Genomic DNA, 72089 nt, shown 5'->3' with positions numbered 1-72089 from the left:
AGATAAGAATTTGTACTGTATCAAGCTGATGAAAGAAAATGCTGGCTGTACTTTCAGGAGGGGAGGCTAAAATCTTTTTGGATTATGGATTAGCCTATAGAAAAATGTCTGCCGTAAATCAAACAGTGAAAGGAAATATGAATAGGAATCTTGCTTACACAACTTAAGTAAAACATAGTTCTCTGAACAGATGAAGATAGGTTTCTTCTGTATCCCAGAATCTAATCAGTATTTATATGTATAATTCAGCTATCATTTGGCTAAAGGGCTTATTAGGAAATGTTATCATTTATATTATTTTGTACAAAGAAAATATTTTACTGTTTAAAATAACCCTGAACTTTTGAATTATAACCTATTTTTATGTTAACAAAACAAGCAAACAAACAAACAAACAAAAAAAAACCCCTTCTTCCTACCAAGCAGTTCTGTTAACTTTTTGTTTGTATTTTGCCTTTTGAGACAGGGTTTCTCTGTGTAGCCCTGGCTGTCCTGGATCTCGCTCTGTAGCCCAGGCTGGCCTCGAACTCACAGAGATCCGCCTGCCTCTGCCTCTCGAATGCTGGGATTAAAGACGTGCGCCACCACAGGCCAAACAGCTGGGTGTTGTGGCGTGCTTTTTTTTTCTCCCCCTCTTTCGTGTCTGTTTTGTGTGTGCCTCAGTGAGCTGAATTAGGGTTGCTTGCATAGCATGGGCAGGGTGTTATTTACTGAAGTATGGGCACCTTTTTGGTGGCTACACCACAACGAACAAACAAATAAACATTAAACCAACCTCCTCTCTCCCAGCAACCATTAACTGCCAATGGTCCCCATAGGTATCAAACGCAGGTCGTTATGCTTAGTGGTAGGTGCCTTTTCCCACTGAACCACCTGCTGGCTGTCCCTTTCTTTTGAAAAGCTTGGACTGGCCTGACTACACCTCAAACTTACTGCAATCCTCCTGCCTCTGCCTCCTGAGTGCTAGGATTAGTATATATGGCTCCATGCACGTCATTTTCCACTTCCAAGTCCATGCAGCAAACAAGAGTTCCTGTTGCTTCGAATCCTTGTCATTTGATGGTAAAGTTTCCAACATCAGCCATTGTGCTGAGTGTGTAGTATTTTGACTTAGTTGTTTTTTTTTTTTTTTTTTTTTTTGTTTTTGTTTTTTTTGTGCTGGGGATGGACCCATGTCAGATTAAATAACTCAAGAAACCATATTGAGTTTGTCCTTTGGCAATTTCATACATGAGGAAAGCACATTCATACCTTCTCTACTGTCCCTATCTTAGTTACTTTCTCCCTGAAAGCCCTCACATCCTTGACTTTTTTGGTTGTTACAGATTTTTTGTTGTTTAAACTGGGCGTGGTGGTGCACGCCTTTAATCCTAGCACTAGGGAGGCAGAGGCAGGTGGATCCCTGTGAGTTCAAGGCTAGCCTGGTCTACAGAGTGAGTTCGAGGACAGCTAGGACTGTTACACAGAGAAGTTCTGTGTTGGAAAAAAAAGAAAGGGGAGCAGCCCCACCTCCAGCAGTGTATTTTGATCCTATGAACCCCTCATTACCCTGTTGAATTCTTTACTTTCTTGGCCTTTTCAGTAACATCAAAAATCACTTCATTGTGTAAGAGAAAATAAAAATAAGGTTTCCTTAGCATTTCCAAGGCTTAATGATGAGAACAGAACATGCTCCCGTTTTCATATCACAGTACCTGTGTGGAGGTTGGAGGATAGTTTTGTTTTTCCCTATGTGGTTGCTGGGAATTGAACTCAGGACCTCTGGAAGAGCAGCCAGTGCTCTTAACCACTGAGCCATTTCTCAGCCCTGTTAGAAGACAGTTTGCTGGAGTTGGCTCTCTCCTTCCCCCATGTCAGTTCCAGGGGTTGAACTAAGGCTGTTAGACTTAGCAGCAAGCACCTTTACCTGCTAAGCTGTCTCTAAGGCCCAGGGGTGAGTGAGTTAGTTAGTTAGTTCGACAGGTTATTATGTAGTCCAGGCTGGTCTGGAACTTGCAATGTACCCTTGATCCTTCTGCTTCAACCTCCCTAGTGCTGAATGACAGGCTGCTCCAAAACCAGGTTATATTGTGTCAAAAAGTTCAAGCCAGAGCTAAGAATGTTGCATGTGCTTCTGTGTGCACAACACAGATTCGGGGCTCAATCCACAGATTCGGGGCTCAATCCCCACCACAAACAAACAGAAAAGGACAAAAATAAAAGCTGTCTCTATCAAATATGGTGGTAATCTCAGCACTTGGAAGGCTGAGGCAAGAAGCTTACACATGTTCAAGTCCAGTCTGGGCTGCAGAGTAAGATCCTGCCTCAAAACAACAGGGCTGAGCTGGGCGGTGGTGGCGCACGCCTTTAATCCCAGCACTCGGGAGGCAGAGGCAGGTGAATCTCTGTGAGTTCGAGGCCAGCCTGGTCTCCAAAGCGAGTTCCAGGAAAGGCGCAAAGCTACACAGAGAAACCCTGTCTCGAAAAACCAAAAAAAAAAAAAAACAACAGGGCTGGAGAGACAGCCCTGTGGGTAAGAACACTTGATGTTCTTCCAGAGGTCCTGAGTTCAGTTGGTAACAGGTCCCCAGACCTTAGCACCACTGACTCCATGATGGGAGTACCATTCAGACTGTAAAGCTCCGCAAGTAGACAAAACAAAACAAGACCTAATCCATCAAAGTCCATGTAGCTCTGGGAAGTTCTCTAAATGTCCTAACCTGGCTTTTTAGCTTCTGTAGTTCCCCTTCCAGCTAACTGTTCTTATTAACTGAAGTATGTCAACACGACATATGCTGTCGGCAGAGCCTGTACTCAGCAGCCGCTGTGACCAGGTCAGCCTCGGTGAGTGGAAGTTCATGTTGTGGAGACCACGAATAACCCCCATCTCTACCACCATGGCCACTTTGTTCATGGGCCCCTTGGGTGGTGACAGGGATGGTTGGAGGGAAAGGGCTGACTGCCCTCAGAAGTCTTCCTTTCTATTTGACTATTGAACTCCTCTTCAACTGAAGTTAGACTTTGATGAGCATTTATCCAGGACACAAGTATCTTCACATCCTTTGCCCATTTGGAGAGATCTGTCCACATACTTATTCTCCAGATGTCTTTCTCATCAATTTTCCAATAATGTTTGTCTTAGTTTGGGTTTCTCTTGCTGTGAAGAGACACCATGACCACAGCAACTCTTTTTTTTTTTAGACAAATTTGAAGCGAGCTTTATTAAATACTGACCAGGACCATGGACACTGGTCAGGTCCATGCCTGGGATTCCCAGAGAATGGCCCCTAATCATATTAGACAGAGCCTTATAAAGGCAAAATGCACAAGGCTATGTACATCACACCTTCATCCAATCAGCACCAAGTACACATCCTATCTATACATGATCAAGCACATCCTGTGCCGATGGGGCCACCAACCATGTTTACTGAAGTGAAAACACATGGCTTGTTATCTTACATAACAGAGCAACTCTTTTAAAGGAAAACATTTCATTGGGGCTAGCCTACAGTTCGGAGGTTTAGTCCATTATCATCATGGCAGGAAGCATGGTGGCATGAAGGCAGACATGGTGCCGGAGAGGAGCTGTGAGTTCTACATCTGGATCCGTGGGCAGCAGAAGCAACTGTGTGCCACACTGAGATCTTGAGCATAGGAGACCTTAAAGCCCTCCCCCGACAGTGACACACTTCCTCCAACAAGGCCACACCCACTCCAACAAGGCCACACCTCCTAATAGTGCCACTCCTTATGGGGGCCATTTTCCGTCCTTTTTTTCTTTTTCTTTTTCTTTTTTTTTTTTTTTTTGTCGGAGCTGAGGACCGAACCAGGGCCTTGCACTTGCTAAGCAAGCACTCTACCACTGAGCTAAATCTCCAACCCCTGGTGGCCATTTTCTTTCACACCACCACAATGCTCTTTCCAAGTCCCTGACCCATCCAACCAATTCCTTGGCTACAGCACATGACTCAGTGAACAATCACACATCTGACCACTTCTCCTTCCAAACAAAATGTATGCCATGTATATTTATCTGCCCACTGTGAAGATTTCTCTTCATAGGTGTCCTTCAGCATTGTCCTAGGAAGGGGTTGTAATGCTGCAGTAGTAAACTTCTGGGTGGGGTCTCCATAATATGCAGAACCATCAGTAAACTAGGTCCTAGTCTTCTTCTCCTCAGTCATCTGATGATAGGGCATACCCCATGAGGCTATAGGTGCTTGGCAGCAGACAGCATTGTAACAGGAGTAGACACCATAGGCATTTGGACAACTTCTTCATGTAACTTGCCTGTGCCTTCAGAACCTGCTCAGGCTCAATCTCATATATACCACTTCCATTTGATAATAGATTGCTGCTGTGCACATCCTACTTTATGACTTGGTGAGTCAGATAACACCCAGCTCATGATGGGCAGCTCAGGTTGAATGGTAACTTGGTGGCCCATTGTCAATTTTTTTTTTGGGCATAGGAGGGCCTTTCCACTGAGGTCTAATAGCAGGTCAAGAGGTGTCGTTTAGTGGGAGAACAGTTGTCTGCAGATGATGGTAGAGCCTTGCTCCAAATTTCTAAAGGTCTCTTCTGTGATTCACCTATGGGGACCTGCCAAAGGCCCCAAACAGCATCCCTCTCTGCCACTGACACCTCAGCTACCATCGGGTCTGCTGGATCAGATGGACCAAGTGGTGGAGCTGCCTGCACAGCAGCCTGGGTCTGCTGAAGAGCCTTCTCCTGTTCCAGGCCTCACACAAAATTAGCAGTTTTCTGAGTCACTTGGTGTAGGCTAGAGTAACACATTCAAGTATGGAATGTGCTGTCTCCCGAATCCAAATAAGCCTACCAAATATATTTTTTTCTTGGGAGTGGGCAGAGGAAAGAGGCAGCTGCAATAACTTATCCTTCACCTTAGAAGGAATATCTCTGCATGCCCCACACCACTGAACTCTTAAGAATTTCACTGAGGTAGAAGGTGCTTGAATTTTGGTTGGCTTTATGTCCCATCCTCTGATGTGCATATAGGGTTACTATATAGTCCAAAGTGGTTGCTACCTCTGACTCTCTTGGTATAATCAGCAGAATGTCATCAACATAGTGGACCAATGTGATATTTTTTGTGGAAAAGTCAGTCGATCAAGATCTCTTCTAAGTTATGACAGAGGGCAGGAGAGTTAATCTATCCTTTAGGTAAAATAGTAAAGATAGATTGCTGGCCTTACCAACTGAAAGCAAATTGTGTCTGGTGGTCCTTATGGACAGGTACCGAGAAAAAGGCATTTGCTAGATCAATAGCTGCATACCGTGTATCAGGAGATGCGTTTGTCTGTTCAAGGAAGGACACCATTTCTGACACAAACAGCTGCAATCAGGATGACTACTTGAGTTTTTGACGGTCAACTGTCATCTCCATGATCCATCTATCTCCAGTATTGGCCAGACAAGGAGAGTTAATGGGAGATGTGGTGGGAACCTCTGCATCTTTCAAGTCCTTGATGGTGGCACTAATTTCTGCAATTCCTCTGGGAATGTGATACTGGCTTTGAGGGCAGAGGCAACTCTGAAGGCTTCCATTTTGCCTTTTCAATCATAATAGCCCCCACCCCAAAGGTCAGGGAGGCAGTATGAGAATTCTGCCAACTTCTAAGTATATCTATCCCAATCATACATTATGGGACTTGGGAAATAACCACAGGATGAGTTCTGGGACCACTGGGCCTACTGTGAGTCAGGATTCAGACAAAACTCCATTAATCACCTGACCGCCACAAGGCCCCCCCCACCTTTTTTTGTCCTGGAACTCTGGAACTCGTTCTGTAGACCAGGCTGGCCTCAAACTTACCTGTGTCTCCCTCTTGAGTGTTGGGATTAAAGGCATGCACCACTACTGCCCGGCAACAAGCCCCTATTTTAACTGAAGGGTCACAGTGTTTCTTGGGATATCCGAGAATCAGTGTCAATTCAGAACCAGTATCCAATGGGCCCTGGAAAGTCTGATTGTTTCCTTTTCTTCTACATACAGATGCCCTTGCAAAAGGCCATAGGTCCCTCTGAGCAAGGACTGGGGAAAGGCTAATAGTAAAACTCTTAGGTATTTCATCAAGGCCCTTCCTCAGGGGGACCTAGCCAACCCTTCATTCAAGGGGTTCTGGGTCTGCAAACCGGCTCAAGTCCAGCAATTGGCTCATGGGCTGAGATTCCCTTTTGCCACGATCCAATGTAAGTTTTCTTTCATTTGTTTAAGAACTTCCACTTATCAGCAAAAATTCAGTAGGCTTCTTTCTTATCTGTTTCACGCCTGGAAACACTCTGCCAGCACCAAAGGCCCATAGAGTCAGGCCACCATACAAATCGCTTTGCCTGTGCTGACCATGACAGGTCAGGCCACCATGGACATTGCTTTGTCTGTGCTGCCCATTATGATAACTTCAATCACCTTGCCTTTGGCAATTCAATGCTGCGACCTGGCACCTGCTGCCTCAAGGCCCAATTAAGCCCAACGCATTTAATCCATCCAACTGAGCTACAGCATCTCCAACCCTAAGGTCTGGCACAAGGAACAGGGCAGCAACAAACAGCTCTTCAAATGTTATGAGGGTGCCCCTCTCACCATTTTGTGTCTTATAGAGTCAGAGAAGGGCGTGTCTTCCCGGCCTTCCCATTGTGGAGGATTAGATTTTACACAGCACACCCACTCTAGCATTGTACTTTCCCCGAGTCTTAACCTCCCTTCCCCAACACTAAGCCAAGGGATATCAGGATCTCCGACTCCTTCTCAGGAGGCCGTCTTTTGACAAATGCTCCAGCCAACCATTCAAGCACACTTTTTTTTTTGTTTTATTTTGTTTTTTTGAGACAGGGTTTCTCTGTGTAGTTTTGGAACTCACTCTGTAGCCAAGGCTGGCCTCGAACTCACAGAGATCTGCCTGGCTCTGTCTCCCGAGTGCTGGGATTAAAAGCATGTGCTACCACCGCCCGGCTCGTTCCAGTTTTCTGTTCCTCCCACCATTATCTCACATGCTTGAAATCCATTCCCACACATATCCCTCAGACTTCTGCTTGAATGAATTAGCAAACTCATTAAGCTCTGTAGTAATGTAGCACACCTCCTCATGGACTACACTTTCTACCTCTTCTCTAGGGGCCTGCTTAACTTAAAGTCTGGTTATAGGTCTAGAAGCAACTATTGGTGGGTCCTGTGGGACATTATTATTATTATTATTATTATTATTATTATTATTATTTTTTAAAGATTTATTTAGTGTATACACAAATACAATGTATGCCTGCAGGCCAGAAGAGGGCACCAGATCTCATTACAGATGTTTGTGAGCCACCATGTGGTTGCTGGGGATTGAACTCTGGACCTTTGGAAGAACAGCCAGTGCGCTTAACCTCTGAGCCATCTCTCCAGCACCCCCCCCCCCCCCCCCCCGGCCCATTAGTATTGTCTTATTCGGTATCTCCTTCAGAGAAAGTCGCTGCTGGGTTAGCAGACAATGAAGGGTTAATTTCCTCAGTCAACGGTGAAAAGGGCAATGCTTGGCGGGGGTGGGGGGGGGTGGGGGGGTGGGGGGGGGGTGGGGGGGTGGTGGTGGTGGTGGTGGTGGTGTGTGTCAGCACAGTACAACTTCTGCTGAGGGCAGAGATTACTCCCTCAGGTGAGATAAACGCTTGAGAATTCCCTCCTATCCTGGTACCAATTTCTGTCCTACTTAATCCTGGTACCAATTTCTGTCCTACTTAGGGTTACTCTGGCTTTGATGAAGCAGCGTGACCAAAAGCAAGTTGGGGAGGAAAGGGTTTATGTGGCTTCCGCTTTCACATCAGAGCCCATCCCTGAAGGACGTCAGGACAGGAACGCAAGCAGGGGCTGATACAAAGGAGGCGTGCTGCTCACCGGCTTGCTCAGCTTGCTTTGCTGTAGAAGCCCAGGATGGCCCCACCCACAATGGGCTGGACACTCTTCCATCAATCAGTAACTGCGAAAATGCCTTACAGATGGATTTTTTTTTTCTTTTTGTAATAGTTTAATTTCTGTTTTCTAAACAGAACAGAGAAAACCCTTTAGGACAGACTGCTTTAGTCTTTGGCTCACAAAGTGTACCCTGAATGCTACATGGTGTAGAAAATGCATAGTCTTCTATGTGATGAGTGACAGAGCCTTTCCCCAATCATCACAGTAATGAAGATGAAATACAAAGAACTCAGGTATAGGGAAATAATTCCAATTGTCAGTGTGACAGGTTCTTTCATTTATTTATTTATTTCTTTCAACATAATATTTTCGTTGATCATTTGGGAATTTCATACAGTGTACCCTGATCATACTTCCTTTCCAGTTCTCCCAGGTCTACCTCCCTACTCTTGTGGCACTGCTTGGCCCAAATACACCAAGAAGGAAAAAAAAAAAATACACCAAGTCCAATTTGTGTTGCCCATATACTCACTGGAGCATGGTCAAACTCCCAACAGCCAACCCTTTAAAGATAACTGAATTCTTCCCCTCCCCACACCTGCAGGAAGCCATCAACTGTGAAAGACTACACTTCAGCATCCCTATCGATTTTTTTTTTTTCCTTCTGAGACAGGGTTTCTCTGTGTGTAGCCCTGGCTATCCTGGAACTTGCTCTGTAGACCAGACTGGCTCTGAACTCACTGAGATCCGCCTGCCTTTGCCTCCCCAGTGCTGGGATTAAAGGCATGCATCACCACTGTCCAGCTGCCCTATAACAATTTTTAAGGGCTTTCTTCAATGGTTTCCTGTCTGGACTGTCTCTTTGTGTGGGTGAAGGGGAGAGGTTGTCACCAAAGTCTTCAATGTCTCTCATTCTCAACTGTGAGTCTGCAGTCGTCATACCATTGCAGAGGAAGCTTCCTTGCTTGTCACAGCCAGCAGCAGCACAGACTGTGGGCATCCACACGGTCTCCAGAGGCAGCACAGACCACAGATATTTACAGTTAGATCTTATGGAAGCATTCTCTCAATTGAGGTTCTCTCCTTTCCAGAGACTCTACCTTATATCAAGTTGCCATTAAACTACCCAGTGTAGCAAGAATCTTAAATGGTCTTAATAATAAAAGCAAACCTGGAGCCAGGTCTTGGGGTGAAGCTGGAAGATCAGAGAAGCAGAACAAGCCACAGCCAACCTCACCTTGCCAGTTCCTCAGCTGATCCTGTTTCCTCAAACTGGAAGCCTCTGAGTCCTCATCCAAATAGATCTCAGCTGAACTGCTTCTCTAAGGCCTAAAAGCTTAACCAGCTCTAGTTCCTGGTCCTCATTCCTTATATACCTTTCTGCTTCCTGCCATCACTTCCTGGAATTAAAGGCGTGTGTCACCATGCTTGGCTGTTTCCAGTGTGGCTTTAAACTCACAGAGATCCTGATGGATCTCTGCCTCCCAAGTGATAGGATTAAAGGCGTGTGTGCCATCATTTTCTGGTCTCTATGTCTATCTAGTGGCTGTTCTGTTCTCTGACCCCAGATAAGTTTATTAGAATGCACAATATTTTGGGGAACATAATACCACCACAACCCAGCACGCCAACCATTGATCTAGCCAGCAGTCTGGTGTGAAGGTACAGACACAGAAAGAGAATCAGGAGTGGGCTTATCTCTCTGCCAAAACTTCCCCTTTTGTGTCTCAGGTTGCTTAGCTGAGACTTTCCCAATCCTTCCCTTTTCCTAAAAGCTCTTACATTCTGGGATTTCTTAGACACAGCTCTTAATCAAGTCTTTAGGAGTCTAGCTTTACCAGAAGTTCTTGGTTGAGAACACTTGGTCTGGTGCTCTGGAGTTACCAGTGAGGACTGTGAATGTAAAACCTGGACACAGGGTCCGAGGTTGAACCATGCATGGCACACCACCAGTGCTCAGGAATGTCAAGTTCTTAGAAGCCTTCCAGGTTGCTCCTAACACATGCTGCAGTTACAGCTAGGATAGTAAGACAAGATGAAGCTCTGGGGAGCCACTCAGATCGCTGTCTTTCAAGCACAGTGCCTGTCACACAGTCTGAGACAGTGAGTTTGAGGTCTCATACCACCTCTAGAGAGTAAGCACCTTTTCTGTGGGCAGCCAAGTCAACCGTCACCAGCCAAGAAATATTCATGTTGGAATTTCGGGCCTGTGTCTTCTTTCTCGATCTAATGCTTCCCATGCTCTCTCAAGGTAGAGACAGGCTAGAAAAGCTCATCTAAACCATAACTAGTCTAAGCCTTGGCCCCAAAGTTGGTTCTGCTACTGAACTGAAGTCTTTGTCTGCTGTCAATGTGATCTCCAACTGCCTTTGGAATTATCTGGTCTCTGGGAGGTGTACAAAGTCACATGGACAGACTAGGGGGCATCTGGCAAGAGAAGGAGACTTGGGCTGGAGAGATGCTCAGAGGTTAAGAGCACTGGCTGCTCTTCCAGAGGTCCTGAGTTCAATTCCCGGCAACCACATGGTGGCTCACAACCATCTATAATGAGATCTAGTGCTCTCTTCTGGTCTGCGTGCATACATGTAGACAAAACACTGTATATATAATAAATAAATAAATCTTAAAAAAAAAAGAGGGCTTAAAAAAAAAAGAAAGAAAAGGAGACTCCTCACTCAGCTCTGCTGATTTTTTTCCCCCTTTGGAGACAAAGCTTCTCTGTGTAGCCCTGGCCATCCTGGAACGTGTTCTGTAGGCCAGGCTGGCCTCGAACTCACAGAGACCTGCCTGCCTCTGCCTCCTAAGTGCTAGGATCATAGGTGTGAGCCCTCCCCCCCCCGCCCCCCCCCCCCCCCCCCCCCCCCCGCTCCTGCTAACATTTTAATAGCACTTAAAGGAATGGTCCTTTTGGAATCCATCATGTTTGCCAGGACATGCATGGCTTTGGGACTGACCCGATGGGATCACAGATAATGAATCAACAACAGAAATATGTTCAGAAAAGCTGGGATCTGGTGGAATGTAGGCTCTTAGGGTGATGCACCTGCAGCAGCCAGAAAACTCAGCCGGTCTATTCTGTGCATCAGGATAAGGAGGCAGGTTAGCTAATCTTGGTGAGGGTCCCTGTAGGGGAGGAAGTCTCAGGCTGCAGTCATCCTGGGATGGGAAGCTGCAGGTGATACTTTCTACACACACTCTCAGAACTAGTGTCTCAAACCAGGTGGAAGGCCTTGCCATTTCAGAGTCCTATCCAAGGAAGATTAAGGCTGTCACTGAATACTAGGATAAGGACAGCCCAGCTATCGATATACCTTTCCAGGGTCACTTCTTTATATAACCTAGGAGATTTGAGTATTTCTTAAAATCTTTGCACAGGCCAAAATGACTGTGGATGCTGTCTGGACCAGACCTTATCCGCTTGGTCAAGACGCAAAGACGCATGCTCTGTTATCATGGGGTCACCTGTCGGAGTCAAGAGAACTCCACACCAAAGCTCAAATGTCCTTTTACGACTCTCTTGGAGACCTGTCTTTCTTTTCTTCTCCTCTCTCTCTCTCTCCCTCTCTCTCTCTCTCTCTCTCTCTCTCTCTCTCTCTCTCTCTCTCTCTCTCTCTCTCTCTCTCCCCCTCTCAATGAAACTGTGAAACTTATCTTTTTTTTAAATAAATGAGCCCTCTTATTCATTTGTTCATTCATTCATTCAATTATTTTTTTATTTATATTTTATGTATTAGTGCTCTGCATGTATACCTGCATGCCAGAAGAAAGCATTAGATCCTGTTATAGATGGCTGTGAGCCACCATATGGGTGCTGGGAATTGAACTCAGGACCTGTGGAAGAGCAGCCAGTGCTCTTAACTGCTGAGCCCTCTCTCCAGCCCCCGTGAAACTTATCTTTAAATACCTCCCCCAACAAGTAGCCAGAGCCTGGGGTATTTGCTTACATTGAGTTATGAACCCCATGTTTACCCCCTTCCTCTAACATTGCTGGGCCCTCGACTGGACGGACCACGTTCCTTCTCAACCTCATAGTCACTACTGCCATGCTCACTGGTCTTCTTGAAATCACTTCTAGCCACTGTGACTGTTTTACTCTTAGACTCATTTAGACTCTTGTTTTAAATTTGCCAAGTGTCTCTGACCCTGTCTTACTCAGCTTTCTGTTATGACTGGGATCTTCTAGAATGCAGGCCCTCAACATACAGATAGCCTTGGGACAGGATATCAACCACTGCCATCTCCACCAAACTGTACCCCACACCACTGAGGACATCCAGACCTCGGAGTGTTATCTCAATCTGGCCTCCAACCTCCTATAATAATGACCCCTACCCTCTCTAAGATGTGGGGTGGAGCTGAGGGTAGTATGATAACTTTCTTCAGGTGAGATCGAGCCTTGAGAACCTGAGGGTTCAAAGTTCTCAGCTTCAGTAGGGCCCTCCCACACACTTCCATCCCAAGTTACTGGATCCCAGGCTGGCCTCGAACTCACAGAGATCTTCCTGGCTCTGCCTCCAGAGTGCTGGGATTAAAGGCGTGCGCCGCCACCTTCCAGCATATAAATATTTTATTTTTCCTTTTTTCCCAAATTTTTTGTTTTGGTTTTTCGAGACAGGGTTTCTCTGTGTAGCTTTGTGCCTTTCCACCTCCACAAAAAGAAACAGTCCAGATGGGGAGCTATTGAAGAGAGTCCTTAAAAACTGTGATAAACATGTGAAATGTAGCTCTTCACAGTTGGTGGCTTCTGGCAGGAGTGGGGTGGGGAAGGATTCAGTTATCTTTAAGAGGCTGGCCACTGGGAGTTTGACTATGCTCCAGTGGTAGTATATGGGGAACACAAATTGGACTTGGTGTATTTTTTTTCTTGGGGGGGGCACAAGGGTGGGCTGGGGAGGAATGAGAAGTGAGTGTGATTTGGGTACATTGTATGAAATTCTCAAATAAACCAAAAAATTAACATGTAATTATTTTTCCATCACTCAAGACTTCAACTTAAAATTTTTTTGCTAGGTGGTGGTGGCACTTGCCTTTAATTCTAGTGCTCTGGAGGCAGAGGCAGGTGATCTCTGAGTTCCCGTCCAGCCTTACCTACAGAGTTCAATGCCAGCCAGGGCTACACCAAGAAATCCTGTTTTTAGAAAACAATCCCTCTCATCTGTCTGATCTGTCTATCAATGTATCCATGAATGTATCTATGTATCTGTGTATGGATGTTTTGCCAGCACGTGTCTCAGTGTATCACATGCACACAGTGTCCTAGGAAACAAAAGAGGGCATTGGCCCCCCTCGGACCGGAGTTAGGGATGGATGTGAGCTACTGTGTAGGATGCTGGCCAGGTCCTTTGGAAGAACAGCTGGTACTCTTAACTGCTGAGACATCTCTCCAGCCCCACCACTTAAGATTTTAATATGTGCTGGAAATTCTGGACCAAAACACATAAAGAGTACCAAAGTAACTTATAACAAATTTCTAAAACCCCTCATATATTAAAATTGGTAACACAAAATATGGTTTAAAATGTCTGCCATCATGAAAATGTCTGCCATCATGATAGGAAAACAGTACCTATTCTAAATCATCCTACTTAATCAAAATTCCTACTGTAATGAAAATATTCAAAAGTTTGCACTGAACAACATTCTTTGGTAGTCATAAAACCTTTTTTTTTTTTTGGTTTTTCAAGCCAGGGTTTCTCTGTGTAGCTTTGGAACCTGTCCTGGAACTTGCTCTGCAGACCAGGCTGGCCTCGAACTCAGATCTGCCTGCCTCTGTCTCCCGAGAGCTGTGATTAAGGGTGTGTCCCACCACCTGGTACTTATACCTTGTTATGCCATGTTTGGTTGTATCCCTGGAAAGTCTGCTCTCTTCTGAAGAGAAATGGGTGGAGTTCTAGGGGAGAGAAGAGGTGGGGGAAGAGGGGACCTGCAGCCAAGATTTAATATATAAGAGAAGAATAAATAAAAAAGGGGAAAAAAATAGAAATGAAAATATGGTAGACATACTATAGAAAGTAATTATAGGATATTTTGCTTTCATAGTGTCCAAAAGCCATGTGCAAGTTTCATTTAAAATTTTGAAAGAACTACCCTGTTTTTTTTTACATGTATAAGTTTCCCCAGAAATTAGAAAACTATTATAACCACAGAGGGAGAATGCGATGCTGAACTGGTAATTATGTCCTGTTGCACAACTGTCGGGCAAGGGGCAGGAAGAGTCGGGACTGAGGGGCAGCAGCCTGAGCGTGTCCTGGGAGACCACATGCATACCAGACGACAGGATATTCTACTCCGGAAGTGCAAGAGAACAGCGAACAACACGACAGCTTAGTGTACGTTCTTTACCCTAATCAATTACTCATCTGCAAATACTACCAAAATAAAAAAGATTTATTTAACGGAGTGGTTAAGTCTTGTAATACATCAAGAACTATGTTATAGTTCTCTATTCTCATTGTATCTCAAATCAGTGGTTTAAATTTCTCTTGAATAATTTACATTTCAAGTGGAAATACAGCTTTACTTAATGGACTTAAGTTATAATTAGAAACCAGTTTTATATACAGAAAATCCATAAATATAGAATTTTATTCCCATTTTGTCCTTCAGATATGCAAAAAATCGACTAAAAACTTCATCTGGGTCTTTGTAATAAACATGTAAATACATATTTACAGTAGAGTTGCTTTCTGATAGAAAGTAAATGCACAGAAAAAATTTTGGTCTTCACCAGAATCCATCATTATGTGTCCATTTCTGAAGATGATGTGATACAATTACATCATGTTCATTCATATTTAAGATTCTTATATACATAATTCAAACAGTAACAAATAGTTTTCTTGTACAATTAATGCTTCATTCTGCATTTCAATTTTCTTTAAAAAAGACTCCTCAATCCAACAGTAGGGAGCTTTTAAAAGTTTTGTACAATTATGTGCAACTTCCGTTCTGTCTGTAAACTGCCATTCACCTCCACGGTTGTGACACATGGGCACATGTCACATGATGTAAGTACCATCTTTACAGTATTTCATGGACTCCATTTGCTTTGTCATGGCCAAAACATCATGAAACCCAGTACTTAGGCCAGACATATGTTGAAAGTATGCCTCCTTTTCCACTTGGATTGTTAAGTTGTTTACTCCAGCATCTTTAAGTATTCCTGTAACCTGTTAAAAAATTCAGAAAATTAAAGAATTTAGAATAATGTAGTTAGTACATTTCTTCTTGAGACAGGGTTCTGAGATGCTGGCCTGGAACTCATGGAGTTCTGCCTGCTTCTGCGTCCCTGAGTGTTGGGATTAAAGGCAAGCACCATCATGTCCAGCAAGACTGATAATTTAAAAGAGTAAATGACTACTAAGCCATATAGTGTATAAAATTTTATAAATGAATTATCATAAACAAAAATTACCTGCTGTACAATCCTTTGTTCCAGCACATCAGAGGTCACCTGTATATGAATTGTTCCTGCTATAATATTGGCAGAGTGGCGCCAAAAATGAGGGTCTCGGTATGATATTAATCCTTCAATTTTCTGTATCTGTGAAGTAGGCAGAGAGGTGGTACAAATGAGGTTTATAAAGTATATACAGGTTACTTGATCTAGGAATCATGGTGAGGCCAGAGAAATAAAAAGGATACAGACCGTTTGTAATAAGCTATTCATGACATAGAGAACCTATTTAGCCTATTCTAAACATTAACTGAGCATGTTTACTGAACTATAGCTTCCTTTACACTGATAACACGTACACATACACACTGTTACAAAGATAACGGATTTAAAAGATAGCCCCAGTTTTCAACAACAGAGGGTTGGCTAAATTATCAACTACAGAAAACTGGCTCACTAAATGTAATATTGCATTGCCATTAAAATGCATAAAATGTAGCTGGGCGTGGTGGCACATGTCTTTGATCCCAGCACTCAGGAAGCAGAGGTAGGTGGATCTCTGTGAGTTTGAGGCCAGCCTGGTCTACAAAGTGAGTTCCAGGACAGCCAGGGTTATCACACAGAGAAACTCTGTCTTGAAACACCACCCCCGCCCCAAAATGCATAAATGTTTCTTCAATATATTAAGTGGGGAAAGCTTATCAAACATTTTTAGTTATTTTAACTTTTAAAGTATTTATTTTTGTTTTTCTTTTATATGTATGAGTGTTTTGCCTGCATGTATCTGTGCACCACGTGGTGTTCAGAGGCCAGAAGAGGATGTTGGATCCTCTGAAACTGAAGTTACACAGACCGTTGGGAGCAGCCATGTGGATGCTGGGAATTGAACCTGGGTCCTCTGGAAAAGCAGCCAGTGCTCTTAACTGCTGAGCCATCTTTCCAAGCCCTTCAAGTTTTTATTTTGTTGTTAATAACTTATTTTTATTTCATCTGCATTTATGTTTTGTCTGCATGTATATCATGTGAAGGTGCCAGATCCCCTAAAACTGAAGGGAAGATTCATCTCCCCTGCTTCCTGCTTCTTTCTTTTGAAACAGGGTCGTGTAGCTCAAGATAGCCTTGAACTTCTGATCCTCCTCCCTCAAGTGCTGGGATCACATCTTCCACCATTCCCTGCTCATGTATGCTAAGTAATGTTGAATAGAGACAAGAAGAAACCACAAACAAAATTCTAACGACAAACAAGTGAACTGAGATCACACAGAATCTTTCCATTTCTTCTCTTCCTGACTGTGTTCTGTCTCACCCCTTTTCCTTTTCCCTCTTCCCCCTCCCCCTTTCCTGTAGTCCTGGGTTGAATTTAGAGTCTGGGTATGTAGGCATGTACTCTATCACTGGACTATATATATCCTCAGCTCTTTTTATTTTCTGACAGTCTCACTTAAGTTACCCAGGCTGGCCTTAATGGTCATCTTATCACACTCTCCAGGGCAACTGAGATTACAAACTTAAGCCACTAAGTTTTTAAGCCCCGATCTATTTTACTTATGTTCTTTAAGCTAAACTGTGTTATATTCATTTATATCTTGCTTATTACTTGCTAGAGCAATTTATTCAACTTTAAGTGCTATTTTTAAAGGATAAAGTAGTGAGGAAATTACCTTTTCTAAAGCAATATGTAGTTCTTTTTCATATTCAGGTGGTAGTCTCAGAAGTAAGACTTGACAGGCGTCTTTAATCAGTGGGATAACACTGAGAAATATTAACACAGCAATAAAAAGAGAACACAGGGGATCGGCAATAAACCATCCAAACTGCTCTATAAGAACTGTGGAAACAATCACACCAATGCTGCCCAGTGTGTCTGCCAAAACATGGAGAAATACACCTACAAATAAAATGTTAAGGACATAAGCAACGAAAGTTCATCTAGTTTAGCTCTTTTACCCATTCTAACAGTACTGCTGATCCCTATCCGTACCAGGCATCTTGCTAGCAGCTGGCTGGCCCTTCAGTGACTAAAGCATGGATACTATCAAGGAATGAGAGAACAGACATGTAAGGAGGCAGGCAAGGACCACAGTACTGTGCTAGGTCTTAACACAGGACTTGTCGTGAAGGCTTCCTAAACCATCCTTGAAGCAAGTTTGTTACTCTTCCTCCTGCACAAAGGGCCTATCATGCGGTGGCAGGAGCTGTACTGATGAGCCCCCCCCCCCTTTTTTTTTTAATTTTATCTATTGCCAGGCATGGCAGCTGATACCTTTAATCCCAGCACTCAAGAGGGAAAGATAAGGCAGGTCTTTGAGAGCTCAGGACAGTCAGAGCTACATAGTTAGACACTGTCTTTAAAATATATGTATATATTTCAAAGCTACCTTATGTTACACAGTAAGATCTTGTCTTTAAAAAAGTAATATAACTAGTTAAAAAAAAACAACTATTTTTAGTGCTGGGCAGTGGTGGCACAAGCCTTCAGTCCGGCACTTGTGGGGGCAGAGGCTGGTGGAGTTTACAATTCACAAAGTGAGTTCCAGAACAGTCAGGGCTACACAGAGAAACACTGTCTCAAACCCCTTCCCTACCCCTCGCCAAAAAAAAAAAAACCCAAAAACCAAAAAAACCAAAACCAAAACCCCATCAAACAACCAAACACTAAAACAAAACTGAGTTTTTTTTTTTTTTTTCGAGACAGGGTTTCTCCGTGTAGTTTTGGTGCCTGTCCTGGATCTCACTCTGTAGCCCAGGCTGGCCTCAAACTCACAGAGATCTGCCTGCCTCTGCCTCCTGAGTGCTGGGATTAAAGGCCTGTGCCACTACCACCACCTGGTTTGAGCCAAGTTTTGACATTATCCAAATTACTAACTGGCATAAACAATTCAATACCAAAAGAGATTATTAATACAACCCAATTATTTTTATAGTACAACAAACATTTCTTGCTTTGTCAGTCATGAAAGTTTATTAATGGAATACTTAAGTGTTTCCCTTGCCATCAAAATATTCTTCTATATGAAAGACTATAATTACAGCAATCTATTTAAACATGGACATTTATGCACAGTGTATTTCCTGTTTGGTTCTATGGTGCTGATAAGCAAAGGTTGTATGTATGGTAGGCAACTAAATGCTATACAACTGAGACAAATCTCTCCAGCCCTTTCATTTTCGTTTTTTAAACGGCTTTATTGTGGAATGAACACAACACAAGATTGGTCCTCTTCCCTACGCTTCATTGTATACTACATTATTGTACCTACTGGTACAGGTTTCATAGACTGTGGATCTTCAGAACTACTCACTAATGGGAACTTTAGGCCGAATGACCAATGACTGTCCTTACATTCCTCCCTAGTTACCACTCCATGCTGAGTCTATGAGTTCCATTATGTGTAAGCAGAACTTTGAGAAAACTGTCTTTCTGTGATGAACTTATTTTGCTGAGCATCATGCCCTCCAGGTTTATCTACACTGTTGCATTTTATAGTCCCTGCTTCCCTCCTCCTTTAGTGTTGGGAGCCTTGGGTATGCTAGGAAAGTATCCTTTACTGAGCTATATTCTTAGCATTCTCCTTTTAAAAAAAATCCTGAATAAACCAGGCAGTGGTGGCTTATGCCTTTAATCCTGGCACTTGGGAGGGAGAGGCAGGCCACCCTGTCTACAGAGTGAGTTCCAGGACAGCCAAGCTACTCAGAGAAACCGTCTCCAAAAACAAAACAAACAAACAAAACAATAAAAATCCTAAGTAATAATTGTACCATAATTTCAAAATGTGGTCCATGAATGGGGTTGTGTGAGGAGAATTCTGAATGTTTCTGAGAAAACTCAAAGAAAACAAGACAATGGGCTGGAGAAATGGCTCAGAGGTTAAGAGCACTGGCTGTTCTTCCCGAGGTCCTGAGTTCAATTCCCAGCAACCACATGATGGCTCACAACCATCTATAATTAGATCTGGTGTGAAGGCACACATACAGGCAGAATACTGCATACATAATAAATAAATAAATCTTAAAAAAAAAAAAAGACAAAAAAAGTCCTGTAACCTCAGTTTCTTCAAAACTGTTTTTATTGTTTTATTTATATATAAATATATATATTGTGTCAATCTCTTCATGTATCCATGTTCCTGAAGGGCATTCTAATACTTGTTCATCTTTCTTTCTTTCTCTCTCTCTTTCTTTCTTTCAAAAAGATTTATTTATTATGTATACAGTGTTCTGTCTGTGTGTATCCCTGCAGGCCAGAAGAGGGCGGTAGATCTCATTACAGATGGTTGTGAGCCACCATGTGGTTGTTGGGAATTGAACTCAGGACCTCGGGAAGAGCAGCCAGTGCTCTTAACCTCTGAGCCATCTCTCCAGCCCCCTAGACTTGTTTTTGTGTTCTTCCCAGGTGTAGAAGTGAGTTGACTTCAGATGACTCATTATTGCTTGCTGCTGTTATTCAATTAAATGTTTAAACTATCCTTTACATGCCTCTATGGAAACGCATGTTTTTGCCACACACGGCTTGTCCTTGTGACTGTCTACAGCTTGAACTCGTGAGAACTTCACTCGTGTGACCTGTCTTAACCCTCAGAGTGTAAATTGTCTGGGCCTCATTACTGGCTCCATTTTCCCAGGTCCCACCACCTCCAGAGCGGTGACAACAGTAAAAGCAAGGAGCCAGGACTCCCTAAGGACTCACCCCTCATGTTTGCGTTCATGCCTCCGCCTGTGAAGCCGTGGCTGTGACCGTGATCGCCGTGTCCATGAGTGTGGTGGGAATGGCCGTGATCAGAGGAGTGGCAGTTTCCTGGAGAAGTGCCATGGCCATGGCTATGGGCATGGCTAAAGGCACAGATGCCAATAAGGTTTACTATCAGCCCTCCAATGGAGACTGGCTAGCAAAAAGGAGAAAGGCAAGCTTGAATTTGAACCTTAGAAAACAAAGCTGCTACTTAGAAGTTATTACATAGCTGTTTATCTTTCTACTTACAGTTTAAAAACTTCATAGTAAACTTCATTAAGTTCCCCGAGTAAAAAAATTTGGTAGGATCATTTTAATTTTCAAATACCAGAAAAAAACTGGTACAAGTATTTGAATTCACTCTAAAGTGATAGAGAATGGCAAATTCTGGCAGTACATGGTGGTGTACACCTTTAATCCCAGTACTCAGGAGGCAGAGGCCGGTGGATCTCTGCGAATTCCAGGTGAGCCAGGGCTACATTGTGAGATTCTGTCTCAAAACAGACAGACAGGCATATCCTTGGTACAACTGAAACTGCTTTCAGTGATTTGAGATATAGATTTCTAGTATAGGTCAGGTACTAGAGGGCTGGAGAGATGGCTCAGCAGTTAAGAGCACTGGCTGCTCTTCAGAAGACCTAGGTTTGTTTCCTAGCAGCTACTTGGTAGCTCACAACCATTTATAACTCCATTTCCAGGGGTTCCTATGTTCTCTCTGGCCTCCGGGGCACTAGGTATGTTACATGGTACATAGATATACATTTGGGCAAAACACCCATACACATAATAAAACACTCAATTGCCAGCATTAAAGAGTTAATGATACACAATTGAACATCTAAAACACATCTTAGTTGTGGAAGAATGAGTGACTAAACAGCAACCCTAGTCAGATGCTAACAGGAGAATGCATAAGGTCTAACAGGGATGCTGAAAGGGAGACCCTGGGAAACAGTAGGTGGAGGCCTGGGTTAAAGGAAAGCATCCTAACAGAAGAGACATGCCAGCAATGTCTCAAAGGAAACAGAAGGGCGGAGTGAAGGAGGGACGTGCCAGCTACAAGGAACAACATGCATAGGGCCGGGGTACAGGAAGAAGGAAAAGTTGTTACAACAGTCATATCCTCTATTGGGGAAGATCTGTACAATTTTTATTCTTCTGATTTTTATCTCTAACATTGTACCTTCAGGTGTTTAAAAATACAGTCCTGAAAGAAAACATTTATTAAGTTATAAAGAAACCTGTATGTTTTATAATATAACCTAATATTTGAGAAAAGGAAAAGGATTAATTTCCTTCCTTCCTTCTTTTTTTTTTTTTTTTTTTGGTTTTTTGAGACAGGGTTTCTCTGTGTAATAGCCTGCCACCACCACCCAGCAGGATCAATTTCTAAAAGCCTGCAGTAATAATGTAAACACAATAGTCTTTGTTTATTGTTGGGGCATATGTTTTAAGACCTTAATGTGTGCCTGAAGCCATGGATGGTGCCAAATCCATCCACATACATATGCTGTGTTCTACCTATACATACTTATGATAAAGTATAAGTCAGGCACAGTAAGAGACTAACAACAACAGTGATAAAATAGAACTATTATAACAATGCAATGTAAGCCGGCGGTGGTGTCGTTATCCTTTAATCCCAGCACTTGGGAGACAGAGGCAGGTGGGTCTCTATGAGTTCAAGGCCAGCCTGCTCTACAAAGTGAGTTCCAGGACAGAGTTACCAAGGAGAAATCCTGTCTCAAAAAACCAAACCAAACTGAACCAAACCAAAAACAAACCAACAAAATGATGCAATGTGATGAAACAGCTAGGGTCCTCTTCACTATCTGTGAAGTGCTGGGATTAAAGGCCTGCATTACCATAGCTGCTTAAAAATGACTTAAAACTAACTAGGATTTATTTGTTTAAGAAAATTTTCATTTAATACACCATGGTAAAGCAGTTACCAAAAATCACAGAAAATGATGCTGGGCAGTGGTGGTACACTCCTTTAATCGCAGCACTTGGGAGACAGAGGCAGGTGGATCTTTGTGAGTTCAAGGCCAGCCTGAGGTCCATGATAGCCAGATCCATTTACACAGAGAAACCCTGTCTCCATAAAACAAACAAACAAACAAACAAAAAACCCAAACAAATCACAGAAAATGAAGTAGTGCATAAGGGAGCCAATGTAGCAGAATGGACATTCTGTTGATTTAAACAAAATGAAAACTACCCTAGGTCAACAGCTACTAGTTAAGTCTTGGTGTGGAACAGCTGAGAAAAAGACTTACTGTCAACATGTTGGTGTCTAGTTCCGGAGGATCAATCAATCTAGCCACTGATTCCATAAACACAAAAAAAGCTATCACTATCAGGAAAAGTCCATTAATAAATCCAGAGAGGATTTCTATTCGGCCATACCTGAAAACACAGAATACTTTTTAGAAAAGAAAAACCAGTACGTTAAAAATATAAACATTATAAACTTGTAATAATAAGTGAGGAAACAAGTTCAGGTTTTCACACTACTAAGTAAATAATAATGTAAGACTGTCAAAACTTAAAAAGATTATTTATGTTCAAAAGTCATTCAAAACTTGTATTTATTGAAATTTTGTATATACAAAACCCTTCTTACAAAAAGCCTTGTTTAATTTTGTAACAAATAATCTCTCCCTTTCTAAATTTCTGATGTGTTCTATATCTCTCACGACACACATTCTGTTCTGTACCAAAATTATTTGTGTATTTGGTTCATTCACTTTTCAACTGGGTCTGGAGAGATAGCTCAGAAGTTATGAGCACTTGGTGCTTTTGCAGAGGACCCAGGTTTGATTCCCAGAACCCACACAGCAGCTGCAAACTGTCTGTAAGTCCAGTTCCACAGCATCTGACTGCCTCTTCTGGCCTCTGTGGGCATCAGGCATGTGTATGGTACACACACATACAAGTAGCCAAACATTCAAAACACACACACACACACACACACACACACACACACACACACACGAATTCCAAAATAAGCAATCAATAAGGGGTGGGTTTATTTAAAGTAGGTTTTTTTTTAAACCCTCCTTGAGACAGGGTTTCTTTGAGTTAACAGTGTGTGCCACCACCACCCAGCTACAGTAAGTCTTACTAAAACACCTTGTATGAAAAAGAGATGTTGACATTTGAACTATTGGCATAATGGGAGGATATTTTCATTATACTCACTTCAAATTTTAAATATCTTTTTAACAAAAAGATGTGAATGGCCATGAATATTTCATGCCCTCAAAGAAACACGCTGAATAGAAACACAAATGATTTAGGTGGTATTTTTTCCTCTTTGCTTCTAAACAGGTGTGTTAGGAAGAATAATACTGAGCTGACTGCCATTCAGTATTAATCAAATGTGTAGCTCCCATTCCCCATTAACTTCAAATGAAATAAAAGTGACTTTTGACATTATCTCTATTGGAAGTAATATAATTTTGTTTCTGAAATGGACTGCACCGCACCAAAGAAACCGAGTGCTCTGATAGCATACCTACCCATAGGAGAAAATCCGGGTTGCTTTCCATCGACTCATCAGGGCAGCAAAGAGGCCCATGACCAAAGCTGAGCAGTCAAAGAGCATGTGGAATCCATCTGAGATCAGGCCCAGACTATTGGTTAACACGCCATAGAACAGCTCCACAAAGGTAAAAAGCTAAAAAGGTTTAAAACATTATGGAAGGCGTATGTTGAGGATACATTACAACAGGGAATTATGAGTTTTAATCATAAGAATTTAGCCTTTAATCACCCAAACTGTCTTTGAAGATGTATCTAAAACTCTACCTAACTGCCACTTACACTGGGAATTGTATTTCGTAAGAACTAAGATACAGACATATCCATTTTATAAACTAGAAGGCACTGTTTGACTTGCATGTCTGTGGGCAAGGCTCTAGAATGCCAGCATCAGTGGTATGCACTGACATCCTATGGAAGAGGAGGCAGCTCCACCTCTTAGAAGCTACTGTAGGAGTGATTGAAAACAGCACACTAAACCAGCATTCCCACAGCACTGCAAAGACTGTTTGCCTCATCTGAATAGGATCCTTGCTACTAATAAGACAAAAAATGTAAATTTTAGCCCATTTTTGTCAGAAACTTTCAAAGTACCAAAATTATACATCCCTTCAAAATGAAAACCATTGTGCTTTAAAAATATAGCAGTAATATTTAAAAATCTTACCAGATTCAAGCACAAGAAGTAAAAGATCTGCCTAGAGTCACTCTCCTCCAGAATCTGTTTTAGTGATTCCTTAATAAACCTAGGGACGGACTGAGAGCTATGCTGAAAAGCATCACCCATGAAGTGATAGAGTGGTGTTCCTTCAGGAGAATATCCAATAAGGGTACCTTTCTGGCCTCTTTTAGAGGGAGATGACAGGATGTTGGCCGCTACAGAGAGAAAAAAGAGAATATTACACAAGTTTTGAACATTGAAGCCACCAACCTGGCCACTGTAAGCAAGTACTAACCCACGTCTAAACTGAAGGCTTAGACGCCAGAAACCACAACAATAGATGAATGAAAACAGAAGCAAGGGCAAATGCTTACACAAAATGAAGAAGACAGCACTCACTACCACTCCTCCAGACAAGACATGCTCTGTGCTCTCCTGGTGTGCAGCTCTGTTGACAGCCCGGAGTTGGTCTGTTATTGGATGTGTCCAGAAATTTCCAAACAGGAGAGCACTAATAAAAATGGGAAAGGATCCATAACGAGCACACTTGGAAACGTCCATTTTGATGGAACAAAGGGAATCCATGTAGAAATCCAGGATCATGACAAAAAAGATAACTGTGGTGAAAGGCACGATGAGAGAGAACCAAGACTCCACTTTACTCTAGAAACAGAAACAACATAGCATACGGTCAGTATTCCACAGGGAGAAAGCTCAGATTTCACAAGATGTTTCTGTCAGTCATCTTATATATAAACAAATACTCATGACTCAGTATGATGCACAAAATGCCAACGTGTAAGAATCACAAAATATTCGTACATTTCCCCAGTATTCTCCAGGGCACTAACAACAAAACCCCACTCCTGTTGAATTTTAGAAATACTAAGGAGCTAAAATCTTTGAGATCAAGACTACTGAGTTTTCTTCACGAATTCCTTTGGGCCATAGGAAGGTGAAGTATATGCAAATGTAACAGTACTGACTTACATTTTTATAAACAATAAAATTAACTCAAACAAACAAACAAAACCCCAAAAACAAACAACAACAACAAAACCCTAAAGAAAAAGCAAGGCTAATTTAAGCCACTTTCACCCTCAAATAAATTTTTCTTTTCACTCTTACCTCAGTTGTCACAGAAAGAACAATCACCCATGGGCACAAGAGAAACACAGAAACAAGCTGGGATAAGGCCTGAAGGCGTTTAGGTCCACCAACATCCATAGAGAGCTTTTTGGAAGCTGTATGAAAACCAACTTTACAACATAAAGCCAGCACCAGCAGGAGTACTCCACCCTATAAGCCAAATGAGAAAAGTCTCATTAACAACATACATACTATCATATTCAAAACTCCATAAAGATTTATAAATTTATTTACAAAATTTTGAGACCATCTCTCCTGTCCCGAGATAAATTAGTTTAAATATATTTTTTGGGCAGTACTGATGACGTAGCCCAGGCTGGCCTTAAATTGGAGATTCTCTTACCTCAGCCTCCTCAGTGCTAAGAGTAAAGGCATGTACTAAGTATAAATGAAATTTAAAAGTTATAATTTCTGTGGTGGCATATGCCTAAAGGTAGAGGTAAGAGAATCAAGAGTTCAAAGTCATCCTTGGCTACATATCAAGTTCTAGGATAGCCTGGGCTACATGAGGTCCTGTCTTCCACCCCCCCCCCCTTAAAATTACAGATGCTGTGACCTTTCAATCATATTTGTAACAAAGAGAAGAACATACCTTGTGATCTGCCACACCTAAGAAGGCAATGGCTGTATAAAGCATGTGAGTCAGAGCACTGTCATGATGTCCTTCAGCTAAAGAAACTGGAGTAAAGGAAAACACTTAAAATCTCAGCTCCCAAAGCTAAAGTTCTGTTGAAAATTTAGCTACTTTAGTTTGTTTTGAAGACATTGGGTATGCCAATTCAACTACCCTTAGTAACATGGTACTTTTGAAAACAAAACAATTCAGTTTAATTCTTTAAAACACACACACACACACACACGCACGCACGCACGCACGCACGCACGCGTGCACACACACATATATAATAATTTATAAATTGGAATGGTCTATGGTTCTTTAATTTTCCTTCCCTTTCCCCCCACTCTTTTGACTTTTGAGCCAGAGCCTTCAAACACAGCCAAAGATGCCCTAACCTCCTGCCCTGCCTCCCTAGTGACAGGCTTTTAAGAGCGTGCTACCATGCCTGGCTTCTGTGCTATGCCCACTGCTGTCCCCAACTATGACTGTGCTAAGACAGTGACTGCCTTTCTTTCTTAGCCTCCAAAAGATGCACGACTAGGCAAGGTATCTTCTTGGTCTACTCCTGTCTGATGGAATTAAGGTTGCACCTTCGGGTCAGTCTGTAAAATCAGTCTGAACTTATCTTCTTTATATCGCTGACCACACACGGCCCAGCAAAGTGAGCAGCAGACAGGAGTAGATGTATCAGAAGCAATCTGGAGCTTTTTCTGCCCCCACCTCAGTGTAACAAAGTAAGCTGTTGTTAGTTTACTAATGAACCTACTCAGGGAAACTGGTACTTTGAACACTGCAGAACAGCGTAGACAAAGGAGTATGGCTGGAAAAGAACAAGGCAGGTCACAGAGTAGAGAGGAGACACACTTGACTAGAGAGCTGGGTTCAAGAAAGAGAAGAGACTGAGCTGGCAAGAGTAATTCTGGGTAAGACAGTAAAAACTAGGGCAAAACAATTTAATGTTTTGTTGTCTTCTAGCATCAGGACATCCTAAAAATATGAACACTGTAGAAAAATACTGAGGATATCCTACAAGATTCAACTTGGAATAATTTTACTATTTTATTTGAATAGTGATTAATGATGTCAACATGAAATCAATGAAAGTGTCACTTGTGACCGATGAGTTTACTTCTTCCCTCCTTTTCCCACTCGGCCAGGCTTTTGCTTTTCTCCCAGACTTTGGTAACCCCAGTCTAGTGCAAAGGATACGGTGTTCAGCCATCTTAGCCATGAGATCGTCATTGTCGAAAAGCAGTAAGCAGATCACAGCAATAATGAAAAAAGCAGCCCCCCTTGTCTGAAAGAGAAGAAATATACAAAGTTTTGCTTTTTTGGCTTTTTTAAAAGGTTAATTCTTAGAATGATAACCACACAAATGCTAGAGGAAAAGGTTTTTTCCCTTTTATTTTTCTGAGACATGATCTCACTATGCAGCCCAGGCTGGTCTTGTACTCACAATCCTCCTGCCTCAGCCACCTGAGTGCTAGGTCACAGGCACTACCACCAAGCATGGTTTGACAAGAATGTTTAAAAAAAAAAATCTATCAACATTTAGTGAAAAATAACACTTGACACTACCATCTTTACCTAAGTTTATAGTATAATAAACAGTAAGCAACAGATATAAATTCTGCAGAGCATTTTTAGAGCATTTAAGACATAATGTTAGCAATGCATGTCTTTCTAAATGTGACTAGGCATATTAACATGAACAAACTATTAAGGTTTATAGACATAGCTTCTTAATTTTTGGTTGAAAAGCCCTAAGTAGCTAAGGAACAATAATTAGTAGGGTTGTATTGTATTCTGTAACATTTAAGAAACAGAACAGCCTAGCTAGCATTCCTCTAGGGAGAAAGGTCCACGAAGCCATGTGAGAAGATCAAGTCGTTCCTACGACAGTGAGCGGTGCATGGTGAAGATGTGTATGGTGGATGTGTACTGACTGTGCGCCAGCATGAGGAAGCCATTTGCTCTCGTTATTTCTACTGCTCTCCCTTGTTTAAACATTTTGTTTTTTTAACTATGTGCACATGTGTGAGAATTGTACACATAAACGGAGGTGTCCTCAGAGACCAGAAGAGGGTGTCACATCCTCAGGAGTTGGAGTTCCAAGCAGTTGTAAGCCACCCAGAGGAGCTGCTGGAAACCAAACTCCAGTCCTCTTAACCACCGAGCAGTCTTTATCCCTCTACCCTATTTTTTGAGATAGGGTTTCTCAGTGATCCTGAAGTTGGCTGCTTTGACTAGGTGGGCTAGCCTGCCTACCCCAGGACCTACCTGTCTCTACCATACAAATTGGGTTATAGGCACACACAGCCAGGCCTGGTTTTCACATGGGTGCTGGGGACCTGAACTCCGGTCCTTGCTTTTACAGCAAGTGCTCTTACCCACTCGGCCATATCTCCAATGCCCTGATAAAAACTTTTTTTTTTTTTAGTTTTTAGAGATAGGGTTTCTTCGTGTAGCCCTGGTTGTCCTCCAACTCAGAGATCCACCTGCCTCTGCCTCCTGAGTGCTGGGATTAAGCGTGTGCCATCATCACCCAGCTTCCTGACAACCTTTTTAAGTTTATGTTGTCATTGCAGGAAAAGGATTTGGATAAAAGAAAGTTATAGAGAAAATATATAAGCCTAGTTTATAGAAATATTCCAGAGTGTTAGATATTAAACCTCATATTCTTACAGTAATTTGTTATCTGGAAACTTACAAGTATTTCTATGTAATATTTACACTTACATGTTCTATCTCATACATTTACATATAGGAATATCATGTCTATACTTAGTAATGGAACTATAATACTTCCAGTAAATAAAAATTCTAAATGAAGATATTAGTCTATTCATTATATGATTATCATTGCACTTGATAAATTCTTAGTGTGGTGGCACTATCGCCAAAGGCAACATACATAAAAAAAAAATCTACACAATTAAAATTTTCCTTCCCCCTCTCTACTGGCCTTTCTTTTTGTTTTTAAAGACAGTCTCACTATGTAGTATAGGCTAGTCTCAAAGTCTCTCATATTTGTTAAAAATTATACTTACTTACTGTGTGTGGTGGGGAGGGGAAGGCAAGTGCTGTGGAATCAGAAGACAGTGTGGTACCATGTGTAGGAATATTTAATTTGGTAGATGGAAACAGTGTAGTGCTAGCTCTAACATTTGGACGGCAGACTGACAACTCATTTTTCAAAAGCCAGTAATACTTAAATTACTTCTGATGGACAGGGATGACTAATGGTAAAGCACTGGGTCATTGTTCAGTAGCCCAAACATAGCAAGCTCACAGGCTTTTCCTACGAATGTAAGAATAAGGCAGAGAGGGCTGTGGGCACCACATGAAGGAGCTCTGTGCTAGTGACATGTCAGCTCTCCACCTTGGTTGTAGAGTTGCTCACACAATCCGTGAAACACTGCTAAGACCTGAATAAAGGATTACAGCTGCTGTGGAATAATCAATCCTTCTGTACACTGTGAGTATGTATTACTCTCATTGGTTAATAAAAAGCTGACAGGCTGGTAGCTGGACAGGAAGTTAAGTGAGAAAGCCAAACAGAGAATGATAGGAAGGAGGGCGGAGTCATGGTAGTCACTAGGAGACAGAGGGAGCAAGACATGCTGGAGGACAGGTAAAGTCATGAGTAACGTGGCAATACATAGATGAATAGAAATGGGTTGATTAAAATGTAAGTTAGTCAGTAACCAGGCTGAGCTATTGGCTGACCATTTGTAATTAATACAAACCTGTGAGTGATTACTTCAGAGTGGCTGCAGGACGGGTAAACTCTACCTACATATATCATGGGTTATACTAATATCAACCTCTAAGGTTCCTTTGGGAAAAACTGACTACAAAGTACATCTCTGTACTATTTTTACAAATTCCTAAGAAACTATAATCACATCAAAATGAAATAAGAGCAGAAAAATATTTTTGTAAGAAAAATGTTGTTAGCATTAAGCTTCTTCAATATTATAAACGGTAAAAGATATGACTTGTTTTTGTTATGAACCACATTTAACACCTGCACTTTCAATTTTTAAGTAACAACGATGGAAAACCTACCTTTGCTGGTCCTCCTCCGGAGCTAGTGAACAAAACACTGAGCAGCGAGATAACGACAATATCACTGTGCTCAAACAGCAGCAAAGTCCTACAAAACACAACACCGCTCAGGAATGCACCTGACCTTGTCCAGGAAGCATGGATTCAGAGCAACAGAAAAGAAAAGCCCTAGGTTTCATAAAACACGAGGAAAGTAAATATGGACAATTCCCTTAAAAGATACTTTGGTATTAACTGTCTTAGAAAGAATGAGGTTATGAATATCCAGCGACAATAATCTTCAATCTTAGAATTATGTCATTTAATAAATACTGTATTTTGAAAATATAGGGGCTGGAGAGATGGCTCAGTGGGTAAGAGCACTGATTGTTGTTCTTCCAGAGGACCCGGGTTCAATTCCCAGCACCCACATGGCAGTTCACAACTGTCTGTAACTCCAGGTCCAGGGGACCAGATACAGTCATACCAATGCACATAAAATAAAGTTAAATAAATTATTAAAAAAAAGAAATATATCATTGTTAAAAAGTTATTTATCATCACAGTTTGAGGGGCGGGAAGACAGGATGGAGGAAAACCTTCAGGACTGTTTTCTCCTCCCCTCAGGATCTGGAAATCCACCTCAGCATGCTGGGCCTGCACAGCATGTCCATTTCCTCTCTCAGTCATCCTGCTGGCCCAGATATATATTCATATATATCCACACAGATATATATGACTCTAGCTATCTTCCTCTATAGTTCTCAACATCATTATTTTGGATTTTTTTGAAGACAGGGTTTCTCTGTGTAGCCATGGCTGCCCTAGAACTCGCAGGCAGGTCTCAAACTCAGAGAGATCCACCTGCCTCTGCCTCCTGAGTGCTGGGATTATAGGTGTGTGCTACCATGCCCAAGAAAAAGAAAGGCTTCCCAGATCAGGAACTGAATTATTATTTTTAAAATATATTTGTGTCAGGCTGCAGAGATGTCTCATTGGCTAAGTGAGCTTACTGCTCTTATAGATGACCTGGGTTCAAGCACCCACATAACAGCACACAACCACCTGAAACTCCAGTTTCAGGGTATCTGACCCCCTTCCTGACTTCGTCAGGCGCCCAAATGCTTGTGGTGCACTCACATGCACTCAGGTGCACACACTTATATCTACAATAAAAACAAACAGGGGCCAGAAAGGCAGCTCAGCAGTTCAGGTCATTTGTTGCTCTTTGGAGGGCTCAGATTCAGTTCTAAGCACTCATGTCAGGCAGTTCCAGAGGAACTGACACCCTCATCTGGCCTCCATGAGCACCTACATACACAAAAGTAAAAAATAAATTAAAAACCTTTTTCGTCTATATTTACTGTATTTTATGTGGAAACCCTTCATTAAAAAATTAAGAGGTTGAGTGTGGTCGTACATATCTTTAGTCACATCATTTGGGAGGCAGAGGCAGGTGGATTGCTTGGAGTTTGAGGCTAGTCTAGTTTACAGAGTGAGCTCCAGGTCCATCAGTGAGAGCTACATAGTGAGACTCTGTAAAAAACAAAACAAAACAAAACAAAACAAAACAACAACGAAAAAAAACCCAAACCAACCAACCAACCAACCAACCAACCAACCAACCAACCAAACCCGACTCTTTTGGAGAGATACAGTTCAGCGGTAGAGACTGTCTAGATTCAATGCCCAGAACAGACCAAAACCAATGAAAAGGAGTCCTAGAGATCTAAATGTTAACCCATTCCCAGCTCTGTTAAATGTTTCCTTTTTCTTCTTTCCCCAAGTCTGCAATGAAAATGCATGGATTATATATAACTTTAGTTTTGATCATCTTTGGAAGAGTCTAATTTAAGAAGTGAATGTATCAACATGGCAACACTCCCCTAAAGTAAGACACTCCGGAGCATCACTGTGCCCAGCTCTGAGCAGACACTTTAAAATGCACCCTGGGGTCCATAAAAGACAGACAAGACAAGGGCAGTGTGGGTAGTGGGAAGGGGTACTAGGCAGGAAGCAGATGACCAAAAAACCAGTATTTTCCCTTTCCATCCCTATCTTAGGACATAGGGACAGGGACTTAGTAATATGAACTAAAACACTTTCCTGAATAAGAAGTTAAAATACAATGACTGGCAACAGCACTCAGTTATCATCAAGCATACACTGACAAGGCTCCACTCAAGTTGAGAAATTCAGCCAACTTTCCCATCCCTCTACACATTGCGGCTGAAAAGCATGGGGTGAAAAGCCAAAAGGGATTGCACTCGCCATGAGAGGCCTTTCTTTCCTCTCTTTCTACACTGTCCACCTCGCTATTCTGATTGGGATCCTTTACAACTTCCTTCATTTCAGCCCTTATGGCTCCACACTTCCTCCGAACCAAAGGCAAGGCACCTTTTCCTTCTACTCTCTTGCTAATATCTTTTAGAGTATAAACAAACAACAACAACAACAACAAAACCCCCCAAAACAAAACAAATTCTCACGCTGAGCAGCACGTTGGAATATATTACTTTAAAGCACTTCCTCCCCAAACTGGCCCATATGCAGAGACCACGGTTCTATGAGGAGACAAAGAGGCAGTCTACTTCACCCACCACACCGGTAATCTCATGGCCACACACTACTCTGAAGCCGGAGTTCATGAGGGCACTTGCAGGGTTAACAGGAAAACGAGCACTTTTCGAGACTCTCATCTTTACGGTTTATTTCATTTCCCATTTCAGATGTTTTGGGTTCTCTGAAATTTTTTGAATTCTAACAAATAAAATATCTATGCTAGATCATTAACAACTATATTAATGGTATTTACCCAAGAACTTCTCTATAGACTAAACCTGTTCTTCTATGTTGAAATGTATTCAATGCTATAAAGTGACAGAAAAAATTGAGCAAGTAAGTCTTTGATGTAAAATAGGGAACAAGGGCCAGGGAGATGGCTCTGTGAGTAAAGCTTTTGCTGCCAAGCCTGATCCCCAAGACCCACAAAGTAGACAGAGGGAGCTGACTCCTGCCAGCCCTCTGACCTCCACATATGTGCACATACAAATTCTAGAAAGGAAATACAGAACAAAGGAGAAATGTAAACAAATGGTGAAAATACTATATTTACCTTAGTGGTCCACAAAGAGTAAGGCCAAAAAACCACAGAAGTGATATGATGCATCCGGCAACCGCATGTTTAAATATTTTGATCCACTACAGATAGAAACACAAAAGGCAAACTTCAGCCATATCCATTTGCTGGTAAGTATCCCATGCTTAATAAAGCCTACACGAGGCAGCATACGGTGGAGCATGCCTTTGATTCCCGCACCCAGGACACAGAGGCAGGCAGACCTCCGATTTCAGGCCAACCTGGTCTACACAGTGAGACCCTATCTCAAAACAGGAACCAAACCAAACCCATAGGGAAAAGATGACAATGATATAACCAAAAGGTTAAATAATCACATACCACATAGTTTAACATTAAATAATAGAAAATGCCAAAATCCTCTGATTAGCTAGATTCACTTTCATTATCTATAACCTCATCTTTTGTTTTCTTTTTGGCTGTCTTTTTTTTTTTTTTTTTTTTTGAGAGTCTTACTATGTAGCTTTGGCTGGCCTCAAACTTACAGAGATCCATCAGTCTCTGCTTCCTGAGACCTTGCTGTCAGGTCTTAGATCTTTTTTCTTTGTAGTACAATTTTCCATTTTTTTAAAAAATTAGTTTTCTAAGAATAATGATTGAGTTTTTTGGAGACAAGGTCTCACTGTGCAGCTCAGGCTGGCTTTGAACTCATACTGGTTTTCCTGTTTCTGATTCCATGGATGTCTTGAGTACATGTGTATACAATCATTTTGGCTTTCCATGAGGAATTTTTAAGCTGTAGTTATTTGACAGAGTTAAAAAGATTAACTGTATTTAAAAATGTCTTGATCTCTAAAACAGAAGTACTTCAATTTGTCATGCTGAGAATACAGTAGTGGACCTTAACCACGACATGAAAGAGACACAGAGTAGAGCATCAGTGCTCCTAGTGAGGCCTCTGTAGGAGACAAGCACAATGAAGAACTTTTCTGGCAAGAAGCCATCTGAAGGGAATTCCAAAGATGACCAGAATGATACACTGCATATGTACTGCACGCTCACACGTGAGGTACAATTAAAAAAACCTACGTATAAATTAATTTATTCCTCACAAATATATGTAGAACAACATTGTTACCTCCACTTTATAAGCAAGGAAAATTAAGGCAAAAGAAATCATGTAAGTAGTACAGGACATGAATATGGCTCATTTTAGGGGTCTCACTTCCAACTCCTGCACACATCTAGGCTCTCAGGCGTGACTCCATGTCTGACTTGTGTATCTTTCTGAATAAGGAGACTGTGTTAAAGACACTCGCTAAAATCTGTTCCCTTTTCTACATTTGAAACTATTCCATTACACTGAGATTTCAGAGTTCACTGTTGGAGCCTCAATTCTGAAAAGACAAGTCAGGAGGGAGTTAACTCTAGGACTGGGGATGTAGCTAGGTGGGTAGAATGCTTGCCCAGCACTCAGGAGTTCCAGCATCAGCTCTACATAAACTGGGAATGGTGGTGTGGGCCTGCAATAGCACCACTTGAGGAAGTAGAGGCAAAAGGATCGGAGTGCAACGTCATCCCTGGCCACATAACAAGCTTGAGGCCAGAATGAGCTATAGGAGAACCTGTCTCAAAACAAACAAACAAACAAACAAACAAACAAACAAACAAAACAGGAAGCTTAAGTCTAGTAATTTAAAAAACAGCCCTTTATTCTGGACTAATGAAAGTGAAGCTGTTAGGAGGAAATGATTCTGTCGACAACTTACCTGATGTTTTGTAATAGTTTTCCCAGAAGAAAAAGGTTTTTGAAACAAAACCATAAAAAATGCAGTCCTGTAAACATTGAAAGAGTAACATATTAACATTAAATGTGAGGTGTAGTTTTAACAAATACACTAGAACTGGATGCTAGCCTCTAGAGCAGAGTTTTTAAAACTCTTTCTGCATGTGGCCTCTTTCTACCTGACGTATTTTTATGCTATTGTGATATATAGGTATATAAAATATACATGCAAATTAAACATTTACTGCTAACAAATCATAAAAAATTCTATGCTTAAAAATATATCTTAAATTCTTTGCTGTACATAGTTTTATTAGAGGTGAAAGCAAATTTGCATACTAATGAGCTGGATGTGTTTACAATCCTTAGATACACTAATTTGATACAAACATGTTGAAGAAAATATGAAGTCTTTGCTTTCTATAATTAAACCATTAAGTTTCTCTAAGAGTAGGAAATTTTGTTTATAATGTAAAACACTAATTCAGAACCTAAGAGTGTGAATCAAGGTGATTCAGAAGTATTTTTTGGAACTGTGTGGCAAGATGACATGCTATGTGCAGAACTCAGACTGCAGCTCCGTCAGGCTGCAGAAGCTCCTCAGATTCTTTATGCATTTGATGCCGAATTAATTTTAGTTGCCAAATTTTTCATGACTATCACATTTAAAGAAACTTTGCTCTAGGCTGGGTGTGGTATTGCACACTTTTACTCCCAGCACTTGGGAGGCCGAGGCAGGTGGGTCTCGGAGTTCAAGGCCAGCCAGGGATACACAGAGACCCACTTCAAGAGACATAAAACAACACAAGTGTAGTAGAGACTGCCATTACAGTGATGAGGCTTTATGGCAAGAATCTGACCTTCCCTGGTAACTGTCCTCAGAACTATTCATAAACCACAGAAGTGGTAATGAGTCAAGTCAAGACTGACTGTTTTAGAGGCAGGATCTCATGATGCAGTCCAGGCTGATTTTGAACTTGTGATTCTCTAGCCTGGGTCTTCTGAGTGGTGGGATTACTGGCATGAGCCACTATGCTTAGCTTTAATACTTTCTTTTCTTTTCTTTCTTTTTTTTTTTTGGTTTTCCAAGACAGGGTTTCTCTGTGTAGCTTTGCACCTTTCCTGGAACTCACTCTGTAGCCCAGGCTGGCCTCGAACTCACAGAGATCTGCCTGCCTCTGCCTCCCAAGTGCTGGGATTAAAGGCATGCGCCACCACCGCCCGGCTACTTTAATACTTTCAATACCTTCAAACAGCACAGGAAGTAACTCATCTTCTCTTATATCCAACAATAATGTAACAGCAACATGCCTCCATCTTTTTACTATGTTATATGAATATGCTTAACTCATCTAGTCAAGAATTTCTTTCCTAAACTGCCAAATTACACTCAAGTGTCTTTGAAAAGACTTTTACTAACACACAGGGGGGTTACTATTAATCTCTAAGTCCAAAAATCTCTATTTAGGAAGAACACTGTACACAAACTCTACAGTTTATAGAACACGAGGACCCTCCACTCTGATGGGCTATGTAGGGAACACAGCACAGCACAATTTAACTTGCAAACATGGAATGTCTGTGCTGAGACAAGCCGTAGGAACATTTTTATGACTGTCTCAAGACTGAGCTACATCAGTGGGACAGTCTACAAATCCCGAGGGAAGTACAAAGTTAAAACTATTTTTTTTGTAAGATTTACTTTATTTTTAGTTATGTGTGTGTGTGCGTGTGTCTGCATATGTGTGTACTGGTGCCCACAGAGGCCAGAGGAGTGGCAAATATGCAGCTGGCGTCATGGGCAGTTGTGAGCCACATAAGTAGATGTTGGGAACTTAATTTAGGTCCTCTGTAAGAGCAGTAATCGCTCTTAACAGCTGAGCCATCTCTCCAGACTGTCAAAATTATTTTTTAATAAAAATATGACATATCTATCTTTTTTTGTTTTGTTTTGTTTTTTCAAGACAGGGTTTCTCTGTGTAGCTTTGGAGCCTGTCCTGGAACTCATTCTGTAGACCATGCTGGCCTCGAACTTACAGAGAACCGCCTGCCTCTGCCTCCCGAGCGCTGGGATTAAAGGCATGCGCCTAGCTAACACATCTACCTTTCTACACTTGTTCTCCGAAGTGTAAGGAGAGCCCTCCAGGACCCCCATGAGATTAAATGATACAAAAGATCACAAAAGACTGATTGCTAACAAAGATACGAACCAAAGTGTCTATTAAGCTAGGCATTAAAAGCACTTTGCAAGAATTTTAGCAATACAAACTAAACTAAAAACCTACATTTGGCAAGTCATAAGAATTCAACCATCTCCTTTTACTTTATTTTATTTTTGAGACAGAGTCTCACTGTGTAACTGGGGCTGGCCTCCAATTCATGATCCTCCTGACTCAACTTCCCCAGTGTTGGGATTACAGGCTGCTACACTCAGCTAAAACAACCCTTTTCTAATGGGTCTCTACTTCCACCTTATGTAAGTAAGCTTCTATTTTTATTTAAAGAAAAACATTATCAAACAGTTGTCAGAAGGAATAAACTTCACAGGTCACGTGGTAAGATTTCTTAAAGATATTCAGTTTGAACAGGATCTTCAGAGAAATAAGAAACATTTTAAGGCTCTCTCCATACTCACCCCAGTTTTAATATAAAAATAAACTGAACAATGTGAACAGCTTTTAGGAGATCGTATGACTCAAAAAGTCCTACAGCCTTCAAACATTTGGTTAAACATAGTAACACAATGTATTTTGTTAATCTGAAAAATAAAAACAGAAACAATTTTTAGTATAATTGAAATCACAGGATTGTTGTAATCTTGTTTTTTTCCCTTAATATATAAGTACAGGCCGGGCGGTGGTGGCGCACGCCTTTAATCCCAGCACACGGGAGGCAGAGCCAGGCGGATCTCTGTGAGTTCGAGGCCAGCCTGGGCTACCAAGTGAATCCCAGGAAAGGCGCAAAGCTACACAGAGAAACCCTGTCTCGAAAAAATCAAAAAAAAAAAAAAAAAAAAAAAAAAAAAAAAAAAATAAGTACAGGAGGGCATTAAAAAACATGGAAATATATACAAACACACACAAAAATGATAAAAACCTTTCCCAAACAACTCATCATCCACATGTCAACTACTGTTTATATTTTGGTACATATACTCTTGGCTTATTTCAATACATATTATTTGTGTACGAATGTGTGAGCATGTGCGCATGCACAGTCAGATGTAGGTCAGAGAACATGTAGGAGTTGGTTCTCCAGGGGCGTCAAACACAGGTCATCAGCCTTGGCAGCAAGGGCCTATACCTGCTGAGCCATCTTGCCAGCTCCTAAATTCTTTGATTTTTAAAATTCCAGTTAATATATCTTCCTGCTAGACATCTCTGCAACACTAGTTAAGGCTAAGTAACCACATCAAACCACTGCAGCTCATGTTAAGGGAAATGACTAGCAGGAGAAGGATGGGAGAAGAGGGAGGTTCTTGTAAAGGCCACCAAGCCTCAGGGCAATGCAGGGGCATTCAATCCAGCTCCCAACTTAGAAACCATTATTGGCTATTAAGTGATCTCATTAAATATAACTGGTCTTCTCTGTGGTTGGCCGTTTCTTTGGTTCTCTAAACTTGCACTATTAAAACTGGATATGGTTTTACAACTACTTCTTGAACTCTGTTCACTGCTGCCACTCACAGCTCTGTAGATTTTAAAAAAGAGGAGGAGGGCATAAACGTTTGTAGGTATAAAAACTAAGACATTAAAATAAGCTGAGTGGTGGTGATGCATGCCTTTAATCCCGCGCAAAGGAGGATCTCTGTGAGTTTGAGGCCAGCCTGGTCTACAGAGCTAGTTCCAGGACAGCCAGGGCTACACAGTGAAACCCTGTCTCGAAAACCCAAAAATAAATAGATAAATAAACAAACAACATAAGAGGGCTGGGCAGATGGTGCAGTGGGTAAGAGCACTTGGTATGTCAGCATGAGAGCCTGAGTTTGAACCCCCAGTGTCTAGATAAAAGCCAGGGTGCTAATCAATCACCGCACTGTAGAGACAGGAGGATGGATGAGGCTTGCTGGCTGCCGGGCTAGCTCCAGGTTCAGCGAGAGACCTTGTCTAAGAGAAGAAGGTAGTGATAGAGCAGGGTACCTAAAGACATAACACACACCTATATCCACACAAAGCAGAGTGCTGGCCAGGCAGTGTCTGTGCCTGTAATCCTAGCACTTATGAGGCCGAGGAGGAAGCGGTCAGTCTGCACACCACAGCATGGTATCTTGTCTCAAAAAAGAAATATGATGCATAATAATAACATAGTAATAATGCTAGTGCAACTCACTGAATACACAGTCAAGTATCCAAAGGCCTGAGCAGAGGGCATGCATAATACAGGAGGTCTGAAACAATGACTCCCAGGTCATTCATTAGTTGTGTGCCCTTAGGCAACTCAATTTCCTGCCCTACCAAGGACACCAATACATTGCTTGTAGGGCAGTTGTAAAGATTAAAGGGAGGTGTCTACTAAGAGTCTTTGGGGCATGGGAAGTGCTCAGCAAATGCTGGCTGTGACCACTGAAGAGTTCCTGAAGCCACAACAGAAACCTTTATTTGAAACATCTGCGAACCCAGGCATAAAAATAGCCACAATGGAAAGAGCTGATAAATTTTGTTGCAGTTAATGACCAGTACTTGAACATACTTAAAAAACTCTGGCAACCTGAAAATTTGGCCAGTCCCGAGTCAAAATTTAAATTCTGCAACAGACTGCAAAAGACATGCGGCTCTGCTAAGCAAACACCACAGGTAAGTTGGCAAGGAACGTTTGCCAATCCATACCAGTAGCCCCGTCCGCATTTAGCTCTTACGGGTCACTGGTTAACACGTGACATACTATACATGAATTGCTCAAAATACACAGAAAGCCAAATGTATGCTACAAACCCCGCTGCTGGTTTAAATTCCACTCAGCATATGGTGTTCTCCTCACAAATAAAAGTTAGCTGGTAACTCCTTAACTACGTTCTAAGAACATTATCAAAGCAATCGCTAAATCTCAAGAGTACATACTGATAATTAGGAAAACTGAGTCTCGTTAAGAGCGAAGGTAATAAATAAATACCAGTTTGAACGAAACCGCTGGGCTACAGTTTGTGTATCTTTAACACTACCTCAGAACTTGGCCAAGAAGGACACAACTGGCTAGTGCCACTCACTTCACTCAGTCCCAGCCGTTAGGCTAGAGGGAAGGGAAGGAGTTTTCACTTCATCAATTCCTATACCGTATGACTTTAGGGGGAGGAGGTAACACACATTTCGTACTATTAAAACAAGCCCTCCACTCCTCCCCAACAAAAACACGGCAAAGAAAACTCGAGCCCAGGGCTGCACTTTCGCTGCGCTGAACACCCAAGTTCACCGGCTTGTACTTTGGATTCTTCTTCGCGTGAGGGGCGGTGACACCTTCCGCACATCCACTCGGGGAGGCGTGGGAGAGGGTCAGGAGCCCCGCGACCGGGAGGAAGGAACATCCACGATCGTCTCTCTAGGGACTGGAAACTGGCAGGCGCTGCACCCGGAGCCCAGACTCCCGCCCGCTCGCCTGGGGATCTCAAGCCACCGACCGCAGAGGTGGCCGGCGGGGCCCGAGCCCGGCGGCGGGGGCAGCAGCTTGTCCACCCCGCCGCGGCTCGCTCCTTACCGGGCACTGGGCACGTCCACCGGCCCGAGGCCGCCGCCGGGCCCGGCCCGCGCGTCCCCGCCGTACTTCTCCTCCATGCCGGCTCAGGAGCCGCCGCTGCCCGCGCCGCGGGCTCTCCTCATGTCTCGCCGGCGCGACGTTAGCGCGGGCGCAGGCGCGTCACTCCCCCATGCCAGCGGCGCGCCGCGTCCCCGCAAGCCCAGCCGTCCCCGCCGCTCGCCCGGGGCTCGGCAGGCAGGTACACGCGCGCTGGGCGGGACTAGGCCGCGGGCTGTTCCGGTAGCGCCGGTCTCCGGAGGCAGGACGGGCAGGGACGTTGCCGGGCCACGTCATCCGGCCCAGCAGCCCTCACTCCCGCGGGAGTGACCACTCCTGCGCCTGCGCGCCGCTGGACACGTGTCTGTCCCTCCGGCCGCAGGCTCCTCCCACCGCAGAGAACGCTCGAATCGCCCCGCCCCTCTACGAGTGTCTCCTAGAGACGCCCTGGGCGCCCTTCCCCCGTCCCTGCAGCGCCACCTAAGGTCCATCTCGGGTACAGCGGGTTCTAGCGGTGCGTGGAAGAGGCCGTCCCTTCGAAAAGGCGCATTGGTTGTAACTCAACAGAGCTTGACGCTTTTAGCCGTTTGTGTTAGGGTTCTTCTCTTTCAAACAGCCTCACTCTTGCAGCCCGGGTTGGCCTAGAACTCAGCATGTAGCTCAGGCTAGCCTCCAACATTCTGCAATATCTTGTTTCATACACCTGAGTATTGAATTTACAGGCGCGAGTCACGTCTAGGCACTGCTAACTCAAAGTATGTGTGAAGTCCATCAGCTTTGTTTTTAGTTATGAGAAAGCTGAAAGTCTTTTAAAGTGCCTGTGACTCCCGCACAAAGATAACTATTTTTGGATCTCTGGTGATACTATAACATAGAATGGGTGGGGGTGGGGCGGCCTGGGAGGATATGTCTAAAAGACGGAGAAAGGTAACCGTTTTGTGGGTTTTAGTTAATCGTTGGGGAGGAGTACTGGCGATATGCCTAGACAGCTAACGTGTGTGAGAGTACAACATGGAAGGAAGGGGCGTTGGGCGTGCTATTGTAAACAGTTTTATCCCTTTTTTGAAAATGTAGACTTTCAGCCGAGCAGTGGTGGCGCACGCCTTTAATCCCAGCACTTGGGAGGCAGAGGCAGTCGAATCTCTGTGAGTTCGAGGCCAGCCGGGGCTACAGAGTGAGTTCCAGGAAAGGCACAAAGCTACACAGAGAAACGCTATCTCGAAACACACACACACACACGTATACTTTCCTTCAAATCTGCCTTTAAAACTATACTACTTAATTGAAGCACATCTATATAAAAGTTATTTTTCTGTTGCCGGAGAGTTAAAAATACAGGCATCCGTGTTTCTATTGGTCTGAATCTCAATGCTGTAATTAACAATTGTGGTCGCTTTAGTTAGCATGGTGGTGCATGCCTGTAATCCCAACTGTAGCCAGAGGCAGGAGGATTACCACAAGTTTGAGGCCAGCTTGACCTACATATTTAGTTCTAAGCCAGCCAGGGCCATAAGATGAGACCCTGTCTCACAAGGAACAAGCAGAGAAAGAAACAATTGTCATTTGACCTATCTGTTTAGTTTTCCTCCTCTTTCTTTTCTTCTTCTTCTTCTTCTTCTTCTTCTTCTTCTTCTTCTTCTTCTTCTTCTTCTTCTTCTTCTTCTTCTTCTTCTTCTTCTTCTTCTTCTTCTTCTTCTTCTTCTTCTTCTTCTTCTTAATGTCAAGACAGGCTCTCATGTAGGCCAGGCTGGTCTCCACCTTGAAATGTAGCTAAGGATGGCCTGGAAGCCTGAGCCTCCTGCTTCTATCTTCCAAGGGCTGGCATTACAGGTATGCACCACCATTCCTGGAAAGTAGGGATAACAGTATCTATATAATAGGGCTGCTTGGAGGATTTTGTAAGTTAATGTTCAGAGTATCCAGAGGAGCGAATGGTATGTAGTATCACTCAATAAATGTTAACTATTACTACTCATGGGAAAGTTTGGACTAGTGATTTGAGGAGGAAAATGGAGTTTTCATCAGGATAAATCATGGTGTTTTATCACAACAGAAAAATAACCAATACACATCCTGAGCTTCAACTCTGAATCCCTTTCTCAGGGAGTCTTTCTAAACCCTCTCTCTAGATCCTCTACACTATAGGTTTGCACAGTGCTGTGCTTCTCATCCTTTTCTTCTCCCTCCTCTTTTTGCTTTAAAATATTTATTTTCGCTGGGCGGTGGTGGTGCACGCCTTTAATCCCAGCACTCGGGAGGCAGAGACACTCAGATCTCTGTGAGTTCGAGGCCAGCCTGGGCTACCAAGTGAGTTCCAGGAAAGGCGCAAAGCTACACAAAGAAACCCTGTCTCGAAAAACCAAAAAAAAAAAAAATTATTTTCATTGTATGTTTGTGCACTCACAAATATACAATGTTGCCTGTATGTATCTGCACCATGTATGTGCTTTGTGCCTACAGAGGTCAGAAGAAGGCATTGGATCTCTGAAACTGGAGTTTCACACACACTGTGAGCTCTCATGTGGGTCCTCTGCAAGAGCAACAGTGCTCTTAAGCACAGAGCCCTGCCTCTCCAGCCCCTCCTCTTCCTCTTCCTCCTCCTCTTCTTTTGTTTGACACAGGTTCTTACTATGTAGCCCAGGATGGCCTCAAAGTAATGACCTTCAGCCTCTTGAGTGATGAGGCCATTAGGCCCAGCTATTCCTTTTTTTCCCCCCAGAGCTGAGGATCGAACCCAGGGCCTTGCGCTTGCTAGGCAAGTGCTCTACCACTGTGCTAAACCCCCAACCCCATCTTTTTTTCTTTTAAATCATATGATGACTTATTTATTGGATATTGTTTACACACACACACACACACACACACACACACACACACACGCTTGGTTTTTTGAGACAGCATTTCTCTGTGTGGCCCTGGCTTCCCTGGAACTTGCTCTGTAGAAAGGGTTGGCCCCAAACTCAGTGATATGCTTGCCTCTGCTCCCCCCCCCCAAGTGCTTGGACTAAAGGTGTGTGCCACCATGCCCTTTATGTATATCTCTATATCTATCTATCTATCTATCTATCTATCTTAAATACACATATATATTAAAGACTTATTTGTTTTTATTTATGGGTATTTTGCCTGCATATGTCTGTGCACCACATGTATACAGTGCCCACATGGAAGCCAGAATAGGTGTTGGATTCCCTGGAGTTACAGACAGTGCTGAGGCTCCATATGGGTGCTGAGAATCGAAGTTCCTCTGGAAGAGCACACAGTCCTCTTAACTGCTGAGCCATTGCTCCAGATACATTAGTTGATTAGTAGATTACTTGGCTGAATTCCATGAAGGAGGAGACAGAGAGCATCTTACCTTTTTCTTCTGTCTCTGCCATTGTGTAGTCTAGTGCTGGAAACAGCAGACATGTAATAACAGCAGCTCATAGAATGAGGAAGTGGGGAAAACAGAAGGTACGTATAGAGTTATCAATTCCAGAATATCTGTTCTTTGTGTCTTAGTTGGGGCTTCCATTGCTGTGAAGAGACACCATGACCACAGCAACTCTTATAAAGGAAAACATTTAATTGGGTTGGCTTACAGTTTCAGAGGTTTAGTTCATTATCATCATGGCAGGACATGGCAGCATGCAGGCAGACATGGTGCTGGAGAAGTAGCTAAGAGTGCTACATCTTGATCTGCAGACAACAGGAAGTGAACTGAGACATTGAGTGTGGCTTGAGCATATATGAGACCTTAAAGCCTACCTCCACTTTGACACACTTCCTCCAACAAGGCCATACCTACTCCAACAAAGCCATACCTCCAAATAGTGCCACTTTCTATGAACTTATAGGGAACAATTACATTCAAACTACCACATTCCACTCCTTGGCCCTCATAAGCTTATAAGAATATCATACTGCAAAATGCATTTAGTCCAACTTCAAAAGTCCCCAGAGTCTATCACAGTCTCAACCATGTTTAAAAGTCCAAAGTTCAAAATCTCTTCTGAGAATCATGTAATCTCTTAACTGTAATCATCTATAAAAATAAAAATTAAAAAACAGATCATATACTTCCAACATATAATCACACAGAATATGCATAACTATTCCAAAGCATAGGGAAGGGAGCATAGTGAGGAAATACTGAACCAAAGCAAGACCGAAATCCAGCTGGGCAAACTCCAGACTCTACATCTCCATGTCTGATGTCAAAATGCTCTTCAGATCTCCAACTCCTTTCAGCTTTGTTGACTGCAACACACTTCTTTCCCTTGGGCTGGTTCCACTCCCTGTTAGCAGCTCTCCTCAGCAGGTATCCCTCGGCTCTGGCATCTACAACATCTTGGAGTCTCCAAGGCAATCGAGGCTTCACTTTTACAGCTTCACTCAATGGCCTCTCTAGATCTCCATTCAGGGACACACCTGCCACATGCTGGCCTCAGCAGCTTTCCTTAGTGACAGAGGAAGATTCCATAACCTTCCTTTCTTCTGTCTTTGACTCTAAAGCCAGAGCCAACTGGCTAAAGCTGCCAAGTTCTGCTGCTTGCTGGGGCTGGAACATGGCCCCCTTGTTCAATTACGTCTTCTCCAACTTTCTATTTTCAATGGTTTTCTTTGCTGCCTAAGGTTGGGTGTCCTGAAACTGTATCTGTAGACAATGAAGGTGTTAAGCTCCCCACTCACACAACTGAATTTAGGTTTCAGTTATCCGAGAGGGGCAAAACAGGTGTCTCTCACAACAAAGGGCCATTTATCCACAAAATCCTTGTATTCAGGGATGAGGGGAAGAGCACATACAAGACCTTAGTCAGATCCACAACCTCTTAAGGACAAATCTTGCAGCCTGATTCTGACTCATGTCCAGACTTGCCCAAGCTTGCTCCAGTATGTCCAAAAATGATAAGACTAATCCTCAGACAGTTAAAGGTATACTAATGAAACTGCTGCTTGCTTAACCAATTACGTTTGAGATGACGTAACTGCTCTTGGAACTCCCCTAACCACGCTTCAAAGGACCTGTGTGCCTTTGTTTGTGGTCGTCATTTTGTACAAGTGGCTGACCTGCATGTCTTGGCTGTTTCTGCAGAATAAACGCTCTTTGCTTTTGCATATTATTTGAGTCTGGGGTTTTCAGCCTTTTCTCAGCCCCTTACAACTAGGCTGGCCTCAAATTCATCAATTTTTTTTCCTAACTCTGCCTCTGGAATGCTGGGATTAAAACCACACACCACCACACCTGGCTCTAAGCTTTTCTTTAATTCCTTTTCACAAGGTGGAAACTTAGCTGGGTGGATCTTGCTAGGAGGTCACCATGTCCTTTATTCCATTTTTAAAAAAAATCTGTTTATATCCTTGAACACAGGACTTAGCTCCATTCCACTTCCTGGTGCCTCTTTTCTCCTCAAATTATACATTTTATATCTCAAACTGTATATTTTATATTTTCCTTGCTCAGCTTACTCTTTTTCATTATATATGTTCACTAGAGTTAACACTAATAACCACACAACAGAGTCTATACTAAGCTGTCTTGAGATTTCCTCTACTAATAGAACTAATCAAAATCTTTTCACTTTAGTCACAGGCAAAGACTTTGGACAAGGACAAAAAGCAGCCACATTCTTTAACAAAATATCACAAGAATGATCTCCAGGCAGCATACTAAAATTCTTCTGCTCTGAAACCTCTTGAGCCAGGCCCCCACAGTTTAAATCTTCCATGCTGCTACTAGTATGGCCCATTAAGCAGTATTTAAAGCATTCCACTGCTTTCCCAACTCAAAGAAGTCCCAATTCCTCCAAACAAAAACATGGTAAGGCCTATCACAGCAATACTCCACTCCTGGTATGAACTTCTGTCTTAGTTAGGGTTTCTATTGCTGTGAAGAGACACCATGACCACAGCAACTCTTATAAAGGGAAACATTTCATTGGGGGTGACTTACAGTTTCAGAGGTTTAGTTCATTGTCATCGTGGCAGGATGTGGCAGCACACAGGCAGACATGGTGCTGGAGCTGAGAGTTCTACATCTTGATCTGAAGGGACAGGAAGTCAGCTCACTGTCACACTGAGGGAAGCTTGAGCAAAAGAGACTTCAAAGCCCACCCTCATGGTGTCACACTTCCTCCAACAAGGCCACACCTCCTAATAGTGCCACTCCCTTTGGGGGCCATTTTCTTTCAAACCACCACACTATTTTTGATAGAAAAAAAGTTTCTCATACTATGTAGACCTGGCTGGCTTAGAACTCAGTATCTACTTGCCTCTGCCCTGAACCCCAAGTGACCATGCCCAGATACTCTCTTTTCTAAGCACAGTGTTTTGGTGTTTCAGTTTACATATTATCATACATGTATATATTGCATTCTTTTCTCCCATTATGAAAGCCGTATAGGCTAATAAATGATGTAACTGCATATGTTAAACTCCCCAAATATGTGAAAATGCATTTTACTTGTTCATGTTCTAAGATGATAGTTTGGAAAATGGATCGGTTCTCTGAAAAGCTGGTCATAGTCAGCATGAGTCATGAAGAAGTTATCTCTGTTATAACCCTGTACAGAAAATAGCTTTGGAATGACCACTCAGCTTTTTGTGGTCTGTGTCTGCTTCCCTCAGTCTTCCTGTCCACCATGCCAGCCTCCTCTCCTGCTCTGAGACGACTTCTGTTTAGCAGGATGAGATGTTTCAGATTCTAGCACTGGAAACAAAAGCTAATTTGATCTTTAACCAAAATTTGTTGTAAGTTTGTCTTTTGTTCTGGGTTAAATAGACCTTTAGCAAATAGCAAAAAGAGTGGGCACACAATCCAGGTAAAAGACAACTTACCCCAGGTAGCTATAGACAAGGTGCTGAGCCTCATCCTTGGGGAAATGTCAATGGAAGCCCAGATGAAATACAATTCCATATTCTGTGAGTTGGCAAACCTCAGAAGTATGTTGTTGTTTGTTTTTGCTCTTTTGAGGGCCCACCACCCAGCTCCCAAATAAATCACACATGGAGGCTTATTCTTACTTATAAATGTCTGGCCTTAGCTTGGCTTGTTTCTTGTCAGCTTTCTTTCCTTAACTTAAATTATCCTGTTATCTTTTTGCCTCTGGGCTTTTCCTTTTTTATTCCTGTATACCTTTCTTTGTTTCTTACTCTGTGGCTTGCTGTGTAGCTGGGTGACTGGCCCCTGGAGTCCTCCTCCTTCTCTCACTCCTTCTCCTCCCAGATTTTTTTTTCTTTATATTCTCCCTGCCTGCCAGCCCTGCCTGTCCTTTCTCCTGCTCTGCTATTGGCTGTTCAGTTCTTTATTAGACCACCAGGTGTTTTAGACAGGCACAGTAACACAGCGTCACAGAGTTAAACAAATGCAACATAAACAAAAGTAACAGACCTTAAAATAATATTCTACAACAGAAGTGTTACAACATCACATATGGCTGTGAGAAAGAGAACTCCAGCTCCTTGTGGAAGATCATACGATTCAAGTCCTTCTGCAGAGCATTTTGTCACTGTTTACTAAGTTGAAGATGCACAAGTGTTTGGTGGAGCGTTTGGCTCCAGCATGCGCAGCCTAGGACAGTGTTTCTGGAACTGGGATCTTTAGGCTGGCAGCATCAGCACCACTCAAGAACTTGCTAGAATTAGATGAGAAACTCAGAAAGGGGGCAGGAGGCAGCAGACAGCAGGCTTCAGGCTAAGAAGCCACTCAGATGATTCTGGCGGACGCTAGAGTTTACGAACCACCCACTGGAGGCATGCTTGTAAACAGTCACATGGAGGCCCGTTTGGTATTCACTCTCTCATTATCATAGGGCAGGATGAGGTACCAACTTCAGTTTTTTTTGTTTTTTGTTTTTTTTTTTTGTTTTTCCAGACAGGGTTTCTCTGTGTAGCTTTGTGCCTCTCCTGGAACTCGCTCTGTAGACTAGGCTGGCCTCGAACTTACAGAGATCCACCTGCCTCTGCCTCCTGATTGCTGGGATTAAAGGCGTGCGCCGCTGCTGCTGCTGCTGCTGCTGCTGCTGCTGCTGCTGCTGCCGCCGCCGCCGCCGCCGCCGCCGCCGCCGCCGCCGCCGCCGCCGCCGCCACCTCCCGGCCTCCAACTTCAGTTTTTGACTTAGTTACTTTTCTATTGCCATGATAAAACATCATGATCAAGGAAAAATACAAAAGAAAGCATTTAACTCGGGATTTGCTTACAGTTTCAGAGGGTGAGTCCATGACCATCATAGCCAGAGGGAGCAAGGCAGCCAGCAGGCAGGCATGGCATTGGAGCAGTAGTTGAGAGCTTACATCTGATCCACAAGCAGGAGGGAGGGGGGAGGGAAGGAAAGAGAGAGGGAGAGAGCAAGAGACTGGGCCTGGGATGGGCTTTTAAAACTTCTCAGCCTATACCTTCTCCAATAAGGCCACACCTCCTAATCCTTCCAAAACAGTTCCACCAACTGCGGACCAAGCATTCAAATGTATGAGCCTAAGGGGTCATTCTCATTTAAACCAACACAATGCCTGTGAATATGATACAGGATAAAAATGTATTTCTCTCAAATAAATGATTTAGAATTACATGTAACAAGTTGAATAAATCGGGAAAACATTGAGTAGAGAAGGGAATTTCAGAAGGACATATATAGCATGATACAAGTTAAAGTAAAAAGTTCATGCTGTGGGATGGCAAGATGTTTGGTCCCCAGAACCCACAGGTGGAAGGAGAGAACTGACTCTCACAGTTTTTCTCTGTCCTCTGCATACTCAACCAACACTCACCCACCCACACACACACACACACACACACACACACACACACACACACACACGAATGAAATGTCATAAAGAATCATGCTGAACAAGAATATGTTTTAATAAGAAATAGCTGCCTCGATAGTAAAAGCATAACTACATAAAAGGGAGAGACACATGCCATATTAGGAATGTTGTATCGGGACTGTGGTAGTAGAATAAATATTTGATTTTTTGATGGTTGTGGTGGTACACAACTTTAATCCCAGCACTCAGGAGGCAGAGGCAGGTGGATCTCTGTGAGTTCAAGGTTAGCCTGGTCTATAGAGCAAGTTACAGGCCAGCCATGGCTATCTAGTGGGACCCTATTGTGGGGAGCCATCCCACCCCCACTTTTCCCCAAGGTACTCTTGAACAGGAGCAGGAAATATTAGAGAGAGAGAGAGAGAGAGAGAGAGAGAGAGAGAGAGAGAGAGAGAGAGAGAGAGAGAGAACGAGAGAGAATAGCCTCAGGAGGGCCTGGATCCTAATCCACTGAGCCCTGACTGTCTCTGCCCTAGGGTTTTTAAAGGAACACCAAGGGGTGGAGCCAAAGACCTTCCCCCAGCACAGCCAAGCGCAGACCGTCTCAGACACCTGGTACTCAGGCCCGTGGTCCAATTGTCCTCTTTCTACAGACCTGCTGGGTAAAGCCACTAGGAAACCTGAATGGGCTCCAACACCCAATCTAAAAAAAATTGTATAATTTTTCATTCTATTTTGGTTTTGCAGGGCTCTGCACAGGGAAGGTAAGCACTCTTCCACTAAACTATATCCAAGGCCCGGAAATGATTTATTGTTTGGCTTGTAGTTCTTACCTGTAGTCAACGGACCACATCTGGTGATGTGTCGTATTTTTTTTTTTTTTTTTTTTTTTACACCTTGGTCAGTCAGCTAGTAACAGCTGTCAATTAGGAGGATATATGATCATCTCAAACTAAACTCCCCATGATGCAGGGACTCTAGCCAGCTTCTACTACAGAAAATCCAAAGCCTCGTCACCAACCAGATAGAGTATGATTCTTGTGGTCTCTTCCAGTCTGGGATGACAGTCCTCATCACCATGGAAGTGTGTATAGAGAAATAAGTGATCATCACCCTGTAGCTGAAGTTTTTCTGTGTCCTGCCTGGCTCATGGTCAGGACAAATCTCTCCCACCCACTGGTCCCACATCTGATCAGACCCAAGTAAACACACCGAGGCTTATATTAATTAAAACTGCTTTCATAGTGTCCCATACGTTTGGGTATGTTGTACTTTCATTTTCCTTGAATTCTAGAAAATCTTTAATTTCTTTCTTTATTTCTTCCCATCGGTGCTTCAGGTAGACATTATTCAGTTTCCATGAGATTGTATAGTTTTTGTTGTTGTTGAAATCTAACTTTAAGGCATGATGGTTGGATAAGATACAGGAGGTTATTCCAATGTTTTTGTATTTGTTAAGATTTGCTTTGTGACCAAGCATGTGGTCAATTTTTGAGAAGGTTCCATGGGATGCTGAGAAGAAGGTATACTCTTTTGTGTTAGGATGGAATGTTCTAATAGATATTAAGTCCATTTGAGTCATAACATCTGTTAGGTCCTTTATTTCTTTGCTAAGTTTCTGTCTTTTGGTGAGAGTGGTGTGTTGAAATCTCCCACTACTAGTGTGTGGGGTTTGATGTGCGATTTAAGCTTTAGTAATGTTTCTTTTATAAATGTGGGTGCCTTTGTATTTGGGGCATAAATGTTCAGAATCGAGACTTCACCTTGGTGGTGATAAATATGTAATGTCCATCCCAATCTCTTTCCATTGATTTTAGTTTGAAGTCTATTTTATTAGATATTAGGATAGCTACACCAGCTTGCTTCTTAAGTCCATTTGATTGGAAAGCCTTTTCCCAGCCCTTTACTCTGAGATAGTGTCTGTCTTTGAAGTTAAGGTGTGTTTCTTGTATGCAGCAGAAGGATGGATCCTGTTTTCTTATCCATTCTGTTAGCCTGTGTCTTTTTATAGGTGAGTTGAGACCATTGATATTGATGGATATTAATGACCAGTGATTGTTAATTCCTGTTTTTTTTTTTTTTTTGTGGTAGTGTTGTGTTTCCCTTCTTTAGTATTTGTTGGTGTGGGATTATTTATTGCCTGAGTTTTCATGGATGTGTTTAGCTTCTTTAGGTTGGATTTTTCCTTCTAGTGCTTTCTGTAGGGCTGGATTTGTGGATAGGTATTGTTTAAATCTGGTTTTATCATGGAATATTTTGTTTACTCTGTCTATGGTGATTGATAATTTTGCTGGGTATAATAGTCTGGCTTGGCATCCGTGGTCTCTTAGTGTCTGCATAACATTTGTCTAGGACCTTCTAGCTTTCATAGTCTCTATTGAGAAGTCTGGTGTTATTCTGATGGGTCTGCTTTTATATACTTGGTCTTTTTCCTTTGTGGCTCTTAATATTTTTTCTTTGTTCTGTATGTTTAGTGTTTTTTTTTTTTTTTTTTTTGGTTTTTCAAGACAGGGTTTCTCTGTGTAGCTTTGCGCCTTTCCTGGAACTCACTTGGTTGCCCAGGCTGGCCTCGAACTCACAGAGATCCGCCTGGCTCTGCCTCCCGAGTGCTGGGATTAAAGGCGCGCGCCGCCGCCGCCGCCGCCGCCGCCGCCGCCGCCGCCGCCACCACCACCACCCGGCCTGTTTAGTGTTTTGATTATTATGTGGTGAGGGGACTTTTTTTTTTTTTTTTTTTGGATCCAGCCTATTTGGTGTTCTGTAAGCTTCTTGTATCTTCATTGGTATTTCTTTCTTTAGGTTGGGAAAGTTTTCTTCTGTGATTTTGTTGAATATATTTTCTGTGCCTTTGAGTTGGCATTCTTCTCCTTCTTCTATCCCTATTATTCTTAGGTTTGGTCTTTTCATGGTGTCCCAAATTTCCTGGATGTTTTGTTACTACTTTTTTGGCTTTAGTGTTTTCTTTGACTGCTTGGCCATTAGCTCAGGCCTACCACTGACTAGCTCTTACATTTAAACTCAGCCCATTTTTGTTAATCTGTATGTTGCCACATGTTCCGTGGCTTTACCTGTGTGCCATTACATGCTGCTCCCTGGATGGCAGGCTGGCATCTCCTGACTTAGCCTTCCTCTTCCCAGAATTCTCCTTGTCTGCTCATCCCGCCTCTACTTCCTGCCTGGCTGCTGGCCAATCAGCGTTTTATTAAACCAGTGTACAAAAGCATTATTCCACAGTATCACCCTCTTGCTCCCTAAAAAGAGTTTTGGGACCACATCTCTCAGGGGGATAGCTGTAGGGACTGGAGGCGGCAACATCAATATTAAAAGAAGCCAGTGGCAGAAGACTGGAAACCCCTCCCTACCTGGGCTTCATGTAACAAACAGAGCATGCCCAAGAGAAACTCAGGCTGTATAAACATGGGCAGGTAGGTGCTATGTAAATGACTTATAGAGGGTCATAAGCCTCGTGGACCAGTGATTTTTGAGTAGATGCCTTTCCACAGGTCACTGGCGCATCTCCATCCTTGGGAGACATTCCCCCCCCCCCTTATTCCTTTCAAAAATTTATTTATTTATTTATTTTGTGTATATGAGTGTTTTATCTGCATGCATATCTGCACACCAGAGGGCATCAAACCCCCTGGGACTACAGTTACAGATGGTTGGAGCTGCCATGTGGGTTCTCTAAATCGAACCCAGGTCCTCTGGAAGAACAGCCAGTGCTCTTAACCGCCGAGCCATCTCTCCAGCCCCCGATTTTCCTTACTTAATAAACTTTCTCTATTTCTTAAAAAAGTCAGACTCTCAAACTCAGAGGTTTTACTGTATTTAGTGAGTAGCTCTCATTTATCTTAAAGCCTCCTTTACTTTGTAAATGACATCACCTTTACAGTCTCATTTTGTTTTATTTTTATATTTATGTATTTATTTATTTTGGTATTTTTGAGACAGGGTTTCACTATGTAGCCCCTGACTATACAGCTAGCTTTGAACTCACAGAGCTCTGTCTACCTCCTGAGTGCTGGGAATAAAGGCATTCACCACTACACCTGGCTTATATTCTCATTTTATATTGACTTTGAATTAGACTGTTTCAGGAAATGTTACAACATAATTATTAAAAATATTTTGCAACTAGGGCAGAGGAGATAGCTCGGCCTGTAAAATGCTTGCCTTGAAAGCATAAGGTTTTGAGTTTGATCCCCAGAACCAACATAAAAATGTTTTGTGGTGTGTGTATATGTGTGTGCATGTATGTGGTTGTGTATGTGGTATGTATGTGTTTGTGTGTGATATATTCATATTTGTATATGTTTGCATGTGTGAGTGTATACATGTGGAGGCTAGAGGTCAATATTTGGTATCCTTTTCAATTGCTTTCCACATTATTTTAAGACAGGGTCTGTGTAGAGGAGGTTAGCCTCAAACTCAAGAGATCCTCCTGCCTCTGCCTCCTAAGTGTCACGGTGCCCCACTGTGTCAGTCTCTTCCTGAATCTGTGTCTTATTGATTGGGATAGGTTGGCTGGTCAATGAGATTTGGGGGTCCACCTGTCTCTGATACCTTCAGGCTGCACCCAGATTTTATGAGGGTGTCGGGGATCCAAAATCCTTGTGCACCTTCCCAACAAAGTCATCTTCCAAGACTCCTCCTCCAGATTAGTCTCTCTTGCTTTTCTTATAACATTTTAAAAACAATTATTTATTTATTTGTGTGTGCATGTGCACATGTGTGTATGTGGGTGTTGGCATCCAGGCATGTGTGTGCCACCAAGTGGAAGTTGGAGGACAATGTGAGCGAATTAATTTCTCCATTTACCTTTGTGTGGATTCTGGGGTCAAACTCGGTTCATCAGGTTTGGCAGAAAGCACCTTGGCCTGCTGAGCCACCTTTCTGGGTCTCTTATTTTCTTTCAATGGAAAATCATTGTCTCTCTTGTTGATATTAAAAATATTCTTTGTATTCTAAGGTTATTTAGGAAATCTCTTTTATTCTAATACCATCTCTGAAATTCTTGTTTGTAGTACCTTAGGATGGTTTTAATAGTTTCAACACTTTAAAAAATTTTTTCTGACCTACCACTTATTGATATCCACTATATTTTTTATCCTTTTTTTGAAATTATAATATAATTGCATCACTTCCTTTTCCCTTTCCTCCCCCTATTTTATCCCATGAAACCCCCTTGTTCTCTCTCAAATTCATGGCTTTTTTCTTTAATTGTTGTAACACACATATTCCTAATATATATATTCCTAAATACAAAAATACAGCCTGCTCAATCTGTATAATATTTATTTGTGTGTATATTATCTCAGGGCTGACCGCTTGGTATTGGATAACCAACTGGGGCTCTTCTCCTGCTCCCAGAATTCCCCAGTTGTCTGTAGTTCTTTGTCTAGGGTTGAGGTCTTGTGGGTTCCCCCCTTTCATGTTAGCATCTCTGTTGGTGGTGGTGTTCAGGTCCTGTTTAGGCCGCCGTATTGAGGAAACTATGGGTGTAGCTTCTCTGACGTTTCTGGGAGTCAGAATCTCATAGCAAACTCCCTGATCTTACAGTCATTCCGGCCCGTCTTCTGAGATGAACCCCGAGCCTTAGGTGCGGGAGCTGTGTTGTAGACGGATCAGTTGGATTCCTTGACCTTAACTTACTCACGGTGAATGGGTGATCGGCCACTGAGGATTAGGAGTGGAAGAAGACAGACCAACTCTCTCAGGTCTGGCTAGAGAAGGGTGATCTGTGAGTTAAAGCTTGGGTGTGATGCTGGCGTCTTTGCTACAGTCACTAAGACAGATCACAGTTTATCACGGTGTGCTACTCTGGGACATTTTGTGGCTTCCCAGTCATCAGGCCACATGAAGTTTCATCCTCTAAGTTCAGTTTGGTTCTGTTTTCCTTTCCCATCCAGTTCCATCGCCATCTTTCCTGCTTTATTGCCTGAGGCTCAGGCACCTCAAAGAACAGAATTCTTGTGTGGCTCCTTATTTGGGGTAGGGGTTGTACATGTGATCAGAAGCACTTTAAAGCCTGACTCAATTTGCATTTTAATCTACAAACATTTTAAAACTTCATGAATACCCAACGCAGCAAAAACTAAAAAAGAAAATGTACCATGGAAGACACACAAGCATGTGTCCCAGATCCATTTTCAAGGGACAGCATGTCTAGCTGTCAGCTCCCAGCTCCCAGCTGCCAGCTCCCAGCTCCTTGGGGCTTGCCACAGCTGTTCAGAGTGGTCCCAGACTATAGTGGTGGAGTTAGCAAGGCCTGGGTATTCTGAATGCTCTGATAGATCTGATCTACTCCAGAGCGTGTCCTGGGGCTGAGACTTGATTAGGCTCATGTCATGGTTAATCCTTTCTCTCTACTCTTTGTTTTTCTTATTATTAATTTAATTTTTTTTATGTGTATGGAGGTTTTGTTTACATGTATACTTGTGCAGCAGGTGAGTACCTACCTGGGACCACAGGGATCAGAAGAGGGTGGTAGATCTCACGGAACTAGAGTTATAGATGGTTGTGAATCACCATGTGGGTGCTAGGAATTAAACCCAGGTCCTTTAGAGTCAAGAAGCTCTCAAGCTGGGGGGGTCACGATCCCTTCCGGGATCAAACAACCCTTTCACGGGAGTCGCATATCAGATATCCTGCCTATCAGGTATTTACATTACAATTCATAACAGTAGCAAAATTACAGTTATGAAGTAGCAACAAAAGTAATTTCATGGCTGGGTGGTGGTGGCTCACACCTTTAATCCCAGGACCTGGGAGGCAAAGGCAGGCAGATCTCTGAGTTTGAGACCCGCCTGGTCTACAGAGTGAGTTCCAGGACAGTCAGGGGTACACAGTGAAATCCTGTCTTGAAAAAACAAACAAACAAGATACTAATTTTGTGGTTGGGATCACCACAACATGAGGAACTGTATTAAAGGGTTGAGACATTGGGAAAGTTGAGAACCAATGTTCCAGAAGAACAGCCAGCGCTCTTAAATGCTGAGCTGTCTCTCCAGCCTCTGTTCCCTGTTTTTAAATGACTGTCTACTTCTTGTTTATTGGTAATAAATACATCATATCCAAATTCTAAATCAACATCTTCCCTTGTGGAACCCAAGTAGGGTTTGTTTCTGTTTTCGAACTTTCAAGTTCTCACAAATAAACTAGAAGGAATAGTGACCGGAGGAATTATGGGTGATATAAATTGTTTCAACTTTTTTTTTTTTTTTTTTTTTTTTTTTTTGGTTTTTCGAGACAGGGTTTCTCTGTGTAGCTTTGCGCCTTTCCTGGAGCTCACTTGGTAGCCCAGGCTGGCCTCGAACTCACAAAGATTCACCTGGCTCTGCCTCCCAAGTGCTGGGATTAAAGGCGTGCACCACCACCGCCCGGCTTTTTTTTTTTTTCAACTTTTAAACATTTTATTAACATTATCTTATACTTTCAGTATTATTACTTTTGTAATTTGAAGAGCTACACTATGAAATTATGTTTAGAATAGCAGAAAAACTAGAATCATTTTCCTAGGAGCCAAGTGCAGGCAGGCATGCTTCTGTAGTTCCAGCACTCGAGAGTCAAAAATGACCATGAGCTGGAGGTTAGAGTCCAAACAGGGAGTTGGAGGCTAGCCAGGGCTACAAAATGATATCTTGTCTCAAACAAAACTGAACAAAGTCAAACCCCTCATCAAGCTATGGAACACACACACACACACACACACACACACACACACACACACACACACACACACACAAGCATACATGAACGCACACGTGTGTACACACAGGCAGTGGGGCTAGGGCTTAAACCCAGGGCCTTGTGCGTGCTCAGCAAGCATGCTGCTGCTACTCAGCACGCCCCAGTCACAAAGTCCTTTCCTATTCCTTCCCAGGCAGTCTCTCTCTCTCTCACTCTCCTAGTCTGTTTCGCTGGCCGTAATAATAAAGTTTTGTAATACCTTGGCGGGTTAATAAATAACATGCATTTATTCTCCCACAGTTCTGGACACTGGAAAGTCCAAGGTTGGAGTGCAGATGTGGTGCTGTATGTAAGGGACCACTTCCTGTTTCATAGACACATCTTGCTCTGTCCTTGTACAATGCAAAGGAGGTAGCTAACTCACTGAGCCTTTTATCATTTTTGATCCCAAAAATTCATCTGCTAATAGTTGGCATTGATGATCCTATTCAACATATGAATTTTGGAAAGACCATAGTACCCTCAAAATACAGGAAACAACTATTTTAATTTTTCTTTTCTTTTAAAAATTACTTAATTTTGAGATAGGGTCTAGAACTCACTATGTAGACCAGGCCGGCCTGAGTATCACAGAAATTTGCCTGTCTCTGCTTCTCGAGGGCTAGATTAAAGGCATGTACCACCACACTTGCCCTATCCCACAAGATTTATTTTTATTTTTGTGTATGTGTATGTGACTATGCCATATGTGTGCCAGTGCATGAGGAGGATAGAAGAGGGCACTGGATGCCCTGGAGCTGGAGTCACAGACAGTTGTGTGCTGTGGTATCATCCTTTTGTCCACTGTGAATATGTATTACTCTCCTTGGTTAATAAAGAACTGACTGGCTGTAAGCCATGCGGGAAGTACAGACGGGACAACTAAACTAAGGATGCTGGGATGAACAAGGGAGGGGTGGGAGGAGTCACCAACAGATGCAGGGAGAGGTGAGATGAGCGTGCTGAACTTAGAAAAGGTACCAAGCCATGTGGCAGAATGTAGATAAGACATATGGGTTAATTGAAATATGAGTTAGCCAGTAACAAGCCTGAGCTATTGCCCGAGCATTTGTCATTAATATAAATCTCAGTGTGTTTATTTGGGAGCTGCTGGTGGAACAGAAACTTCTGCCTACAGTTCTGAGCCTCCTGCTCCAGGTGGTGAGAACTGAACTCTGGTCTTCTGTAGGAAGAGCAGGTGCTCTCAACCTCTGCCCCATGTCTCTAGTCCTGTTATCTCTGCCATAGAGATTTGTCTTTTATAGAATGTCATATAAATGCAACTTAACAATATGTTCTCTTTTGAGTAGGTTTCTGTCAATTCACATAGTGTTCTGAAATTTCTTGCTGTTTCTGTGTGTATCCATATTTTTTTTGTTACTGTTTTGTTGGTTTTGATCCTATATAGATAAATGACATTTTATTGGTTTTTCTTCTTTGTAGATATCTGGGTTGTCTCCATTCTGTGATATAATAGATAAAGCATTACACAAGTTTTTGTGTTGACAAATGCTTCCCCCGCTTTGTGGTAAATATCTAGGAGTGTCAGATCACAGGCAATCATTATTGTAAGCACTTTTGCCTTTATGAGAACATGTAGACCTTTCTCCAAAATGCCCGATAATTTTATAACCTATCAACAATGTTTGAGAGTTCTGATTGTTCTGATTGTTAACCTTTGGTGCTGTCAGTTTTTTCAACTGAAAGACGTTCTGACAGATGTACACGCAATGGGATCTCTTTTATGTACATTTCTCCAGTGACTAATAAAACAGTAAGTATTTTTTTTAATGTCCCTGACATTTCAATGTCTTCTTTGGGAAAATGTCTTTAGTATTCCAGAAGTGTAAATTCAGCTTGATAGGCCTGCAGCCATCTTGGGTTGTATACTGCCAGGAATGCCCCAAAGGAACCACAGTTGTGTTTTTTTCAAGTATTTTATCCCCAAAAATTCTCTCTCTCCATTTTTGTCTCTTTCTCTCTCTGTCTCCGTCTCTCTCTCTCACTGTGTGTGTGTATGTGTGTGTATTTGTGTATCTGTGCATATGTGTGTGTGCTTGCACTTGGTCTGTGACACAAGGTTTCACTGTGTAGTTCAAGCTGGGTTGAAACTCACGGCAATTCTCCTGCTCCAGCCTTCCAAGTGCTGGGATTACAGAAGTTCACCACCACACTAAACCCTTAGCTAATTTTTCTTTCCACATGGCCCTTGATAAGTCTTTTATTTTATCTGGCTAGTTGGCAACAAGCGAGTGTTTCTTCTAGTTTAAAACCCAGTAACGTTTTTGTTCCCTGAAGTCAGAAGTAAGACCCTTGTCCTCAATCATGGTTTCAGTATGGACTGATGACATCAGTTCTGGTCACTTGATTTTTCTGTGGTCTGTTGGCCATTGCGTGGTTTTCATGCAGGAAGGAAAGACAAATGTCAAACACTGGAGGAGAATTATTTCAAAAGTGACTTCTTTCTTTTTTGAATACTTAAAGCTCTTTAATTATTCTTCTTTGTAGCACTTTGTGGCACTGATGGTATAGAACATGTGTGTATTCTGGTTTCTCCTCACACTATAAATATTTGGAGCGTGTGCTGACTAATTTTGACACAGGCTAGAGTCATCCGAGAGAAGGGGACCCCAGCTGAGCAAATGCTTCCTTAAGATTAGGCTTTAGGCAAGCCTATAGAGCATTTTCTTAATAAGTGATTGATGGGAGAGGGCCCAGCCCATTGTAAGTGGGGCCACCCCTGGGCAGGTAGCCCTGGATTCTTTAAGAAATCAAGTGGATGTAAAAACAAACAAACAAAAAATGAAATAAAAATTAAAAAAAAAAAGGCAAGAAAAGAAATCAGGGTGAGCCAGTCACAGGGAGTGAGCCAGTAAGCAGCACCGCTCCATGCCCTCTGCATCAGCTCCTGCCTGCAGGTTCCTGCCCTGTTTGAGTTCCTGTCCTGACTTCAGTGCTGTGGAAGAGTAAACCAAACACACCCTTTCCTGCCCTTGTTGCTCTGGTCACATTGTTTCATCAGTTCAGCAACTGAAACCCACACTGAGAAAGAGGGCACGGGCATATTACACTTGTACCCCCTGCATACCCCCCCCCAATTGATAATCAGTGAGTCTTATACATATAGAATAAAAACAAATCAAAAACCACCCTTGTTTAATAGATATTGTAAAACAAAACAAACCCAAGCCCCAGCCCCCCAAATCCCCACAATATATCAAGCTGAGACAAAAACTGATTAATGAGCCATAAGGTTACATCATTGCCTTGTTCAGGAAGTGAGGGAGTCATGACCGAGATGCCAGGGCCTTCTTTGGAATCCCTGGTAGGCACAGTATTTCGGAACAGAGATCGCCTTTAAACACACTAACTGGCTGCACCTGCTGTCAATAGGAAACTTACAATCATCAGTTTTGGAGCTTTGTGCTCCTAGTCCTGGCCCCAGATTTACCCTGGGCTGCCCTGAGATTACACAAGAGTCTGCTTTAGCCAGCCCAGGCCGTTTACCAATGCACCATGGACAGTGTGGTTGAAACAACCAACATGTAGTCCTCATCGTTTTGGAGGGCAGAAAGCCCAAGATCAGGGTCTGGGGATGTGGCACAGTTGGTAGGGTGCTTGTCTGGCATGCCCAAAGCCCCGGGTTCAAGCTCTAGCCCTGCAGAAAGCGGGTGCGATGGTGCACACTTGCCATCCCTGCTCTTGGGAGGGAAGTGGAGGCAGGAGCATCACAAGTTCAAGGTCATCTTCAGCTACGAAGTGAATTTAAGCTTGGCTAAATTAAGAGCCTGTTCCTCCTACCCTGGAATTCTTTTTCCAAGCTCAGGGTGCTGGCGTGGTGTGTGTGTGTGTGTGTGTGTGTGTGTGTGTGTGTGTGTGTGTGTGTATGTGTGTGTGCTTTGAGAAGCTCCATTCCCGGCTTACCTATGTGTAGCTGTCACCTCCCTGTGTCCTCACACGGCAGAGCGGAAACTCTAATGTTTTCCTTTCCCCTTTACATCAGTGGTTCTCAACCTGTGGGTTGCGACCCCTTTGGGCCCAAATAATCCTCTCACAGGGGTCACCTAAGACCCTTGCATATTAGATATTTACGTTACGATTCATAACAGTGGCAAAATTACAGGTATGAAGTAGCAACAAAAAAGATTTTATGGTTGAGGGGGTCACTCCAGCATGAGGAACTGTATTCAAGGGCTACAATATTAGGAAGGTTGAGAATCCCTGACGTAAGGATACAAATTTTAGTGTGGGCGGTCCTGCTTTCACAACTGAACATAAGCATTATTTCTCAAAGCTCTATTTCCAAATACTACCACCTTTTTGATGAGGTTTCAACATAAAAGCTTTGGTGGCAGGGTACACAAAACATTCAGTCCAGCCAGATGTGATGGTACACACCTATAATCCTAGCCCTTGAAAGTAGGGGCTGGAGGGTCAGGAGTTCAAGGTCATCCTCTGATACATAGCAAATTTGAGGCTAGCCTGGGCTACATGAGATTGTTTCAACCACCCCCGCCCAAAAACCAAACCTTATTCACTCCATAGCAGAGGTAGTGGTATATTATATTATCTATTTTAAAGAAAACCACAGTGGCCTAAGCTACCTGAGCCTTAACTGTTTGAATGCTCACTCTCCTGTGAAAACAGGCTCACCATCTAGTCTCAGTCATCAGGTCGGAGGCATGTCATTCATTTCGGTTCGTTTACTTGACGTTTGTTAGGTATAAAGAAAGCCTTGTATGATCCAATGAAGAATTCTGCCTGAAGAGAAAGAAGGGAGATAAGAAAAAACGTGAGGCCACTAGAGGACGATATAATACAACAATACAATGAATTCTGACAGTCCAAACAGCCAAAGCTCAGCGGAGTGGGCAGGCACAGCAGCCTCCAGAGACCGGGGAGGGCAGCCAGCCTTTAGCTAGCTTCCCTGTGTCTGCGAAAGAAAGACAATGCATATACTTTAGAGCATCCACACTGGAGGCTGACTATGGATGAGCTTTATCAAAAGTCCAGCATGTGTTTGGCTCGTTTTTCTGCCTCTAGCAGGTCTGATGAACCCCATTTCCCTTTCAGAAATGCTCACTTCCAGAAAGGGAGTGTAGTTCAGTTGGCAGAGTGCTTGTTTTCCACGCACAAAGGCCTGGTTTCAATCCCCAGGACCCAGTAACAAAAAGGGCATGGTGGCACCTGCCTGTAACCCCCAACTCTTGGCAGCTGGGGGCAGGAGGATCAGAAGTTAAGTTCAAAGCGGCAAGTTGGAGGCCTTCTTGGGTTACATGAGACCTTATTTAAAAAAAAATAATAATCGCTTACTTTTTTCAGTCCTTTGAAAGCAGCTGGAGTTTGAGCACCCAGAGGCTAGCTGGTTTTCAGCCTGATATATTTTGTTTTCCCCAGTATTTGGAATACTGAGGAGTTTATAACTCATCCTTGAAAAAAAATTTATTTATTTAATTAATCTTAAACAGAGTCTTACTATGTAGCTCTGGCTGATCTGGGATTCTTTCTGTAGACCAGGCTGGTCTTGAACTCACAGAGATCCATCTGCCTTTGCCTCCCAAGTGCTGGGATTAAGGGTGCATTAAGGGTGAACCACCACACTTGGTTCAATAACTCTTTTATATCAAGTTCTTGATAAATAAATAGGCATATCTTTGATATAAAGTAGGTTTTTACTTGTTTCCTTAAGACAGGGTCTCATTAGATAGCCCAAGCTGGCATGGAAATCACTATGTAGCTGAGGCTGGCCTTGAACTCCTGATTCTCTGGCATGCTAGGATTATACAGCACCATTCCCAATTGAAGTGGTTATTTGGATGTGTTTTCTTCTTTTATCCTTCCACACTGCATTTCACAATATGATCCAAGTGGAGACTTTTGAGAATGTCTGTAGCTTTCTTTTGATGAGTCTTTCTATTCAAAAAAAGCACCAGAGGGCTGGAGAGATGGCTCAGAGGTTAAGAACACTGACTGCTCTTCCAAAGGTCCTGAGTTCAATTCCCAGCAACCACATGGTGGCTTACAACCATCTGTAATGAGATCTGGTGCCCTCTTCTGGCCTGCAGACAAACATGCAGACAGAACATTGTATGCATAATAAATAAATAAATAAATCTTAAAAAAAACCTTATACACACTTTAAAAAAAAGCACCAGAATACCTTGACTTTATGTTATCAAAATTACTTAGCAAAGTCCTCAGTTACTACAAGTTAAAGCTGTCTACTCTTGTATATCCAGTGCTTAGCACAATAAAGATGTGCCCAGTAAGTGCTAAGTAAAAGCACACCCTTAATCCCAGCACTTGAGAGGCAGAGCCAGCCGGATCTCTGTGAGTTTGAGGCCAGCCTGGGCTACAGAGTGAAATCCAGGACAGGCACCAAAACTACACAGAGGAACCCTGTCTCGGAAACAAACAAACAAACAAACAAAACAAACAAAAAAACCCAAACAAACAAAAAACCCCAAAAAACTAAACGCAGCATTTCTCAGAAACCTTGGAAAGTGGGTTTCTGTTTGCCAGAAAAACCATTATTTCCTTTATCCACTCCTACAGCTAAGTACCTTGAGCAATGAGCAACAGGGCACCTAGCTCCCTATTAAACACGCCTGCAACAGATCAAAGCCCCAGGCTCTCCTGGGCCACAGGCATCTTCTACGACTCCCAGCTCTTCTTGCTCCTCGGCTCCCTTCCGCTGCAGCCTGTCTCCTTAAACCTGGCACGGTTCCCCTCAGGTTTTTTTTTTTTTTTTTTTTTTTTTTTGGTTTTTCGAGACAGGGTTTCTCTGCGTAGCTTTGCGCCTTTCCTGGAGCTCACTTGGTAGCCCAGGCTGGCCTCGAACTCACAGAGATCCGCCTGGCTCTGCCTCCCGAGTGCTGGGATTAAAGGCGTCCCCTCAGGTTTTTGCATATCTCTCTGTGCTCCATCTACAAGAGACAGCCCTGGCAGTTTGAACTACCCAATAAACCTTTATTTCTACCCATGGAGTGAGTGGTCTAGTTCATTGGTTTCACTGTGCCCTTGCTTACAAACATCACTTGGAAATTTGTTAGAAATGCATATCATCGAACCCTGACTGGAGGTGTACTGAGTCAAATCTTTGGCGGGGCAGCTTATGTTTTCATAAGACTTCCGGGTCATTCTGTGCTCAAGTAGGAGACACTGGGTTTAGCGGCTGCTGAGATGGCCTATATATTACTAGCTAAATCTCAAGTGTTTATACTGACAGTTCAGAAGTGTAAAGGTACGTAGATGGTAGTGGAAGCGGATCCAGAGTTGTCAGATGGGGGCCAGGACATGGAAGACAAAAGGCTGTGGAAGTTAGACGTTGTGGTAGCTGTGGGGCAAAGATACAGTGAGATGATGGTTGATGGCAGATGAGCGGGACAAGCCGGATACCCGAGTTATCACCGTTGCGGCTTGTCAACGGACACGGCTGGGAAGGAAGAAAAGCATGGCCCCCGGGTTCCTTTGTTACCACTGCTGAAATGCTGCTAGCTCTGCAAGTCTACCTGAGTAACTTGAAGTTACCTTGACACCCACACTCCAACCCTCCAACATAACCAAACCGTCTGTCTCACTCGCATGGTGAGTTGGCCTCATGTACAATCAATGTTAAATCCTTTGTGGTGTGTGTGTGTGTGTGTGTGTGTGTGTGTGTGTACCGGAAAAGCTTCTATAAATTGAAATAACAGAAGTTGAACTTTAGCTTTCATAGAGAAACAAAAATAAAAACAGTGGGTGGATTTCTTGCCTAGTGGTTTGGCTTTTTTTTACAGAAGCAATCAAAAAATACATTTATATGAAGGTTTCCATATTCTTTGTTTACCAAAGCCGGTCAATAATGTGAAATACAATAAAACTGCACTTTTCTGTGGACTGGAATCATGGCTGTGGCAGCTCATAGATTGGAGCCCTGCCTCCCGTGTGGTGGTATTTGGAGATGGGGTCTCTGGGAGGTAATGAGGTTTAGATGAGGTCATAGTGGGATTATAAAAACACGACAGAAAGCCTGCTCTTTCCCTGCGGTGTGAAGACCCAGCAAGAAGGCAGCTGTCTGCACGCACTGAGGCGAGCTCTTCCGTGAACCTGCCAAGTCCTCAAGCCTCCAAAACTGTGAGCAATTCAGTGTCCCAGCTGAGGGTACCTCGTTGTGATAAGTCAGATCTGGCAAAGATGCACTCCATGTGATATGATGTCACCGACTCCTGGCCTATGACATGTAAGTTGTTATAGTTATACTCAGGCCTTTAAATTTTTTTTTTTACTAGATACATTAGACTATGAACACATTAATGGCCCCAAATTTCACAGGCTCCTTTGAGCTGACTTTTTCGAGACCTAGGACTTCCTCTCTGGAGGGGACTAGAGACCTAGCTGCTCTGGGAAACTGTTTCTGTAGCATGCTTTGGTTTTTACTTGTTTCTTCTGAATCTCACTGCAGGTTTTTGAAGCTCAAGCTGTTGCTTTCGTTGTTTTTAACCTTAGAAACAAAGCCCTCTATACTCTCTTGAGTCATGTTTTTATTTAATTTTTTTTTTTTTGAGACAGAGTCTCAATATATAGCCTTACCTAGCTTGGCACTCACTCTGTAGACCAGGGTGGCCTCAAACTCATAGAGATCCACCTACTTCTGCTTCCCAAGTGCTGGGATTAAAGGCGTGCGCTACAACTACCCATATATGTGCGGGTGTTTTGTCTACATATATTTTTTCTGTGTACAGTGTGTGCAGTGCTCACAGAGGCCAGGAGATGGCATTAAGTTCCCTGAATCTGAAGTTATAGACAGCTGCCATGTGTGTGCTGGGAATCAAACTCAGGGCCTCTGGAAGATTAGCTAGTGCTCTTAACCACTGAGTCATCTCTAAAGCTCTCCTTGAGTTACTGTTACATCACCATGAGAGGCTTCTTCCTCATTTTGGTGTGAAGAAACCCCCTAACCCCCCATTTTTGAATCAAGCTCTCATATCAATCAGTCTGGCTTTGAACTTTCTAGGTAACCAAGGGTGACCTCGAACTCCTGATCTTCCTACCTTTGTCTTCCAAGTGTTGGGATCATAAGCATGTACCACCACATCTGGGCACATCTGTATTTTGGACACAGCCGTCTTGCACTTGGCTTGAACGGGGCTTGCATGCTACGTTAGAATCCATCATGTTTAAACCTTCCTTTCCTTTTCTGTAAGCATGGCAATTTGCCTAGGGTAGTAGAATGCAAGGACGGCTGCTCCTCCCCATCTCTGCAAGCAACTAAAGGGGCTATGTGTCATGATTATGAAAAGAAATGTAAACTTATCTGTATTTGTATGTACACATGCAGGATATTTCTCTGTAAGTGTTCATTTCGTGATTTGGGTTGAGGTGGCTGTTGGCTTATGTGGATGACGTTCAGACTCTGGAGAATGCATGTGAAGCTGCAGAAATTTTTTTTTTTTTTTAAAGATTTATTTATTTATTATGTACACAGAAGAGGGCACCAGATCTCCTTACAGATGGTTGTGAGCCACTATGGGGGTGCTGGGAATTGAACTCAGGTCCTCTGGAAGAGCAGCTGGTGCTCTCAGCCTCTGAGCCATCTCTCCAGCCCCAGAAATGTTTTAATTGGAGGACAATTAACTTGAAGATGTTTCTGCAAGTCCTCTAAATATTCTGTTTTCTATTTCCTTTTCAGAGAAGGAAAGAGATTGGGCCTAGAAAGTTGATGCATGAATAAAATTAGATGGAGATAGGCATGAGGCCTATTGTAGAAGAATTGTAGATTCCAGGTCAGCCTGGGCTACATTTGGAGAGCTTGCCTCAGAAAAATCCAACCATCCATCCATCCATCCATCCATCCATCCATCCATCCATCCATCCATCCATCCAAAGGATTAGCATAGTGGGAAATATGAATACAGATCAAGTCAGCACAGAGGACATAAAAACAAAAGGCCCAAACAAAACAAAACAAAACCAAGAAACTCACAACACAACAAAACAGAAACAGCAACAACAACAACAACAAAGACCCAAAGAAACAAAACAAAACCATCAGTGTGGGTCAGATATTAGAGGACCATGCTTGGAACTGACCAATATGGGCAAGAATGGCATCACTATTGCAAATATGGTCATGGAGAGGACGTGGTTTTTATCGTTTTGGACTGTGATGATGGGATGGACGTTTTCCTTTTCAGCTTACTAACATGGCTTGTCAATTACACTGAACCCAAGACCCAAAAAACGATTGTTCTGTGTTTTTCAGTGGACTACCTCATGTAACAGAAAACACCTAGTAGGTTTAAAAACAAAACAAAACAAAACAAAAACAAAAACCTGAGAGGCAAGTTATTCCAGAAATTAGTGGATTTGGCTTAGATCATTTTTATTGTTTGGGGCTTTCATACACATATATAATATGTTTTGTTCAAATCGTCCCCCTAGTAGTTGACATTTTATAGGTTCCTAATATTAGGATGTTTGCTTGGATTTGAGTCTTGAATGGAGGGGCAGGATTTTTGTAATCTATGGATTTGATGGTGGCGTTCCTTGGTGGGCTGCTTGAATTCTCCGCACCCCTTGTGGATCTCAGGCAGACGGGGAAATGGAGAAATTAATCTTACAGTCTGAGGAGTGGTGAGCTTTGTCTGGAAGAGCTAGATATCAAGTCACAAGCTTCTAAAGCAGTGTCTCTCAACCCACAAGGGGACCGCCTATCAGATATTTACATTGCAATTCATAACGGTAGCAACATTACAGTTATGAAGTAGCAATAAAATAATTTTATGACTGGGGAGTCACCATGACATGAGGAACTGTATTAAAGGGTCACAGCCTTAGGAAGGTTGAGAACCATTGTTCTAAAGAATGAAGCCTAAGTCTCCATTAGTTGTGGAAAAGGGGGCCAAATTCAACCTTATTTGGGACACTGGTCTAAACTTGTGGGGGAATAACAGTTTATTTTGTTTTTATTTATTATTGTTTATTAATAATTCACAATGAAGCAGGATGCCTGGGATGTGACTGGGCCACAGTTTTGCCATTCAACTTATGTTGCTGTCCAAGACTGACCAAACGCATTGGTGCTAAGTACCATAGCTGAGGTATTTATTATGAGAAAGGCAGAAGGCAGAGGAACAGAATCGTGAAGAACTAAAAGACCAAGTGACTCATGTCTTTAGAACTATGATTTCTAGGTATACAGAATTTATATAGGCATATATGAGTCTGTGGATTTATATTTCTGATTTAAAAGAATTAGACTTATTTTCGGTTATGTATGGCTGGACACATTCATTGACATCTAGAAGGGGTGAAATAACAGCTTGTAGGCTCATTTTACACTACAGTGTCACCTATGGACCACTCTTGGGAATTACATTCATGAGTTAACCTACAGTAGTCCTTTGGTCACATGATATAAGTCTAAAATCTAGAGTCACAGGATTTCAGAGGTTCTTGAAGTGGTCAGCAAAGTCAAGTTTATCTCCAATTCCGGAGCCACTTTTCGCTTTGTAATTGAGACCAGAGCCTCAAACCTTGAGCTATATTCTCAGATCTCCTCCCACTGTGTGTGTGTGTGTGTGGTGCCTGTGTGTGAACATCAGAGGGACAGCTTCAGATGTCGTCCCTCAGATGCCATGCACTATTTTTTTTCTTTTTGAGACAGAGTCTTTCACTGGTGTGGACGTCTCTGGGACTGGTCTGGCTGTCCAGGGAACTCCAGCTATCTGCCTGTCTTCAAGTCCCCGGTGTTGGGATAACAACTATGTACAACCATGCTTAGCACTTCTTACCTGGCTTCTGGAGAGTAACCTCATGTCTTCATGCTTTCAAGACAGGCACTTCACTGACTAAAGCTATCCCCTCAGCTCCTTTTTTCCCTTTAAATTTTTTACTTGAGACAGGGTCTCTCATCAAGTTGCCTTGGCTGTATTTGAACTTGCTTTATAATTCAAGCAGGCTTTGAACTTGAAACTCCCTGCATTAGCTTTCTAAGGAGCTGGGATTGTAGGTGTGCCTGACCACACCCCGCTCCCAAGTCACTTTTCTTACACGTTTGGTTAGTCGTTGTCTGATTCTCCTCGGACCTCTTGGGTGAGCAGAAATAGCCCTGCTCAGCATCTTGTTCTATTACAGAAATCCCTCTTGCCCCCAGGGGTCTATTCCAGGATTCCCAAGGGATGCCTAAAAGGGCAGATAGCAGCAGACCGTATTTATATTTACCCATCTTCTGCACACACAATGTTAATCCTCTTTTTGTCCTTTTCATTTGTTTGTGGTATATGCGTGGGTGTGCTCCTGCGTGTGGGGAGACCCCAGATCCATGTCAGGTGCCGTCCTCTGTCACTCTCACCTCACTTTTAGAGACAGAGTCGCTCACTGAACCTGGAGCTCACCTTTTTAGTTTGACTGGTTGACTAGCAGTCCCAAGCATCAACCTGTCCCCATGTCCCAGCACTGGGGGTGACAGACACCCGCTGCTGTGCCTTTTATATGAGTGTGGGGATCTGAACTCAGGTTCTCATGCTTGTTCAACAAACCACTTTATACGCTGAGCCGTTTCCCTAGCCCCAACCTTTGCTTGTTTTGACTAAGCATTTATCACACACGGGGGCCGTAACTCGTGCTGATTGAATTGTGACAGCAAAAATAAAATGCATCCCCCGTCCCCAATTTCAGAGAAAAAAAATTCACTCTTACCATAACCAAACCTTCCTTCTCCTGTTGAGCACTTCGATCTCTTAGCTTGCAGGGGCAGTGGGAAACTGCCCCTCTAGCCTCTGAAGGGTCGGCGTGGACAACCGAAAAGGACGCATTAAATGGTGAGAAAAGCTACGTGGATTTAGTCCACGAGTAGAGGTAGTCACGCAGTGTTATCACCCGTGACCTCAAATGATTCAGAGTGGGGAGCACAGGTATTTTGAGAAGTGATATGTTGTTTTGGGGGTAACTCAGTGGATTTGGAGGTCATACAATGGCCTGGGCAGTCCACGTTGCTGGCAGAACAGATAATAGTATGGATGCCATTATTTTTTGAGTATTGAATGGGACTAAAATCGACGATGATATCATGAGACAAGTGTTCAAGTAAAAGTAAAAGACTGGAAAAACTCCAGTCTTCCTTCCTTTATATGAATGACAGTTGATCTGATACCTAGATGGCTACTGTGTGACTAGGGGTGGCAACTGTGTAGGTGGTATGGCTACCAGGGGTAAGTTGCTTCCCAGACAGGATGGAGCAAGATGGGGCATGGTATTCAAGACAGCGTGCAATTAAAACTTGATGAGCTCTAACTGGGTGGCGGTAGTGCATGCCTTCAATCCCAGCACTCAGGAGGCAGAGCCAGGCAGATCTCTGTGAGTTCAAGGCCAGCCTGGGCTACAGAGTGAGATACAGGACAGGCTCCAAAACTACATAGAGAAACCCTGTCTTTAAAAAAAAAAAAAACCTGAAAACTATGAGTTCTTTATTTTTGGAGTTTTTCATTGTCATGTTGTTGGACCAAAATTAGCTGCAGGGAACTGAGACCCCTAAAAACAGAAACAGGAATAAGGGGGTGTGTGCTGTTACAGGATGTCCACCCACATTCGCTGTTCACCTTGCTCCAACACTCTCTTCTGCAGTATGCAAGGAGAACCTAGTCTGGGTCCTGCCAGGAACCCTGGGCATGAGTTGGCCATTCTTATCCCAGTTCTTAGGCATTGACTTTGGAGATAGGTTTTGCCAGCTTAGTTATTAGGTACTTTCTGAGTTCCAGAGTGCTCATATCTCTTGTTCCATATGCTTTTTTTTCCTCATACTCCTTATTCTTATAAATTTACACACTTTCTTTCTCTAAGAAAATCCACCTGTTGTCTACTTGGTAGGTTTCTGGAAGACAGAAAAAAAAAATAGAAGCAAAAAATTAACCCCACCCAGTTGAATTGGAGCTTGGTCATTTCTTCTTAATAACTTTATTCTTATGCATGAAAACTTTTAAGTGTTGGACTTTTATGTTAATTTCAATGAAAAGTTTTGTGAAGTTTGGCTTATTGTTATAGGCCCTGGATCTTCATCCTCCCGTTGATAACTTGGCTCCTTTTCCTAGCCATCCAAAAATGAATAAGAAGGCTGGGTGATGGTGGCATGCACCTTTAATCCCACACTTGGAAGGCAGAGCCAGGTGGATCTCTGTGAGTTTGAGACCAGCCTGGTCCATAGAGTGAGATCCAGGACACGCACAAAAACAACACAGAGAAACCCTGTGTCGGGACAAACAAACAAACAAAAACACCCCCCCCCCCCCAAAAAAAAAGTGCATGAAGTGGCCAGCTGCATACTCAGTCATTGCTTAGAGAAGGGCTCAAAACTGAAGACACAATCCCATGGTACTAATGCTCTGGGTTTGTGCTCGCTCATAGTTAGTAAATGTCTATGTGATTAACTGGGCCACTTTCCTTTTTTTTGTTTATAGATGAGCATTTCTACCAAATGCTGAGTTTAAATGCTTATGGTGAGTGTGGATGGCTTTTTCTGACTTGGCTGTTTGGCAGAGATTAACCAAAAGGGGTGTGCTATAGGGCTGGAGAGGTGGCATAGGGGTTAAGAATGCTGTCTACATTCTTCCAGAGGACCTGGGTTCAATCCCCAGCACCTACATGATGGCTCACAACCATCTGCAATTATGGTTCCAGGGGAATCTGATGCCCTCTTCTGGCTTCCATGGATGTCACGCACACGTATGGTACATAGACATACATTCAGGCAAAGCATCTCTACACATAAAAAAAAAACAAAGTTTAAAGAAGGGACATGCTGTCAGTTCTGCCAGCCATGATTTGCCCTTGCAGGACCATATGGCAAGCTTCCCTCTATTCTTTCTCCATTTAAGGTAATGTGTGCTAGCCTGTCTGAGAGTTGCATTTCCTTTTCCTTTTCTCCGTTTCTAGGAGATTTATTTTATTTTATTCTGAGACCGAGTTTCATGTAGCCCAGGCAGGCTTTTGAATTCCTGATCCTCCT

At 42.8% G+C, this 72089-nt stretch overlaps 1 protein-coding gene and 1 long non-coding RNA gene across 2 annotated transcripts; both read right to left on the bottom strand.

The window, feature by feature from the left end:
- Nucleotides 1–14260: 14260 nt before the first annotated feature.
- Slc30a5 (solute carrier family 30 member 5) lies at nt 14261–41013 on the bottom strand. Its single transcript, XM_006982722.4, has 16 exons — nt 40598–41013; nt 37545–37667; nt 34893–34959; nt 33160–33245; nt 30066–30153; nt 27204–27291; nt 25968–26044; nt 25355–25525; nt 24601–24889; nt 24233–24441; nt 23544–23701; nt 22299–22428; nt 19978–20173; nt 16952–17178; nt 15309–15437; nt 14261–15063 (listed from the first exon to the last, which is right to left on the bottom strand). The coding sequence occupies exons 1-16, from the start codon at nt 40672–40674 to the stop codon at nt 14893–14895; spliced, it is 2286 nt and encodes a 761-aa protein (XP_006982784.1). The 5' UTR covers nt 40675–41013; the 3' UTR covers nt 14261–14892.
- Nucleotides 41014–45140: 4127 nt separating this feature from the next.
- Nucleotides 45141–61868, bottom strand: LOC143268721 (uncharacterized). The gene is made up of 3 exons (XR_013044848.1): nt 61760–61868; nt 46569–46659; nt 45141–45272 (listed from the first exon to the last, which is right to left on the bottom strand). It is a non-coding gene; the product is annotated as an uncharacterized LOC143268721 (long non-coding RNA).
- Between the last annotated feature and the right edge of the window lie 10221 nt (nt 61869–72089).

The sequence above is a fragment of the Peromyscus maniculatus genome, chromosome 15 (genome assembly GCF_049852395.1).
Source record: "Peromyscus maniculatus bairdii isolate BWxNUB_F1_BW_parent chromosome 15, HU_Pman_BW_mat_3.1, whole genome shotgun sequence".
In the NCBI taxonomy this organism is placed as follows: domain Eukaryota; kingdom Metazoa; phylum Chordata; class Mammalia; order Rodentia; family Cricetidae; genus Peromyscus; species Peromyscus maniculatus.
This window is presented reverse-complemented; position numbering and strand designations above follow the sequence as displayed.

Coding starts and splice junctions, on each gene's coding strand:
- Slc30a5 (XM_006982722.4), bottom strand. CDS start 40,674: ATGGAGGAGAAGTACGGCGGGGACGCGCGGGCCGGGCCCGGCGGCGGC. Junction 33,246..34,892: donor AAACTATTACAAAACATCAG/GTAAGTTGTCGA, acceptor TTCTATCTGTAG/TGGATCAAAATATTTAAACA. Junction 23,702..24,232: donor ACTTCTTGTGCTTGAATCTG/GTAAGATTTTTA, acceptor AAACCTTTTTAG/CTTTTTACCTTTGTGGAGCT.